At 40.7% G+C, this 66,389-nt stretch overlaps 3 protein-coding genes across 4 annotated transcripts in view; 2 read left to right on the forward strand and 1 right to left on the reverse strand.

Moving 5' to 3' along the window:
- Positions 1-1,624, reverse strand: part of myb (v-myb avian myeloblastosis viral oncogene homolog) — an 8,227-nt gene extending 6,603 nt beyond the window's left edge. Inside the window, exon 1 of one of the 2 annotated variants that reach the window (XM_082504619.1) lies at positions 1,485-1,624. In XM_082504619.1, the coding sequence (XP_082360745.1) occupies positions 1,485-1,507 (23 nt within the window). In that variant the 5' untranslated portion in view covers positions 1,508-1,624. The remainder of the gene's footprint in view (positions 1-1,484) is intronic. The other variant, XM_082504618.1, reaches the window with a different exon arrangement.
- A 9,117-nt stretch (positions 1,625-10,741) lies between these two features.
- Positions 10,742-36,108, forward strand: hbs1l (HBS1-like translational GTPase). The gene is made up of 18 exons (XM_082504371.1): positions 10,742-11,084; positions 11,722-11,790; positions 12,018-12,149; positions 12,344-12,595; positions 24,049-24,157; positions 24,381-24,586; positions 25,422-25,587; positions 26,344-26,461; positions 28,612-28,758; positions 29,743-29,817; positions 29,926-30,043; positions 31,586-31,654; positions 31,771-31,875; positions 32,360-32,450; positions 32,683-32,791; positions 32,933-33,033; positions 34,827-34,971; positions 35,059-36,108. The coding sequence occupies exons 1-18, from the start codon at positions 11,042-11,044 to the stop codon at positions 35,068-35,070; spliced, it is 2,067 nt and encodes a 688-aa protein (XP_082360497.1). The 5' UTR covers positions 10,742-11,041; the 3' UTR covers positions 35,071-36,108.
- A 1,468-nt stretch (positions 36,109-37,576) lies between these two features.
- aldh8a1 (aldehyde dehydrogenase 8 family, member A1) lies at positions 37,577-43,539 on the forward strand. The gene is made up of 7 exons (XM_082506505.1): positions 37,577-39,135; positions 39,972-40,119; positions 40,313-40,468; positions 40,559-40,708; positions 41,117-41,373; positions 42,090-42,251; positions 42,342-43,539. The coding sequence occupies exons 1-7, from the start codon at positions 38,989-38,991 to the stop codon at positions 42,792-42,794; spliced, it is 1,473 nt and encodes a 490-aa protein (XP_082362631.1). The 5' UTR covers positions 37,577-38,988; the 3' UTR covers positions 42,795-43,539.
- The last annotated feature ends 22,850 nt before the right edge of the window (positions 43,540-66,389 follow it).

Here is a 66,389-nt window from a genome sequence, read left to right on the forward strand (position 1 = left end):
CAACACAGAGAGAAAACCAGTCATTCTTGAAGGTTTGGCTGCAGGCTTTTAGCCAAGACACCCACAGGGGGTGTGCATGTATGAGAGTGTGTGTGTGTGTGTGTGTGTGTGTCTGTGTAAGAGAGAGAGAGGGGTGGGAGGACGAACAGGTTCCAGTGTTTTTAGTTTCCACAGATACCTGGATTGGCACATGCGATCATAATTTTGTGACCCTGGCGTGTTCAAACTTGCACAGGGCATTGTACAGCACAGCCATGCACACACGGAAACACACGCACACGTGCACACAGAGTTCACGTTCGCGCGCGCGCACACACACACACACACACACACACACACCATGTGGTCAACTAATCAGAATGCGGGACAGGTAGATAGTTGTGCTGTCATACAGTACAACAGGTGAAGAGGAACCCCACTATGTGTGTACGTGCGTGTGTGTGCATGCGTACAGAAGGATATTTACACGCCATAATCTTCCTTATTTTCCTTTTGCCCAAATGCGTGACTACTACTCGCAGAGGCGAGCAAATAAACAACTTCTCTCAAATTTATCCAACAGCCTCTGCGTTTCAGCGCAAATGAGATAATTAGCGTGAAACAAACAAAAAAGCAAGCAAACAATAGAAGATGATTACAGCGCTCTCAAGAAGAACGATTAATCAGCTGGATCGGCTCTTCGTGAAAAGAAGCGATAATTACTTTTAAACCAATCAAATTAACTCCGGGTGCAGTTTCTTCTAATTACAATGAGGACAAAACGAGATAAAAACACGTCTGTAAACGGAGGTAAACGGTGACTTTTTTGTGTGTATGTGCAAAGAAGATCCTCAAAAAGGATCCCTGACATCTCAAACATGAGATTCGCGCACAAGACCTAATGTGTGTAATTTAAGGGAGAAAAATAGCATTGGGTCTCCGCGGAAGAAGTGCGCGTGGAGTACAATGTTAGAGCGCAGGTTTCCAAAATAATATCCATCGCTCCTCGCGCTCGGTCGGAGATGCTGGAAAGCAGTCGTGTGTGTAGCGTGTGCAAGTTTTCATCGAAAAGAGCCGAAATCGGTGGCAGATGAACTGCTTTGCAGCCTGTTTTTACTATCCGCGAGTTAAGACACGCCGAAGCGTGCACGGCACAGCACTGTCAAAGCCGAGCGATGACCAGCCACCTGTCATTGGCGCGAGCGCTCCACAGCTCCAACTGGAGAAAAGTAAAGGGCTCGCGCATAGTACAGGCTGACCACACACATATATATATGTATATGATGTATATATGAAGTAAAACATATATCAATATATCAATATATATATAAATATAAACACACACGCGCGAGCTAGGGCAAGAGGATGCACTCTTCGCACTTACTTCACGCCGTATCCAAGTGAAATAATGCCTCACGAGAAAACTACAATAATAGCTGCGAGTCTTTGAGAGACAGAAATGAAAGCTTTAAAGCTGCCAAAGTCGTTGCTCGTGTTTCTCTTACCTGCTTCTGGACCGCCGAATCATGCTTAAAGTCTGCTGACGGTGTTTGGTGAACGCGGTAAGCACCTAGCCGACAGACAGCACTGACTTGCTCTCGCTCCTCACTTTCAGCTTCACTTTTAAAACGCGACCGCTGCTTCTACGGACCCGCCCCTTCCCGCCCCTTGTGCTCGCCCTTCACCAATACGCCGCGCCTCCAGTCTGTATTTGGCGCCTCTCGGTCGTGGCCTGAGGCTGTGGACCCCCAGACGTTTCTTCAAGACAATTTCTCTGTCTACAGTTTTTAGCAAGTCCGAGTTTTAATGGACAAGCAGATGCCGCCTATAAGAAAATGTGATGTTTCTCGTAGATATATCCTGAAAGCATGTTGAGTTTTGCAGTGAGAGACCCCTTACTATCAAAACCACAACTGGCTTTAGTAGACACCATTAAAACATAAAATTAGATAAAATACATGCTAAGCTAACTGGTCACATTCACTCTATTTATTAGGACAAATTAAATACATTGGATTTAGGTCTGACCCTATTAATGGTGTATGTGACAGGTTTCCTTTCCTTTCAGGGGGATATGAAAGTCAGAATAAATTACAATACAGCCACAAGACAACGGCAAAAGATATCAGCTTCCCAGTGGAGAGAGTATAAAGTAAAATAATGAAAATATACAGGATTTGTATGACATATCGTTCTGCCAGAAGATGCCTATTTGAAATGTGCTTCGAATAGGGTTAATAAGTGAATGCGATATGGGATCTACTTTGTATGATAAAAAAGTGATCTCTGACCTTATTTTTGTAAGCCTCTACACATGAAACCTGCCTAATGATGCAATATCTCAGGAGAGGAAGTTTAATAGCTCTTTTATTAATATAATTCTGAACAGGTCAGGGTACAATGCAGCAGCGAAGCCAAAAGAAAAAGTTGTCATGAACCTTAGTAGTTATTGATTTGATCGTTTCTTCTATAGAGATAGATCACACTGGGGAAGCAGCAGGACTCCTTAATAAGTGCCCAATATAGTGTGTGCATGTGAGAGAGTTGGTCCTGTCTTGTAATACAAGTTCCTGGTTGATTTTCTCAAACGTGTCCTTAAGCGCACCAGCCAGGTCACTCAAAAGGAGAAGGAAATGCATCTGTCTGAAGAAAACAATACAAATAGGTTTATGGCATGCAAGGAAAGTGAAGTTACAATGAGACCAGTGGTGATTGCCTACCTGTTTGTAGGGTGCCTCTTGGTGCCACAGATGTTTCTTGGTGATAAAGCATAGAACAGGCCTTGTGTTATTGTTTGCCCATAAAAAGAAAAAAAGTTACAGAACTTGCAATTGCACTAAACTTTTTTTGTGGTACTTTATTTGCACTTATCTCAGAGGATAGGCGCCTTTAAACCACACATGACTGCCTCTTTAGGTTGATTTCTTCTCTTTGAATTTTCTGAAAATAATCAATATTGAAACTACAGACTGGATGAGTTTGCGCTTATTAATGCACGTGGCTTGTACAATATTGCTTATTTCTTAGTAATACCGCAAAGCTTCGGAATTATTCTTTATTTAACCAACTCATTTGTCACATATTGTGTGTAGTTTGTTTTGGTGAAGCTCTGAATTGCTAGAGCTGTCTCTACTCAACCATTCATTTCATGGGGGGTGGGTGGGTTAATGCTTTATTGGTTTAAATGTGTCTTCTTATTGTTCCTACATACGCAGCCGTATTGTCCTAATCACTTGTGATTACCATCACCCGATACCAATCTATTGTTCCAGAGAAGTAATGATAATAACAGGCTGATGGAGGCTTATGCACAAACACATTACTGTAGACTAAAAACTTGCCACTTAATGCAGCCTCTAAAAGTGCTTACATGGCTCAGTGAAGTGAAGCAAGTACAATTTTTCCAGTTTATAGCTTTGGACGAGTTAAATGAGGTAGACTACAACTTCAAAGTGTGCCCTACTAGATTGCTTAATCTATTTTTTTCATCTTCATTTTGGTTGTCCTCATACGTCGCAGGCAACTCCTGAGTACACAAGTTACAGTCCTGTCAGTTTTGCCTCAAGTACCTGAACCACCCGCAGTGTTTACACAGCCAGTGATAAAACCTAAAGAATCCTTAAGCTCTCTAATGTCTGGGATTAGTTTGAAGCTGTGTTTGTTTGCATTCAGGCTGAAGAGGAACTGAAGGGTCTCTAATACCAAAAAGGAGTGAGAAACAGACAGCTATGTGTGTTAAAACAACATATATATGAAAATATATGAACAGCACTAGTCTTAGATGTTATATTAGGCTTTATTGTCTCCCTCGGGAGAAACGGATCTTTGACAAATGAGGGAAAAGTAGCATATAAGACAAAACATGTACAATTTCACCTCTTACTATTTAGTAATTTTTAACTGATAATAGCACTAAAGAAAATTTGTACCTATTTAACTTACTTTCCTGAGGGGATCAACTCATATTGTTACCACAGGGTTACATGTCTTAATTGAGTGAACAATGAGCCCAGATAAACCATTTGGTCAGTGAAGAAATGGGTGGGGGGGGGGGGGGGGGGGGGGGGTATTCTCGGGTGCTTATAATGCATTTTAAACTATTTACCTACTAAATGGTAGGACCTATTGTGCTTTGCTGATGGACAGTCGTTTAATCCCTTTGAGATGTAGATGATGTAGATGCAGCCCCTTTGCTGTTGATCAAAAACTTAAAAGGACCCACTAATGACCCACTAATGACCTACCCCAGTGATATGTGTAGGTGTGCCTTGCAAATGCAGATTATTCAGGCTCATTCTTGCAAATATGGGTTTTTTTCTGAGCATGCATAAGAATGTGTGAGTTTGTGAACCTATGCTTGGTGTGGGTGTGGCCACCATTATTGTCATCTGAAACTGGCTGATTGGTGTATCAGTGCACAAAAAAAGAAAAAATGGTTTGGTTAGTGGCCCAAAGCATGCCACTAACATTGTTTTTCACAAATAAAGCTTTTACTGTAAATCAACTGTTTCCTGTCTTTAACATAATGCTTTACTGTACATTTAATAACAATCCCATCTATTGAGGATTATCTACATATAACCCTTTCTGGATGTAATCTTGCAAAGCTGCTGTGTTTCTTTGGAGAGCAGTTGCTTTCTGCTTTCATGCCTTGCTATACACATCATGCTGCCACAGTGTTTGTGACTCTCCTGATTGTGGGCCTGTGAATTTGAACATCATACTGAAAGTAAAAGGGGCCTCAAGTTGCATGAACACAGCCCTTCTGGTCTTCTCTGATTAACTTCAACCATGAGACAAAAATAAAGGCAGTGTGGATAATTTCAAATGTGTGTACCACAAAATGTGTTATGTATAAAATTCATATATTTGATGCATTGCATTGAAAGTCATGGATATTTAGAGGGACGTAGTCTTCTTAGCATGGGGCTACACATGTTGACTTGACGATCAAAATCTGATAAAGAATAAAATAATCACTTAAAACTATCTTTAAATTGCTCCCCAAACGAATTCTCAAAGGTTTTTTAACTAAAACACTAAAACACATTTTCTAGATCCAACTTTTGTTATTAACAAGCAAGGGCTCCCCATTAATTCCCATTTTTCATAGATCTTTTTGGAAAGGGTAAAATGAGGACTGCTTTAAATCAGCTGATTACATCAAGCTGAGCAGAGCAAAATGGTCATAATTACTGTGTTGTAGTATATTATTATTCCATTGTATAAAACACATTTTGCTGCTTGTCCTCTACCTGACCTAGCAAGCTCAGTGTCCACTCTGTATTATTTCTTAGCACTGTGTACAACCATGACTTTTTGATCTATTCAAATTCAACTTTAATTAAATAGCTGTTATCCTGTAAGACTGCAATCCAAGATCCCCCCGCAAAAATACAAGTGTAGTTGACTTTTAACTTTTTACATTTAACCATTCTTTGCCGGGACAAACTATGTGCAGAGGGCTAATTTTATGCTACATGAGCCAGAATGGTGTCGTTCTAAATTCAGCTTTCCCTGACATTAAAAAAACACCATGTTTCACAGATGGAAGCAGCAGTGTCCTCTGTGCAAACACAACACTTCTCCGCTTTTTTTTTTTTTTTAAATAAACATTTTCCAGTGATCCCCTGGCTTGTCTTGCAACCTGCAGAAGCGGTGGCTGTCTCCTTGCTGTCTGTTGTTGTGCAGTGTTCTCCTGACGATCCATTAATAAGGATTAACATTAACTAATGCAAAACAGGTCTTCAGATCTTGTGACACACTTTGCTTGCGATGGGATCTTTTGTTTCTTGATCACTGCTGTTAAGGGTGATAATGGCCTGGCGTTTTTTCTTTTTCTGTCTGCCTGACTGTGAAGTGAAGAAGTCTAAACTCCAGAGATGGTTGTGTAACCTTCTCTGAGCATCAACAGATCATTTTAAAGCGCAATGATGGTTTGAGGAATAACATTCTGTAGGACACAGAAACATTCAAGTGCCACTCTAGGTTAGTAAAACAGGGACATCAGTAAACAAGCAGCCTTCATGTGAGTTTGGGATCACTTGGAAGAAAAGACGGAAATTAAAAGTGTGTGTTTTCTGCACAGGCCCCAGATGTATCTTTTTCTTTGAGGGTAATATGTAAAACTACCTTGAGTCATCTGAAACCAAACTGAAAGAAAGGAGCAGGGGTATATGAAAATTCCTTTGTAGAAGGCTGAGGAGGAAGCCCAAAGCCCATTGACTCTTTAGCTGGGGACATTTGCATGGGTGCTATTGGGCAGGTTAAGGAGAGGTATTGTGATAGCTACCCCCTTTGCAAAACAGTGTGTGCACAGGGTGGTTCATTTGAATGATTTTAATGATGGCTCATGGTCTCATCCTACAAGATTCTGTGCACAGTGTCGGGAAGACCGTATGTGCTTGCATCTAAGTGAGCACTGGAAACATCAGAAAGGGTAACGTGATTATGTGTGGGTATGTAGCTACATATTTACTAATTGTTAACTGAGAATAAATGTGTATTTTAAAAAATATATCACATGCCTAAAACCAGTGAGAATTTTTATATTTTTAATCGATTGTTAGATATTTCATATTTTAGCTACTGATACATGTTTAATGAATGTAGCGAGTACATGAAAATTAAACAAAACACATGTTTTTCGGTTGTTTTCTTAAAAAAACAAAAAAACAAAACCACTATTTCCATTCCTTCAGCATTTATGGATTTGAATGTGATTATCTTTTAATTTCTCAACCTGCTACTTTAAATACCTTTTATGTATCATCTGTGTGTACTTTAGTTGTTTGGACTGCTTGCCCACCTGACTGCAAAGGGTGTATGTTTTGCATTTTCCCCGAGGGTGAGGGTGAGTTCCTGTGAAAATGCGCTCCCATCATGTCTGGGGCCCTTGGAAAATTATGTAAAGTGTTCCCCGGTACCTACTGCCAACCTTTAAAGGGACCTCACCCCCTCCCCACGCACATGCACAAAGGCTTTGTCTTCTACAATTACAGCAGACTAATCTGTTTGCAAATGTACATGTTGTTGTCACCAATATTTGCAACCCTCTGCTTTCACTTGACTCCACAGACACCACCGTGTTCCATTTCTCGGGAGCTATCATGCAGAAATGTTTGGTAATTCATTTCGAGGTGGTGTGACAAATGCAAACATCCTTATTTTAATTTGATGAAAAAAATGATATAATTTACAGGTTTAAAAACAAACAAAGCAATTATCCTCTGATCCCATCATTCTTCCAGCAATCTGTCCATCCATCTGTTTAATCCTTTTAATCAGCGCAGAATCCATTCTCTCAGAAATCCCACTCATCTGCCACTGATTAATTGATCAGACTTTCTGTAAACTCTGCGGCAACAGAGATTTGTCCGGCGAGTGCTCAAAAGCCCTTGAAAGGAAACAAGTGTTCAGATCCTGTGTGAAGGTGTGAAATGATCACACCTCCTTGTTGCAACACGAACGCATGTTTGATTCATCTCTATTGCATCAAGGTGGCAGGGAGCAAATAAAACACACACACACACACACACACACACAAACAACGTATTTGGCATAGCACTGTGTCAAAGACTGGTTGGTTGAAGTTGTGGCGTTTTTTTCTTTTTTTTAACAAGTCTCCGTTTTGTTTTGAATCTCAAAAGGTTATGTTGACCAAGGACAATGCAAGAGAAATGCTGCAGAGACCAACTACTCTAGTTTCAATTGACTTCTTTTTCTTTTTTTGGCATACATGTCTTCTCCCTTATGCAATATGTTCCATTTCCATCTTGCATCAGGTGCTGTTTGAAGTGTTTAGTTTGTACAATGTCCTAGAAACATTTTGATGTAAAGGAAGAGTTCCCTCTGTCACCTGTGTGACCCTGTAAACTGTGCAATGAACAACAATTGCACATGTATGCATATGCAGTTGTTTATTTTGACATGTAGATGTGCAGCTAAAACTTCAAAACGCAGGAAGTGGAATTTTTTCTTTTTGTGAGGGGAAACCTCCACCCACTCAGGGTCACACATGCATGCGCAGGCAAAGGCACATACACACACACACACACGCGGGCAAACTTTTACGTAAAACAAATGATCATCTTCTACACTGACGTCCCCCTCCCGATATGAGTGTGTTCCCCCCCCCATTGTTCTTACCAACCTCTGTTAATCTGATCTTCGTCAAACTGCCATTTGCAATATGAGCCATCAATCGTGAAAAAGTCTTCACAATTACCTAAGCAGGAGCCGTTCTTTATTCTGTTCTATTTTTAGCAAGGGGGAGACACGCCAGACCTCATATTTCATTTCACCGTGCAGATGCATGCTGTAAACTTCACCTGCATCGCTGCTATCAGATTATTGTCTGACATTTTCATCATCCTCCCTTTCATTGAGGCAATAAGATACATCAAAAAACCAAAACATGCATACATCTGCAAGCATATCTGACACCAAAAAAGGGGCATGTTGCAGACCAGTTCGCAGATAAACAAGCACATGAAATGTTACTAAAAAAAAAGGGCACACATATACACTTCTCGCTTCTCCCCCTTTGTGGTAGACAGGCTATAGATTTCTTGTGGTACAAAGATAGCAGGAAAATATGATGTCACTGAGTGTTTGTTTGAGGTGTAGTGTGGGCTCAGATGGGTTGGCCCCTAACCATAGGCGATAACCTTTGACAAAATAGTCATTCACACCCCAAAATCAAAGGTGGGATTCAAATTTGTATGCGCATAGTAGTTCAAGTGAGCAGGCTCGAGTTCTTTCAGTTCACTTGTTTTTTTTTTCTTCTTTTTCTTGAGAGAGTGCATGGTGCATTATCCCTTTTACATTAAGTTTTGGTTTGTTTGTTTGTTTGCTTGAAACATTATGGTGTTTCCTTCGTATGACTTAAAACTAGAAAATCTGAACACCTGAGCTGGGTCAAAAAACCCTGTAAAAAAAGAACGGCATGACTTCATCGGTGTGGAGGAAGGTCAGATTCAGCTGTCAGCCACGCAGGCCTGCACGGGATTCGCTGAGAATTCTGACAAGTGGAGTTTGGGAACACCGTGGGGAACAAGAGGAAATCTCTGCAGTAAGTCATCGAAACTACAGAGACAATCATCAGCCTTCTCCTCATGTATACACTGTAAACACAGAGCTGCGGGGGGGAAAAGTCCCAGCACCATCCGGTGCACAACCTATTCGGGGGGAAGCTTTGAAAATATCGGCACTGAAGCCAATAAGATGGCAAAATTGTGGAATTAAGATTTTTATATATTGGCCTTTTAAGTGTTGCCTCAGAAATTGAAGATCAAATGATCGAACTCTTTCCTCTCATAAAGATGACATTCGAAACCCCCCCCCTGTAGCCTTAATGATGAGTTTTGACACCTCAATGAATCATTAAAGATGTGGCTGGACAACAATTAGAATTGGTCCTGTTTTTTTTGTTTTGTTTTGTTTTCAAACGTAGCCCTAGTAAGCTGTAAAAGCAGAGATCACGTTCACTAGCTCGTGATGCACACCCAGGTATAATACTCTGAAAACAGGTTACAATTATGTTTAGAAAGAGAAAAAAGGGTTACCCCCTCGTAAACATCCAAGCGGGAAACAGTTAAAATGAAAAAGACTAAAAAACTGCAAATCAGAACATTATTTATCATTTTGTCAGGCCTTTTTCACAGTTAAAGGTCCACAGATCTTTAAGGCCGTGTAGAAAGAAAGAAAGTGTACTTTATTGATCCCCATGGGGAAATTCCTTTCTGCATTTAACCCATTCACTCAGTGAAGCAGTGGGCAGCTATTGGGCGCCCAGGGAGCAGTGTGTAGGGACGGTGCCTTGCTCAGGGGTACTTCAGGATAGCTGTTCAGGGGAATCAAACCCCCGACCTTCCGATCATGGGGCCACCACTCTACCTACTGAGCTATCCCTGGGGGTGTAACTACAAATAAAAACATTTGCTTTTGCTGTTACAGGAAAACTTAGCCAGGTCAGTTATTACTGATATGAGTCACATAGACACTCCCCCACTTCTTTGTTTTGGTCTGATTTTCTTCACCTATTTGCTTCTATCTTTCTATGACAGTGTCCTACCAAAATGGAAAACTTCACTCTGCTTCAGTGCAGCAAATATTTACAAGTATTGTTCCTGTTAAACATAAAAAATATATAATTCAAGCACAGCCTGAGAAACCACAGGTCAGCGAGCATCACCACATGTGAGGCCCAGCTCTGCAAATTTTTTTTCTTCTTTCTTTTTTTCAGCCATTGCTATAGGTGCCTGATGCCTGGTGGCAAAAAGACTATAGGGCTTAAAGGAAATGCTGCATCCCCCACCCTCTTCACACCATGGACACTTAACACCTGAGAAAATCTAACACTTTACAGACTGTATTTCATACCACCTCACACCTCTCTTATTTTCCTGTGATACTCTTATCTCCGTCAGACAGAGTCCTCTCCCAGCCATTCACTTTGTTTTAAAGAGTAATTTTATTATAACTTTTCCATTTTATGGGTTGTTTTCTCTTTCTTTGCGACATAATTTATTTTCTTTCTCTATTGTGGTTTGTGTTATTTCTTATTATTTACTGTTAAACTCGAAGTGTCGTGCAATGTTTCTTTTTTTTTATATATGGGGTGCAACTTATATTACTATTTTAGGCTTGCAGAACTTTACTCTGACGGATGCACAGAGTTGTAGCTGTAAATAAATCCAGTGTAATATAGGTCTGACAGCGTAAACGTTTTGAAACCCGTTGAGATCTTATGCCAACTACAAACGGAAGTTACGTCAGCGAAGAAAAAAACTTTTTATTATTATTTATTTTACTTTAATTATGCAGAAGCTCGGCGTCGATGAAATGACGTAATTACAACAAATACGTTTGTTTGTTTTTATTTTTGTGTGTGTTGTGGTTACATTTATGTATTTGCGTGACTGTCGAATCTATTGTGACCTGCCTGCTAAGGTAGGCTAGCTTCACACAGCAGCAACTGCAGGAGCTTCGCTGGGCAGTGGACACATGTCCGTGAACCGAATAACATAACAGTGGCGCCGAGAGAGGAGGCATAATCAACATGTCTCGTCATAGAAATGTTCGAGGTTACAACTACGATGAAGGTAGATGGCAAAAACGGTTCTCATTTAAATGCCGCGGCAAGGCGTCTAAGAGCTAAACCAGTTAGCTGTTTACAGCTAAGCTAAAGTTTACAGTTACTCAGTAGCTGTAGCGGCTAATGCTAGCTCGTTTAACTGGCAAGATCCCACTGTTGTCGTGTCACTTGGCACCTAGCGTATGGTAAATTGTCCCATAACGACAGTAATTACTAATACCCACGCAAACCCAACATTTTGGATTAATGTTATAGTAAAAAAAATTTGATGTGAGGTGTGTGTAACTGCTAAATTTACTAATGTTTACTCAGGTTATTGCTAGCTACTTGCCTAGCTTGCTAACTATCCAGTGTTTTGTTTGTGCCAATAACACCAGATTCCTTACTTGCTCTTCTTTACATTCAAATCTCCCAATGTTGTAAATTTGCGGAATATATCTGTAAATAAAGCTTAGAGTTAAGCGATTAGAGGAAAATCTCCAGGTTTCTAGTGTGCAGTGGCATTCATAAAGTTGCTGACAAAGCAAAGTCACAGCTGGCATAAAGGGACTTTACTGCAATTGTGTATACGACTGTTTTTGTGAGGCACAACAAAATGAGCAAAGGTATCCATCTAAGTGTTGTTTTTTTCTTCTTTTTTTCAGACTTTGAAGATGATGACATGTATGGACAGTCTGTGGAGGATGACTACTGTTGCATTTCACCAGCAACAGGTTGGTTACCATTGATGCATAGTGAAGATGGAGCAGACTAATTTGAATCTGTCTGAAGTTAAGCATACACTGCATTTTCAAATAAATAACTTTTTTTCATTACACTCATTGATAACAATAGTTGCTTGCCTTTCCAGTTTAAGTTTGAAAATATGCAACATTAAGTAGACATCATATATGATAACGTATAATCTACTATTAAAATTAAATGGTTTTGGCTTATCTAGCAAATCAGTTCATCTACTCGCGTCAAGAAAGACATGCACCAAGGGAAGAGCCTTTAGAGGAGGAAGAATTTGAAGATGAGGCTGTCCCTGTGTCCCCTACTGTCAACCAGAATCTCAACCCTCTTGATCAAGGTAGTATTTTTGAGCACACAACTGCGTCTCAGAATATAAACATTTCTCAACTTGTTTTTTGTGTTTTTACAATTAAAGGTTCCATGCACCAGTTCATTTTGTCCTTTAAACTTTTGATGTCTTTTTTAAAATTTGTGCTTTTTGTATGGATCACAAATCTATTGTGTGTGTCCAACATTTGCTGTACTCTTTAGCCAAGCTGTATTCCTGTCTGGACCACATGCGGACTGTGCTGGGAGATGCAGTGCCGGACTCAGTCCTGACCCAGGCAGCCATAAAATGTGGATTTGACCCACAGAGGGCACTGGACGCAGTACTGTCTGAAGACACTAAAACTGCTCCAGTTACCAGAAGTACAGCTGAAGAGACTGGTACAGTAGAGCGAGCTAACCAGGACAAAGCGCCGCAACCACAAAGAACCAAACAAGAGGCTGTGGCTGACAAAGGTACACCTTGAGTGGGTCAAAATAAAATTGTTTTACTGATTAAAAACTGTTACCCCTGAGTGATTCAGTGTAGTAACACACCGGGAGGACGTTAATTTGTGGCATTTAAAGGGTTGTATAACAGATTTGGGTTTTCTGTGGAGTTTCATAGCTATGAAAAAATTTTTCTGTATAGGTGGGTGTTCCAAGATAAGTATTTCCCATTTCCTCCTCAAACGCAGTCAACATAGGTCACTGCTGCTAGTACTTCTATATAAATATGTGTCATTATTGGGTGTATGGAAGCCTAACAGCCAGTAGTGTTCTTTGTTGATTTCACACAAATTTGTATAGTGATACAAATGTTTAACAAAGTGCCTTCTTTCTGTCTTTTTTTTACTATATGATTGATTTGACTTCTGCTCTGTGGTCCCCCTCACCCCTCCTCTTCGACAACTGCACTTGGCTTTTGTAAGGTAAGGAGCCTGCTTGTCTTCTTCTCACACAGACATGACGTCCAAGGCACATGAAGCCAACACACATGGGCACAAACATGCACATCCACATATACCCGAACTAAAAGCACCCAGCTTATGTGACCTCTTATCTCAACCAAATGCCGGCAGCTGTGAAAAGCAGGATTTTAGCCTTAAAAACATTAGCCCAGGTGTTAGCAGTGGTGGTAGTCTGGCACAGCTCATCTCTGAGCACGAGCAAAAGAATAAGGGGTCAGTAGTAGCTGACACAAGGCAGGGCTTGGACGTTTCCTCATTCAACAAAGGACTAAACGCAACAACAACAGCATCCATTATGTCTAGTCAGAGTAGTATTTCACTGGGAGCTTTGGCATCTTTAAAGACGTTATCAGCATCACCGGCCTCTCCTCCCTCCATCCTTTCAGTTTCACTCAGTAGTCTATCGCTAAACAACCCCAAGACAGCAGCTGCAGGCTCTTCTATGGCTGCTCCTCCTGGATTTGGGAGTCTCAGCTCTGTTGTGCAGAAAAATCAGCAGTCTGTTGGGGTTGGAGGCAAAGCCATGCTGGGTGGTTCAAAGGGTAGCCCAACATTGGCCGATTTAATCCAGGAGCACTCAAATCGAAGCCCAGCTTTCAGTAACTCTCTCCTTACTCCTCAAAGCAGCATACCATCTGCAATGTTTCAGGGAATGGCTGCACCAGCACAAACACTATCCCTGTGCGAACTTGCTTCCCAGCACCAAAACAGAAAGAGTTCCCCTCAATCACAAAGCACTGAAAGACTAGCGAATGCTCTCTCCTCATCAAAAATAACTAGCATCACTCCCCCATGTCTGGCTGGCACTGTCTCATTGTCCCAGCTTGCCTCGCAGCATTACAGCAACAGTTTCTCAACTTCCCCCAAGCCTTTCAGCTCTGAATCTCCAGAAAATGCACTGAAGCAACCACCTGGTCTCTCTGAGCAGCTCTCTTTGTCACATATGGCGTCTGAACACAAAAGCAAAACCTCAACCACCTCAAATGGGTCACAGTGCTCCCTCACGTCGCTCTTTTCACCAGCAAAACCAGAGAAGACTGGCATGTCAGAAGAGAGTGCTAAAGAGGGTGGTGCCAAGTGTGAACTCGACCACAGACCATACCACCAAATCTTCAGACAACCTAAACCAGGTCACACTATTGATCTGACTTCACTGATGGCCCAGTCACATGGAGAAGGTCTCCATCAGCTTGAAAGTGACCTCCCATCACCCATGTCTCCAGCTGCTTTTGCATTGGGGTTGGATGTTTCCGTTTTTGCAAAACCATCAGTGTTTGCGATTACGCTGTCTGTTCAGACTAGCAGAAGACAAAAGAGGATGAAAAATGTACTGAAGGGAAAAATAAAAGGTCAGAGGAGAGGAAGTTATTACAAGGCCTTCCTCTCTCAGTCGCAGGAGAAATCCAAACAGCAGCTTCCCACACTTTTGCCGATTGTACCTTTCCGCTTCGACACCCCTTCGCCTGATGACATCGTCCGTGCTAATCAGCGGAAAGCTTTCACCAGGTAGCCACAAGGAAAGCGCTTAATTCAGTTGCATCTACCTTGGTGCTAACTTGACTTGCTTTGAATGAGAACCCCACTTCTATCTGGGCCCTTTTGCTCTTATCACTGAACTAAACCCAGAGATGCAGCACTCAGGGTTGCACTCATTTAAGGGGAGTAAAAGAACTTTTGGGTCCAACAAAATGACATGCTGACTCTGATCACTGGTTAAAAAAATAATAGAAAGAAGATTATTCAAGCATTTATGTATTTTTTTTTTTTTAAGTGAACACATACAGAACAAAGAGAAATGAATTCACTCTGGCAGCTTAACAATAATCTTAGCTAACCCAAACAAACCTTCAAAGAACAATTTAAGTATTTTAGGAACTTTTAGAAAGATCTTTGTTTCTTATTGCTGTAGTTAGCTTTCTCTCCTTCATTTTAAATGTAGTCTTATTTTTGTATGCTTCGAAGGCCAATGGCTTTTTAATTTTTTTATGATCACAGCAAAGAGAAAGTTCATGTATACTCTAGATGTGACTTTTTTCTGAGCTGCATGAACCCTCAAAAGACAAAAGAGGTTGACTTTGTTTGCAGGTGTGCTGCAGCTATTGGAATATGGATCAGTTAACCATTGTACTGGTTTACTGCTGCCTGTGTTTGAGATCATGGGTTTGACTTTTTGGTTTAGAGGACACCTGGAGATTTTCCCATGAGGGAAGAGGAACACATACGCATATGCGTACAGACACACAAAGACAAGCAAAATCTTTTAACTGTTAAATATTGAAAAACAGGTTTTTTTTTGCATGAAAGCACTATATACTTTTACTGAATTAGTCAAAGTGAATGCGTTCATACTGTAGTAAAAGATTTTAATTTCGTTTTGTATACATGGGTTTAATTTACACTGGGTGTCTTCGCACACTGCCAAAGGTTAATTTGTCTGTTTCGAAATAAAGATGATTGACTTTATGTGCTCTGAGTGAACCTCTGTCTAGTCTTCTTCAGTTTTTGCGAATGTGCGTGTGTCAAACACGTTTTTTGGCTTGTTGTAAGGAACTAATCCTACCTAATGAATTTTAAAGTGCTCTATTTTAATGTATAATTGTATAGTAAACTGCCAGTATAGGACAATAAACAGTTGGTCATAGTGGTATCTTTACCAGTTAACAGAGCATTTGCCTGTTTTTAAAGAGACATTTTTATAAAGAAAACATTGTTTATCTGCAGTAAAGCTTCCATTTTTAAACGGTTATGCTAAAGTGTCTTGAGGCATTTCTGGTTTTGACACTCTTGTTTTTTACTCATTCATTGTTGTTTTAAGTGGGAATTCATGTTGGTAGAAGAGGAGTAAACGTCATGCAGGTGCAGAGAGTAAACTGGACCCCCGGGGTGTCTTCCAGAAAGGAGAGCCTGAGGGAGATGATAAATGATAAAGGACAGTTAGTGTTAACAATAGCAAGATAAACATTAGAGGTTAAACAGGTTTTTCAGTGTACAAAGCTTGCAGTCCTTGGAAAATGGTGTTTGGAAATAATTAGATGCCCTGGACGTGTTGTGGTCTGTTTTGTGTGAAAATGTGCAGGTCCAGAGTGTTTTTATAATGTTTTTTTTTTTTCAGGGAATCAAGAGATGAACAAATTGTTATTAGCAAGTGGTTTTGTCCAGCAGCTATTTGTCCTTTTTTCTCAAGGGGAGCCGCTGTGTGGGTTTGTGCAGGAAGCTGCACTCTTGGAGAAAATGTCAAGCCAAGCACATGTCGACTCTGCACAGCAGCCGATAGACTGCTGTGCCTCTTATACACCACCTACGTAGGAAAATCTGATCAAGCCTCTCAACTTTCACAGCTTTCACAAAGGCTGTGACAGATCAAATCCTCTTTGTGTCTTTACAGGCTCTGCATTTCTTGCAAGGCATACATGTTGCACAAACTATGGTTTTGAAGTGGTGCCAACTCTGGAAAATACTATTGTTCTAACAAGTGGTCAAAAATAAGCAGATGCACTTGGACTTACATGCGTCAGTATTATGTCTTTTTTGTGGTGTGTGTTCTGTTAAAGGGCAAAATGGAAAATTTTGCATTCAGAACATTTGACCTCGGTGCTGTGGTTGAATGCAAGACAAATCCTAAATGTCTTTTTAAAAAAAACCAAAAAAAAAACCATGCAGCTGGCATGCACAGTAGTTCCTCAAATTTGTTAACAGCTACACTTTCCCAGGAGTTAACATGCTAGTCCTACTACTTCCTAATACCAATCGTGCAAATATATATACTGTACTAAGTAAACATGTTACACATTTAAACGACCACATATTACTTATAAATAAAGAAATCTTTGTTAGGAATATTTGACTTACAAATCAAGGAATCTCTCTGTTCAGTATTTACTATGCAATCATTGTCACAAAATGTGATTTTGAATATGAAATTGTTTGGGTGAGTGGTTCTCATACTTTGCCTGAAAGCTGTTTAGCGGTTTCCAGTAGCTGAAAATCTTTGGAGGCACTCACTAGCTCTTTTTCTGTCCCAAATATCAGCTACTAATATGAGCTGAGACAGTAACTATAACTCTATTTTAAAGTTTTGTCAGGGTCCAGGCTGTGGTAAGATTTTATAATTAGATTTTATTTGTGTCAGGTGGAGGCCTGTGTGTATGCAGGCACGTACAACGAACAACCTAATTGCTTGTGGTCCTGTGTGTGTGTGTGTGTTTTTTTTTTTTTTGTTTGTTTGTTTTTTTTCCCCCCCCTCGCCAAGCAGTGGAGTTGCTGTCCAGGTAACAGAGTACTCTTCGATGCATAGGCCCATATCACCAAGCCTTAGGCTACATCATTTTCTGATGTGCACATCCCAGAATTGTAACAGTAGACTTGACACAGACCTCAATAACTGTGATAGATCTGTGTGGTAATAATGTATGTTGCAAACCTAGTAAGTGGATTAGTAAGATTATAGCTCTGTAAAACACGATATAATAGGCTGTAATTATATCTCACTTCCTTATTTTGCTAATTTATAATTCTGCCAGTGTAAACAGTGTAAACATATAGTTTTTTTAAATTATACATGCGTAGACTCTGGTGCGTCTTTAGTCTTTCTATCTTCCTGCATTTCAGTAAATGTATCTTGATCACGATTTGATTTTTTTCAAGTCTGGCATTGACAGCTCAGTTTGACTCATGATGGCAGAGCAATGCAGACATACTAACTAGGGCTGTGCCATGTGGTATTGTTTTGTAATACAAGTATAATAGTAATTTATTTTTAAATTTAATGCCAGGTGTTTATGTTTCTTATTGCATCCAACCAGGGGACAAACTCGGGTATTTCTTAGAGCCACATGTGAGCTTTCGATTGAATATTTGAAAAGGAGCTGCTTCAACAACCCTCTAACAAAGAAGAGGGTTGTTGAGAAAGAAAGAAAACTGAAAGAAAACTATTCCAGCTAAAGGTGGAAGCAACAAATAAATGTGTTTCACCACTTGAGGCAGAAACAACCTGTCAAGTACAAGAAAGTTCTACAAAGGAAGAGATGCTAGCAGGGATGATTGTCCCAAATGTCAGCAAATGACCCCACCAAAAACTGCCTGAACACTTGCTAATTATGCTCCATACGACAGTAAGAGCAAACGGTGGATGGAAATTACTGATGTGGTTACACAGTGGAAAAGCAGGGCTTTAGGCAACTGGTTTAAAAGCGCAAACTGGGATACAACATCCCATGTAGAAAATATGGTTGAATTTGTTTGTGTAACAGTGCTGTGCAGCTCTTGCAGTGTGAGTTATTGTTAAAGTGTTAAGTGGTTATTTTCTACTTAAATGGTCCAGGGAAAAACCTGATAGGCTAGTTTTCTGCTTACAGTTGACTTATGCTGTGCCACTACAATTCTGTAATATCGTGATATAATTTTGAGACTATAACGTCCGCCCCTAATACTAACATGTCAGTATAAATCCAACAGCGTTGCCCGCTATGGCCAGGCTTCAGTGCAATACATGGGATTGGACAGACTGTAGTATGCCTGGGCGACCTGCCTGGACATATCATTTGCCCAGACATATATTGGTAACATTCCCAAGCAACGCACCCAAGAAATCCATGCTATGTGTTGGGGGAAAAACTGGATAAAATGCCTTTCAGTGAAACAAACAGCAGTAGGGAAGTTTTTAGTCCCATCTAACTGCAGTTACCGTCAAACTACATGACCAAGTGCTTCTTTTCAAATTTTGATCTCATTTAGTTATTGCAGTTATTGTTTGCAGATGGGGAGTGTCATATAATAAATCCTTAACCCACTAATCGCCTTGCTTTAGCAGAATGCTACTTTTTATGCCAAAGTCTGCTTAGCTGCATGCTTGTTTTCCATTCAGACATGCTCTAAATTTGCAAAAATTGGGATAAAATGTGGAAAATTTATGTCTAGAAGAAGGTGTGTATTAATAATATAGCTGTTAGGCTCTTTCTATGGCAGAAAAGATTACAGTCGCCCCTGCTGTTGTTGTTGTTGGGGTTTTTTTTCATGTTGGCAAACAGTTCAGCCTTAAGTTGTGTGCAAACCCTTGCATATTATTCAGAGCATACACTTCTGTTTAACTGCTCATTAATACAAATATCTAATCAGCCAAACACATGTCATCAACTCAATGCATTTAGGTATGTAAACATGGTTAAGACAATGTGCTGAATTTCAAACTGAGCATGAGCAACTTGAAATAATCTCAGACTGGTTTCTTGAACATCAGTTTTATTTTAGCTCTAGTGGCCTCCGCAGTCAACAGATCTCACTCCAGTAGAGCACCTTTGGGATGTGGTGGATCGGGACATTCTCATCAAGGATGTTAGGATGTGGATTCAACAAATCTGCTGCAACTGTGTCACGCAAGCACCTCAATATGGACCAACATCTCTGAGGAATGTTTCCAGCACCATGTTGAATCTATGCCATTGAGAATTAAGTCAGTTCTGAAGAAAAAAGTGGGTCCAAACCAGGGTTAGCAAGGTGTACCTTGTAATAAAGTGTTGTTAAAACCATATTTAAGCAGCTTGTTATAAATGGTAAATTCAGATTTCTAGGCTCTCCCAATCACTATCAACTTTTGCTAAACTAAGACTTCTGTAGTTTTATTCTTAAAGCATTACATGTAGTGTATGACCCTTTGACCTTTTTTTTGGTGGTGGGAGGGTTGTTAAGTTGTGGTTTTGGGATAACTTAACAAATGTGCATGAAAAAAGAGTCACAGTTTCTTAAAGTAGTTAAGATTTGAAATGTTTCTCCAACTAATTTTATATGAAACACTGTAGCAGAAAAATAAGTCATCCAGTGGCAATTACTCTATAATGTAAAAGTGCAGAAAAAGGTCCTGTATGCATGAGCAACATACAGATGACAGAGATCTTAATGTGTGAATATAATTATGACTCAAAATGTAGGTTTGAACAGGAATAAGGTAAAAGCTCATGTACAGTAACCCTTGAGAATGTGAGTACTTGAGTCCAGCCACAGTACAGTGTGTCATTTCAAAACCTCACTATCGTTACTATCATTACCCTGCTTGATGCATGGTGCTGTTAAAGTTGGCATAGAGACTTGTTTATTTTTCCATGCGGGTCTTTTGGCGTTCTTTCTGCAGAAGGGGCAGATGTGCAGTCATGTCTGTCATTAAAGTTCACTTCTAGATTCCTCAAACAAGAAAGCACTGAACAATAATGTCACTTAAAATAGATTGACATAGTTATTTATTTCTCTTTTTTTTTAGACAACAGTGTAAACCACAGTGTACATTAAAGTTGTAGGTTGTCGTGCTGTAGGTCAGAGACAGTCTCTTTATAGACCTGTTTTGAACTATAAAAACACATTAGGTGAGAATTTCAAGTAGCTTCTGTGACTAAAGGTTAACTGCTGAGTAGGTGGAAGTCACAGAAGCAGATATATATATATATTTTATGAAATCTTCAATTGTGGTACTGACACTGTGGGTCTGTATGACTCATCGTGAAAGGGGTCAGATCCTACTCATAGCTTTTGCCTCCACCAGCAGTCTCTTTTTCATTCATGTTTCCATCTATTTTTCAAACATGAATGAAGTTTGACTCCCAGATTGTCTCATTGAGAATAGATCCACAAGTTTAGGGTAGAAGATGGACTAAATTTAAACCGAAGAACCCCATGGATTTTTATTCCAGCCTTTATGGTTGAAATCGTGTAATTAACAATAGATTTAAACTGGTTTACATATATTCTTAATTACTAATTTCCCTTTTTTCGTTTTTTGTAACAATACAAATTAGAGATGAAACTGGCGCACATTCAGAAATGTTAGGTGACTCACTTCAAATATTCCCCTATTCCTCCCCACTCCCACCCCTGTCTCTCTTTAGATATTTTGATATAAAGTCGACACACCTTATATGTCTCGTAGGCTGTAGCGGCCTCAAGTGGTTGGTGTAGTCTTTGCCCCACCCCTCACCTTTTCTTTTGTCCGCACTGCGTTTCTGTGTTTGGACAGACAAGGGAGGGTTGATTTGCATATCCTGGGTGCACTCCCTTTATTCTGTCATGAATAAGATGACTCACTTACTCATTCAGTCACACTAAGGGTCCCCTATAATAGAGAAATCCTGGATAGAAGGATACCATGTGTTTACTTACCAGTCCAAACAAGGTAAAAGATCCTGCTCTGCGCCTTGGAGCTATATTGCGCCGAATCATTTTTCTCATGTTACCATCCTGTTTGGAAAAGTGTTGCAGTGTTTTGACAAAGCAACATGCACAGTTAATAAGGGGGTTGACATTTGCTTAAGAACTTGAAGGAGTACAGCAGAATGTTTGGTTTTTCTTTTTTCTTTTTGAAAAAACATTAAAAAAAAAAAAAAAAAGCAAAGAACCTGTCACATACTTTAGAGCATGATGTATTTTTTTAATCACAGTGTGTATTGGTAGATTCATTAGAGTTTCCCAGTTGTCGTATCATTCTTACTTGCTCTAACGAGGCAGTGTTAGCCTTGTTTCCAAAAACAGTTGTGACTCTTATGTGAAACATGAATAAGAATGAAATCAGTTGACCATAATTTGAACTACTGTCAAATTATATTAATCGATTGATTGAATGAAAACTGATCCTGGTCCAGAATCTGTATATACCATTTACAGCTGTGCAGCTAATCCAAATGCACAAACCCACCCCGTCTCTCTACCATCATGGTTGCTGGCCTGTTTTTTTTATATACAGACAGACTGTCAGTGGCTGTCTGTCAAGGACCCTGTCTCGGGGCCTGAAGCTCAGTATTGGTATTTGTAGATTTTACATTGTCCTCAGTACTTGGTATTCTGCATATAGACAGCAATAACATTGGGTAGGTGTACAATTTATAAAGCACTCCTGCACTACAATGCCACGCCCTTTATTGCTTAAAGATCAGAGCTATGAGGTTTACGGCCTTGCATATAGAGATTCCACTATATTTTTGATTTTATACACCAAAGAAAATGATATATAGTTTTATTTTGCACTGCTATCTCAACTATTTTGCTAACATTCATATTTTAAAAGGCAATAACATTTCCCAATTTGACCCTTAATGTTTTATCTTTGTACTAATTTCAATTAATATGTAGGTTTTTGGGTGATTTGCAATTGACTGGATTTTAGAGAGGGCTCCAACTCCTTTAGATACAGAATTGTAAGTGATTTTCAAGTTTTCAAGTGGCCTGATGTCCTGTTGACACAGGTGGTAGAAACCTCTGTGTCACTGAACAAGGACCAGAAAAGCCCCCAGCTGCACGAAGAACCAAAATTCCCCAGAGAGTACTTTTTCCATCTCATGTTGCTGCTTACTGCAGGACAGGTGAAACTGAAACAGTAGATTTCATATGACGGTGGTGTTTTTAAAATTGCTGTAATTTAATCGCAGCGGTGGTACTTTTTTGAACCTTTTTCTTTTGTCGATTAGATTTACCTGTCATTTCTTAAGTGTAGTTTTTCAGTTTTTATCTCAGTTGTTGCAAGCTCTGCTTTGGTTGTCCCCTTTTTCCACATTTAAGTAGATATGGATAAGTGTGTGGGAATCAACAGTATGCAAATGCCATTAACTTAAAAAGCCTCACTAGAGTGTGGTGAGCTGACTTGTGTTGCAATGTTTCTGAGTGAAAGGGACTTTTTCTCTAATGCAGAGCAAGTCATTCAGAGAGTGTTTGGTTAGAGAAAGTCCATTAATATTCTGTTGAATCGCACCTCTTTCCTCTCATTTTCCCTCAGGGTATTTTTTATGATGAACAAAAGGTATAAACATGCAAGGATTGACAGAGTTGTAGTGTTTTCATAAAATTCATGCTAAACAAAAGCTAGAAGATGAAGGTATATCCACTGTTTTATCACTCCAACACATTATAGAAATGCTGAAGGAATGCAGTGGGGGGTTGTGTGGGAGTTTATCCTATTTTGATACAACAAGGAAAGGAACATAAAATAAAGACTAATAGAAGTGGCAGTTTATTAGATCTTAGGCCCTTTTCACCTTGTAGCAGTTCAGGCTTTCTGTTGTGCATATATGGACATATTTTTTTTAATCAGTCGTGTGTGCGTGTGTGATAATGGATGCATTCACTTTCAGTGCTGCACTTGCTGAGGTGACACCTTTTCAAAAGATTCATTCTGCGAAATGCTGTGTCACACTGATCTATTTACGTGGAGACGGGAGGCAACGGCCACTTCTGAAATTAACCCTTTCTGAACCAGGATGTCACTGCCGCGCACAGACGCACAGTGTGTGCAGTAGGCTTGGCTGTGCAGCCCAGTCTAAATGAATCAGAAACGGGTTGATATGACTGGGACCGGTGGCCATTTGGGACTGGGATGACAAAGCAGTGACCTCAACAAGTCTCACTGCTGCATAATATGAACTAGCAATCAGATAGATATGAGGCTCAAAGTGCAACTTATTGCAATCTGCACTCTTACTGCTCTGAAGAATATGCCAACGTGCAACCATAACTAGTAAAATAGTCATTACCTGAATCTGTTGGACATCACTGATGTGTGCATGGTTGTTTTAGAGTGTTGTAAAACATTATCTTCAAGCAACTTAAAGGAGTCCAGACGCTTTTCTTTGCAATCTCCTTTGACTACGATGACCTGGATGACTGAGAACCTTCACAGACAAAACATTATCTACTTAATAACACAATAAATATTGACATTATTTCTCTGGACTGGTTAGACACATTGTGAATCTGAGGTTTGAAGCTGCTCCACTCACTTACTCTGATAATTGTTGAAAGATTGAATCTTAATGTCTTTTAGTTTAGCTAATATTTCTATATTAACCTTGATCTTAGTGCATGCCCAGAAAAGTCTAGATGTAAGCGACCACAGTGGAAAAAAAACAAACGGAAAAACTTTTTCTCCTTGGAGAAAGTGTGAGTCATGGAGGCCTTTGTTTGCCTTTTTGTGTCTCTTATTTTTCTCAGCTAAAAGCAGAGATGCTTCTCACAATAAACTGGACTCTGAAGTTTTACCAAAAGTGGCCCGCATGACCGTCTCTGGAAAGAAGCAGACTATGGGTTTTGATGTTCCAAGGTAACTTAACCCTTCCCCTGTTGTCATTTTCAGATTGTTCTCTTAAAACAGTAAAAAAAAAAAAAGTTATTTGACTGTGATTTAAGCCTTTAGCAAAATTGTGGTTTAATTTAAAGCAAAAGCTAAAGACTGATCTGTTTGGTTAGAAGGAGATTAGAGCTTGCGAGACATAATTTTCAGTTGTTGCAAAGAAGCGTATTCACACTTCAATTTCTCTTCTCAGTACAGGGGAGAACGGTGTTGTCGTCACAGCTACAGAAGCTGCCTCCAAACGCCCTGAGACTCCATCTAAAGGGTCCAATGGGGACGAGCCCGTGACCGGTCCCACCCTGAGCCGTTCATCTGGGAAGGCACGGCAGGCCATCAATATCAAAGCTGAGCTGGAGAAGAGACAAGGGGGCAAGCCTCTGTTAAATTTGGTAGTTATAGGTAGGCTGAATATACTAATATTAATGCTCCACCTTTATGAACTATTTTGTGCACCACTCAGTTAAATAGTACTTTAACATTTAACGCTTTGGGGTATTTTGAATGCATGCAAATCCAAGTTATACGTTAAAAGAAGAGAAAGATCAGCAGTCACAGTGCTTCGAAATTTGGGAGTATACCCAAAAGTATGCTGAGTGGGAGTTCCTTTTTTTTTGTTTTTTTAAATCGGGCACTTCTTGCAGAGTTGGTTTTTCCCCTCATATTCTAGAACCTGTGTTCAGTGCCTTGATATTTCGATTTACAGTTGGGCAGTTAATCATATTGAAGATCTCTTCTTGCTGCCCTTGTTTGGTTGGCTGTGCCTATGTCACCGTTGAATGTAGTAAATGAGTCGAGCTTCAGACCAGCTCAGTTGCTCAATCATTATTTCTCATTCTCAGTTACAGCAGAAAAAGTGACTTGGTAGTTTCAGAAGTGCAGATGATTCTAGTTTCCCACAGCCTATGAAACCTTTCGTTTTACCACGATACCCCCCCCCCCCCCCAGAACCTTCAATCCTTCTTCCCATTTCTTTCTACCCCCCTTGCCACTTGTGCAATTCTACTTATTTCCTTCTCCAATCTGTGGCTTCCCTTTGCTGTTTTATCATTTTCAGTCCTCCCACCTGTCTTATCATTCTTTGCACATTCTTCCTCTTTTCCTTATCTGTCTATCCCTCCCTCCATTCCTCGTCAGAGTCCTTTAACACTCCCCGCCCTTAGAGCCTATTTTCTTTTTGAATGACTTTCTCCCTCAACTCGGCGCTATGATTACAGTGCTAGTCCTCTCTCTACAGGTCACGTGGATGCGGGTAAGAGCACACTGATGGGCCACCTGCTATATCTGCTCGGCAATGTCAACAAACGCACCATGCATAAGTACGAGCAGGAGTCGAAAAAGGCAGGAAAAGCCTCCTTCGCCTATGCTTGGGTTCTGGATGAAACGGGCGAGGAGAGAGACAGGTATATATTGACTATGAAAGTGCGCACAAAGTGAAAGATGCGTGCACAGTTATTACATAATAATCAGCAAATTTATATTTGCAGAGAAAATGTGCATTTATTGTTTTTAAGGACATATTTTTATTACATAACATTATATTTATTACTCCAAAAAATGTTTGCCTATATATGCATTCCAAGTTGAGGGTAAAATCAGATTTATTAGCTCACAGGTAACTACTGTTATGCTAAAAGATGTGAGATTCAACTTGGAATCTTTTTTTGCTCAAGCTTCTTTAGATTAGAAAAGCCTTGTTGAGTTATCGATGCAGTCGGTCAGTTTTGCTCTGGATGGATGAAAAGGGTTAATTTGTTACAAGAAAGCTGTTTTTCCTACGTGACATGGAATTTTTATTTCGTACAAAAGGCATTTATCATGGAAAAAAAAAATAGTGTTAAAAAATCTGTCCCTGCTTGCACTCTGTTGTTATTATCAGAGTGAAACGGAAGCGAAATACTGCAGAAACAGAAAGTGACATGGGTGGGAATCCATATTCAACTTATCACTAAGTTCTGAAGCAGATGCGTAATACTTACGAGCCTCGCCCACCAGACGTGCAGTTACACAGGAAATGACCAGGACTTTAAATCTGGATTCCCTTATAAGGCCTTCCAGACACTTTAGCACGCTATTAACATCTAGAATTTTCTCATATTCAAGTGTATCAAATGGTTAAAAAATGAATTGTTGGCTTTTCCCCCCTTTTTGTGCTTCAGAGGTGTTACAATGGATGTGGGCATGACAAAGTTTGAGACAAACTCTAAAGTGGTGACACTGATGGATGCACCAGGACACAAAGACTTCATCCCCAACATGATCACAGGAGCTGCACAGGTATAACATGAAAAGCTCTTCACACAGCCTGATCAGTGCATGTAAATCAAGGCTGTGAGTGAGATGTTGCTAGATGTTGGTGGGCTGCGCATTTACAGTTTACGAATGATCGAAATGGACGTGCCTGATGAAATTTAAGTGCTGCAAAAATACAAAATCAGACCTCATAAGAAGAGGTTACAGATGAATATGAATGAGTGTAAGTAACGAAGTTAGAAAGCTACATCTATGTACAGGTTAGTAATCAGAAACTGAAAAGTGGCTTGAATGCATCTATAATTTATGAGATGAATAATAAATATAATGTAATAATAATGAAGGGGATACAGTTTGAAAAATACCTATTTCAGTAACCTATGTGCTCAGTAACCTATTTCTGAAAAATAGATTGCTGTTTATCGAATCTTCTGCTGTACTCTACTCAATCCATTGGTTAGCTGCAAATATGACTCAACCATTTAAACAATTCTAACCGATCCTAAAACATTTTTCTGACTTTGAAAACTTCTCGATTAAAATGGCCGCTTTCCCTCCTTCCGCACCCTGACATCTTGAAATAACTTCGGTGGTTTTGGGTGTTGGTATCGCAAGGTGTTTTTGCAGGCATGGGTGTGCTTGTCTGTGTCTGCTTTGGGGAGCTCGTGTAATTTCTCTTTTACCATATGACTGTCCTCACATTTACCTCTTCATGTAGTGACTAAGGAGTTTCTGCTGTAAGCAAATCAAGGTGACAGTGTGTCATGTACTTAGGAGGATATTTTCAATGTATTTTCTCCAGTAGAACATGAATTTCTAAGTCAAAATGAATAGAAAGCCACCTGCTTATACTTGTATATAGTATAAAAGTATAAAATATTTTGTCATGAAACACTTGGGGCATTCATTATGACCAATGTCAGTAATAGGGTTTCCCCCGTCAGTCAGCTGATTTAATTATTTTTATTTAATGTGCTTTAGCTATAAATTTGGCTTTCAGGGCATGCTCTCTTTGCAATTTCTTTCTTGTCTCTTCAACTTTTGACTGTTTTTCTTTTTGCATAAGATACTGTGCCATTTTTACTTAGTTTACTAAAGTTTAGAGGAGAGCATCCAGTTGCTGTGACGCATGTATTCAGTGCAGTATCTTAACGCTGGCCTACACTCGACATGAATTGTCCAAACTGTAATGTAGAACATGGCTTCATTTAATGTTAAAACAAAGAAATGGTGACACAGGAGGAGGCACGGCTAGAAGATGAGCCAGCAGGCAAAAATCTAAATTTTCACACAGTGTAAGTAACTCAGCACTCACCTATCCCAGTGGTGACATTAAAAGGTTTACACAACATGCATTCATGCAGTTCTCTAAAGTGATTTTCTCAGGAAGTGCATATAAACATCAAGGGTTAAGTCTGTGCACTTTTGCTACTGAATCTTTGATACATCCCTTGATATACATGCTCAAAACTGATTACAGGAAAAAAAATGTGGTGAACAAAAACAAGATTTTGGCTTTAGATTGTGATGCGTGGAGTGGGTGGAAAGCTGATGTAATTGCAGTTTTTCACAGGTTAAATGTGTTTTCCAACACTGAGAAATTTCCTGGGCCTATGTTTTGATGCTGTAAAAACTCAAAAAATGCTGAAAGAAAAAATAACAACAGAAAGTAAAAAACGGAAAATTTCATTCTTTCACTAACTTGGAAAATATTCATTGCGTGACGATAAAATTTTACATGCGATAGTCAAATATTCTAAAAATAATTGTACTAAACCCCCCATCAGTGCTCTGTTCTGTATTGGCTCCCTGCTACTCACTTTCCATGTGTGTTTTTTGTGTATGTGGAAGGGCAGGGAGGGATCAGAGAAGAGCCATGACTCCAAATATAAATTACTACAAGCAACAACAAAAAGAGCCCCTAAGACTTGAGGGTAGTTTATGCACAATATATAAGCAGGACCTGTTCTGAAAGCATCAGTGCTGCTCATGTTAAAATCTGATAGCATTGCAAATGCTTTCTAAATGTGGAAACATTAGCAGTGGTTTATAAAGTTACAAACAGAATATGTTTTGGAAAATTTACAGTGTGTGGTTTTTATTTTTAAGTCTGCCTCTGCAGAAACGTATGCATGCCAATCTCAACACCCCTTCGCCTTACTCTCTCTCTCCAGGCTGATGTGGCGGTGCTCGTGGTGGATGCCAGCAGAGGAGAGTTTGAGGCGGGCTTCGAGGCTGGTGGTCAGACCAGAGAGCATGCCTTGCTGGTGCGTTCGCTGGGTGTCACTCAGCTGGCTGTAGCTGTCAACAAGATGGACCAGGTCAGACCTTCTGCACTAAAACGAAGCACTGTGGAGGCATTTTTAAGACCAACTGTTTTTTACAGCTGAACAATATGAGTGGCAGTCTGTTTGTTTTAAACAAATAAGCACACAGTCCTGCAGGTATGTTTAAAAATTAACGTTGAAAAGAATCTTCAGCTTGTCCACCGTTGGGTGAATCCAGCAAATCCTGCTAAGGTATCTTTTTTCTTTGTTGCAAAAGGTGTGCCCAGAATCTCCCTTTTCTGTTCAAGAACAACATTGTGGAGAAGTTCAGATTATAGGAAACGATAAGGGAAAGAGCAGGCCTGTTGTGTATAGATGGACAAATCAAAGAGTCGATTGGTCAGAATAACTGCAGAAGCACGGTCATCATTGCTGTAGTTACCAGGAAACTCGAAGTTAGTGTCATGACTATAATTATTCTGCAGTTTTGAAGATCATTGTGAAAGTTGACACTGCACATTTCAGTGCAACTAAAAAATCTAATCTATCAAGAAAAGGCCTGGTAACAGGCCTCGTAGATTGAAATATGGTGGTGTGATGTTCAGTAAGCATTACATGCAAATATATTTAAAGAAATGTAATATCTGGCATCTGAAGGAATTTTAGAAAAGTGGGTTGATATTTTAGCCTGTCACTGTTGTACTAGTACTGCCCAGCTTCAGCTTCAGGTGGTATATCTACCCTGTGAGACTGCGGGTGTATTTGGTTGACACCATATGCAGGACTACATAGACAGCACTGCAGTCTAAAAGAAGTTAAATTTTTATATATATCCACACCTTCTGAATGTTGAAGACCTTAACAGGAGAGAATAAGGCCTTAAGAAACTGTGTGTATGTGTGTGAGATTGTGTTTTTGTTTTTGTTTCCTATAATCACTGGCATGTTGGTGACACATTTCCATATCAAAGCAGTGCTGAAGGGGAAACTCTGTTTCTTTGTGTTTTTCCTTTTTCCTGTATGTTCGTTTACACATCAGGTAAACTGGCAACAGGAGCGCTTCCAAGAAATCATCTCGAAACTTGGCCATTTTCTCAAGCAGGCAGGATTCAAGGTGAGCTGGCACGAAGTCTGAGGACATAGCTCTGCATCTGTATAATATTTTGGCTGTGAGTAAATATTTGCTCTCTCTCTTTGATTCCGTGTTTATCTGCTTTTCCAGGAGTCTGATGTTTTCTACATCCCCACCAGCGGCCTGTCAGGAGAAAACCTTGCCACCAGGAGCTCAGTGTCACAGCTCACCTCTTGGTACTCTGGGCCGAGCCTGCTGGAGCAGATTGGTAATACACTGTGGCACGTCTCGAGCTGCCGAAAGCGCTTATTACCTTTTGACTCAAGCTACATTTTCACTCTCTACTTTTCTAAATGTGTGATCTGACGTGATGAGTCACGAGTTTTGTTTCCTAAGAAGGTTGACTGCACTACCTATGCCCAGCTATAGTTATAGAGCAGGATTAAATATTTCAAAAGCTTTATATAAATTGGAACATAAGTCAGTAGACTAAACTCTTGATGTAGCTGTCTTTATGTAAATCTAAATATATTGCCGTTTCTCTTAAATCTGTTAAATTCTGGAGTGCCTGTGTGTTTGCAGCACTTATATTTTTGTCAAAAGAAGTTCACCCCTTTGCAGTTCTGCTCTCACTGTTCTTGAAGGTATGCAGAAAGAAGAATTAGTCATATGTAGATCATCAAGTTTGACAGCTTGAAATTCATCTTGCTGTTAACTAATGCAAGGAAAACCCTATAATCACATTAAGAGCTGCAGGTATTTACTGTAAGTTGTTTATTTCCATATGCCTCAGTCACACAGGTCTATAGAGTGGTCCTGTGAGCCACAGGGAACAATCTGTTTTACCCAACCAGTTGGCCAATAGTTGCTAGAAGTTGCTAGGTGCCTTACTAAAACCCCCTTCTAATTGCTTTGAATGCTTTGATTGCTAAGAGATTGCCACGCTTGCCCATAATTTGCATGGAAGACGCAGACTCAAGTACTCCCACCTACACCGACTGTGGAGACTGTTTGTCTTTGAATTAAAAGCTGTGCCTTCCTGCTGCACTAACTTTTACTTTGACTGTGAATCTTTTCTGTTCCTGGTTTTCATCACTTTTTTAACTTATATATCACTTGGTGTTTGGTTTGCGAATGGTTGCAGGCAAGTTGACATCTTCCATGCAAACTATAGGCAAGAGTGGCAATCTGCCAGCAGCCGGAGATAAAAGGTTTATAGTGTAGTGGTGGTTCATTAAACTTACAAGTGAAAGATCTCTGGTTCAGTCCCGGGAAGGTCAGCTGGTGTGAGCTGAAAGTTTCTTTTTTCTTTAAACAATAAAATTGACTAAATATTTGATTACATTTATTATATTTAATTATTGAATGACTCAAACTTCCTTTCTTTGGGTTGGCATGAGTGTTAAAACACCAGATGGAAAACCTAAGACGCTTCGCAGCATCGAATTAGGTTTAATGATTTTAGCACTGAATGTGGATAATCTAACCAGCTTTACACGATGCAGCTGCAGCAGTGTGTTTTTGTGCAACCTTTTTTCTTGAAATGAAAGCTACAGAATCCATGCATTCTGACTGTAAGCTTGCTGCAATAGACGTGACTTACTTGAAAATGATTCACGTAACACCGCCTGACATGTGAAGTTTAGCTTCCATAGAACTGACATCTATTTCAAAACATTCAACATCCAGTCTCAGTCTGCTTACAGAGAACATGATTCACCGCCAATGGTCACTGGACAGCTCATGTTATTTACCAGCATTTTACCGCTACTTATTGTTTACTTCCTCTTTGTTTTTTTCCCCTCTGAAGATGCTTTCAAGGCCCCTCAGAGGTCTGTAGACAAACCTTTCAGATTGTGCGTCTCCGATGTCTTTAAAGGTAACGTTAAATATGGAAATGGGCCCTTGATGTCTATTTTCTTAATGTCTGTTTTCATTTCTCCAATTTGTGTTTGATTGCTGAGATTTTGCTGACGTTGGATTTTCTCTTCCCAGACCAGGGTTCAGGCTTCTGTGTTACAGGAAAGATCGAGGCTGGTTATATTCAAACTGGAGACAAAATACTGGCAATGCCTCCAAATGAAACCTGCACTGTCAAAGGTATGCACTCATGTGCTTTTTTTCCTCCCCTCCCGGTCTTTGTTAAATGAAATGTCATCAGGGTGGGCTGAAAAATAAAAACCTTATATGGCTCGGTTTTTAGTATCTGTACTAAAAACTATCAAATGAGACCTCAATTATTTTTTATCTCAAAGTCTGTTAGTCATGGTTTGACATTAATACAACAAAGCATCACTCAACACCCACTGCACAGGTGGAAAGTTTATTTTTGGCAGCCATATAGTGAATTTCTGTAAACCTGAAGGGAAACAGATTGATAGCATCTCACAAAAACAATAGTTTGATATTAATAAGAAGTAGAAAAACACGCGTACATTATGCAAAATCACAAAGAAAACAAATGTAAGCCTGATGTCTGCTTACATGTGGACCTTTTTTGTGTGCATCTGCTGGTGTGGATGAGTGGTAAACACTGCCACCTTAAGGCAAGTTGGGGAACAACACTGTGCTCTTTGCACTGCAGGAATTACTCTACACGATGAGGCTCTGGACTGGGCTGCAGCAGGAGACCACGTCAGCCTGACACTCACTGGCATGGACATCATTAAGATCAAGTAAAGAATTAATTGCTAAGGATGTGTTAATATAAAACTGAATGAGTATTTTTAAATATTTCTTAACAACGGAAATTTATAATTTATATTTTGCAGTACATATAAGTATTGAGGTCTGGTTTACAGTGTTTTGATTAAATACAGACTTCGTTTATTTTGCTTGTAGGGTGTTTTTTTAAATTTTTTATTGTACTTTATTTTTCAAACATATTTTCTGGCTGCTTCCTTCCAGTATGGGCTGTGTGTTCTGTGATCCCAAAGAACCTATTCGAGTTTGCACTCGATTCAGAGCTCGAGTCCTCATTTTCAATATCGAGATCCCCATCACACAAGGCTTTCCAGTAAGTGCCAACAAAGCTCTGCTTTTACACACCTAAACAATTCTGCCAAGATTTTAGTGATGACAATTGCATAATTATGTTATGTGAAACGACTCTTTGCACAGTGCTTTAACTTTAGAAATGTGTGCACGCTTGGTGTAGGTACTGTTGCACTACCAGACAGTCAGCGAACCGGCCACCATAAGGAAGTTAATTAGTGTTCTACACAAGAGCAGCGGCGAGGTCCTGAAGAAGAAACCAAAGTGAGTTTGGAAAAGGATTTATCATCATTTTCTATCCAATTATGCACGCCAGCATTTTTGTTTCTGTTTATTGTGTTGTTAGGAGTGTTTTTTATTATTTGCTTTGTTTATGGTAGCGCTGAAGCTTTTCTCTGAACTTGGAAACAATGAATAGCCTTCAAAATAAAATGTTCAAGGTACTGCCTTCCAGCGCCTTAATGTCAATGTGTGGGAAGTGTGGTTAGTTAAGTAGGACATTTCTTTTTCCTAAACAAAACTTTACACGAACAGTAGTTTGGATATTTACTGTAGATGCACATACACTGCTCAAAAAAAAAAAGATCATCACAACATAACACGAAGCATCATTTTTAGCTGCTTTGGCGTAAATGAAAGTGAGAAGTGTTCAACTGGAGCGGAAACGACAAAACTGCCCCCAGAAAGGAGGTTTTGCAGGTGGTGGCCATAGATCATTGCTCTTGCCTGACCCCTCATGACTGATTTTTTTTTTCTTTTAGTTGTGCCTCATGCTAGCTCGCCCAGGTTGGCACAGTCTCAATAGTGTGGAGGAGATGCTAGGCAACGGGCAGTTTTACAAAGAAGGCTGGACAGGCCGTTGAAAGGCCTTAACCCAGCAGAAAGTCTGGTATGAGGGGGAACAGGAGGAGGAGCGCTGCCAGAGTCCTAAAAAAACTCATGTGCAGTTTTTTTTTATCACAGACTCCATGAAGGTGGCATGGAGGGCATCCTGTAGTGGGACCTATGCTCATAGCTCTGTTGCCTCTCCAGTGCACCTGTTGTCATTTTCATTTATGCCAGAGCAGATGGAATTGATGCAAAATGGTTTATGCTTCCTAACATCTGGACGTTGAGTTTTCAGTGCGAGAAACATTTCACCAATCATCCAAGTGACTTCTTTTGTCTCAGCTGACAGCAGGATTCCCCAACTTTATTAAGTCGACTTGTACCACAAGCCATCACATATAAATCAGTATTTAAGGTTTGATTCTCATCATCCACTGGAGCACAAACTGGGTGTTATCAGGATGCTACTACACAGAGCGAACACAATCCCCAGAGACACTGTGCAAAGCGAAGCAGACGAACATCATATCAAAAAGCCCAGAGTAAATGTGGTTATCCCAGCTGGACATTTGACAAAACTGGGAAAGGCTTTCAAAGCCCACCACAAGGATCAGGCTCCCAGCTGCAAACTGAGGAATATAGTGTACGCTGTTAACTGCCAGGAGGATTGCTGTGTGTATATATATATCAGGGAAAACAAGTCCTAAGCAGACCTACAGGCCAGTGGACATTGTTTCAATGATGAGCATGTACACATCCTGGACAGGGGCGAACGCTGGTTTGAGCGGGGAGTCAAAGAGGCCATTTACGTGAAAAGGAGCCATCTCTGAATCGAGGAGGCGGCCTAAGGGTACATATTTCACCATCTTACAATGCTGTGATCGCAGCCATTCCCCAACTCTCTGTGATTAATACCGGTGGCTATTGGTCAGTGGTCATGACAATTTGCATATTAATGATCATGAAACTGACCTCATGGCCCATTGTTAGTCATTATTAGTCAGTAGTTCTACTTTCAGTCATTATGCAAATATGCTGTTTATGATGTTGGGAAACCTGAAGTCAGCCGAGACTGAAGAAGTCAGTCAGATGAGTGACAAAACATTTCTCCACTGAAAATGCCACCACAAGATGGCATCATATTAACCCCTTTTTCGCCATAAAGTCAACTTCTTGTTAGAATATTCAAATTCATGTCATGCTGCTTCTTGCGTGTCTCTTCTGTTGAGGTGTTTGAGTAAGGGCATGAATGCCATCGTGGAGATCCAGACCCAGAGGCCCGTGTCATTAGAGCTGTACAAAGACTATAAGGAGCTGGGCCGCTTCATGCTGCGATATGTTGGCTCCACCATCGCCGCGGGGGTTGTCACTGAGGTAATGAGTTGGATCCTGTGGCAAAATAGTCCCACTTCCCCCGTTTAATAAATTACTCTTACGCCATTTAATTTTTCTTTCCTGCAGATCAAAGAATGAAGACCATTTCCGCCGACACAGAGCCAGCTAGCCTGACCTTGCTCTGGAGACTGCATGCAGCCAGAGACAAAATGCAATTCAGAGAGATCAAAGAAACGCCGCTCATGGAGTCAGAGCGTCTTATTCATCCATCCATTTATCCAATCAGTGTAGCAGCTACTCCACCTGTCTGCCCTGAACATCACTAACTGCACAGATACCAAGTGTGTGGCAAGATGTCACAAAATAAACTCCCAATGCATCCGCCAGCTCTCACATCTCAACTCTGTGTTGCTGAGCGTCCTCCTCAGTCATACAGGCGCACTACCCAGCTCCTGCTCACTCCACCTTTATCTGTCAGTAAAGCCTGTTGCTCTTAAATTGATTCCACTTGATTAAACCAATGTTTTCTTTAGACTCTGAAAGACCGATCCTACCCTGCAGAGCATCTCACAGTGATGGGTTTAACTATGTTCTTTTTGAAGGAGCTGTAATAAATCGGATAACACTGACTTTTATTTAAGGAGTGAAAGAACAAGTCCATGTTTTTCCCCTCTCTGCTTCTATGCATGAGGGGTCAGCACTGGGTTTACACTGCCCCGTTTTCCTTGATGAGGCTTTTCTAATCAAAACTAAAATTAACTATTGTAACTAATGTTACGTTATGTGGGACTCTAAAGGGCAAAATAGTATCTTTTTTTTTAAAACTAGAACTTTTTTTTTTTTTATTTTAATTTCAATAACCGAAGGGATGAAGTTTAATGCATTCAAATGTTTACTCTAACCAGGGTGGAGTAGTTTAAGAACAAAAAAGTGAAAATTATCATTTCTACTTGGAGAAGGCATTTCTCATTTATGGTGAAACAATAATAGAGTTATTACTGATTTTCTTCTGCAAATCAGCAGAAAGATGTTGTTTGAAGACCTGGTTTGATTTCCCTCTTTATTTCTTTTTCTTTTTTTAAACAAAGGCTCATCTGAGTGCAGTTTGGGGTTCAAAGAGTTGTATCATTTCTGTGCAAAAAAAGAAAGAAGAAAAAATGAACATGACATCAGCAACTTGTGGTTTGAGTTTTGATTTCTGCATCTGAGAAAATCCTTTCATCTAGTGACTCTTCGTTATTATAATCCCATAAGCCAAGAAAAACAAACCTTTCTGGAAGGGCCATCTTCAGTAAAAGTGTTGCATGTGAAGTTGAACAAAGCTTGGCTTTTGTCCTGACAGTCTCACAGCTAGAATGTAAATGCCGGCTTAATAATGTGAAATAATTTTACAAAATGCTCACAATTGTGACCCCCACACACTTTTTTTTTTTTTTTTAAAGCTCTGACGCATGTTGACGAACAACCTACTCATTGTCACCTCTAATTGCGCACAATTTAGGGTGAGAGTTCAATGAGAGTTAAGTTTCCATTCTCTTTTTCTCTTTGGAAAAAACAGAAATATAGTGGTTGTTTTTTTGCGTAGGTGCTAATGTGACGTTCCCTGAGGTAAAACGGCTGAAGAGATGAAATATGAAAGGACGAACGTGTCCTGTAGAGCGAGTATACAAGAATTCTCCAAACACAAACACAATGATTCATTCAAAAACTGCTGAACGATATGTTCAGCAGTTTTTGTCACTGTTAACAAATGCATGCGGGCCATGACCATGTAACTTCTTAGTATCTTCTTTTAGTCCATTCTGTTACATTTTCTTGTGATTGTTGCCAGCTTATAGACCGCAATGACATGATAGCATCACACAGTTGTTGCAGATTTATCAGTTGCAAATCTGTAATGCAAATCCCATTCCTCCACATCCCAAAGACGCTCTATTGCAAAACCTGTTAGTTGTTATCTTGCTTGAAGCAGCCAGCACAAGATGTGTACGTTGTGATTCTAAAGAGATAGACATGATCAGCAACAATTCTGGGATAGGCTGTGGGGTTTTAAACAAGGCTGTCAGGATTAGAACCCGGTGTGGTCTGCTGCTGCAGCCCATCTGCTTCAAGGTTCAGTGTGCAAGTTCAGAGATTCTTTTCTGCAGACTTTGATTGTAACAAGTAGAGTTATTGTGATAAACATCAACAAGACATTTTCACCCAAAGAGCTGCTGCTTTGGATATTTTCTCTATCAGGCCATCCTTTGTAAGCCCTGGAGATCAGCAGTTTCTGGAATACTCAAACCAGCATGTCTGGCACCAACAATCATGCCCCATTTAAAGTCACTTAAATCCCTTTTCTTCCCCATCCTGATGCTCAGTTAACTTCAGCAGATTGTTTTGATCATGTCTACATGAGTAACTGTACAAGGTGATGCTACTGGATGATTGGATACTTACATTAATATAAATGAATGTACATAAATATTATAATGAACTACATAGGTGTAAACTGTATATGTATGCTTTGGGATTTAACTTCATGGATCTAGTGTCCATGTCAGTAAGTGATCTTTAAGTCATTCACAGGCCTCAGGAAGAAATCCTGCACTAGTGAGCAACTCAGCATGAAAGTTGCTTAGTTGCCACAGGATGTTAGTGGTCATTACGCAGACACGCTACTCACCTTACAGGAAAATATATGTGCTGCAAAAAAAAACCAACAAAAAAAAAAAACCAGGAGTAGGAAAACGATGAGAACTTTGGTTAGTGGTATGAGTTTTTTGGCTCATATCATAATAGTGAATCACGTTCTCTGTAAGTGGATGAGTAATGTGATGGCTTCGTGGGCAGTCACCTTTGAATCAGCACTTCCTCAAGGAGTTGTGTACACAAATACAGTTGAAAGCACTTTAGGTGCTGTAAATTATGTTAATGTTTTTTGTTTTTGTTTAAAAAAAAACACAGTTATATCTTTTCATTGAGGTTCAGATATTAGCAGTGTTGGATTACAACCATGTACACATTGTACAGTCACAGAAATATAGCCACAGTTATAAAGGTGCAAAAATGTCCGTCTGTAAGGCAAAATAGCAGAGACATCTCTTCTCCAGGTATCACTAAACTCACCGTTTGGACTTGGCGGCTGACTGTGAACCAACACATTTCCTTTTGCTTTGCTATTTGCGAGTAGGGTCATGCTTTAGAGCTACGCAAGCTGATGAATGACCTCTTTTTAGTTTCAAAGAGACATGAAGGGTATTTCCCAAAGCCTGACCTGCATAGATCCATCCTCTTGGTCTCCTCCTCAGTCATACCGGTTACATGATTGCCTCAGAAGCGCTATGCACTAAACTGTGAACTGAATGATCAAATTGAGCTAGCGCTGCAAAAACTTATGAGGGGTGTGGATGTTTAAGTTTTTTTTATGACCAAAAAGTATGAATTAGTGTAATTTATAGTTATAATTTGAAGTATATCAGTAGAATTCAACTAAGGGGGTACAGTGACATCCCTCGGCTGCCCTGGACCTCCAAGGCCCATCCAAGATTGTGAGGCCATACATGCAATGTCCATTTAAACTTATAGACAAGTAAATAGTGTCATGCGACATATACCTGACATTTTGTGTCCGTCACCTCATTCATTTAACCACCAGCAGGAGTAGATCACCCAGTTTTATGATATATGAAGCAGCCTGTGAGAATAAACATAAAACTTTTCAGACCTCTGCAGTTTTTCTAAACACACCTAAAGTCACTCAGATGCTTGAATATTGTCTATGAACACTGGAAAGCCACATTTATCTTAACTATCTGAACTTTGTGTTGAGCAGACATATTGCCATGATATTAATTAAGGTTCTCTTTAAGATACTGTGTGTAGAAAAAGTGTTTATTCTTTCAGGCTCAAAGATCTGTGTGAATAAGGTCTGATAAAGAGTTAGGCAATAGGATCATCAGAGAGTAAGCCCCTCCTTTGGAGGCCCAGTGTTTGTCAGGTTAGCAGTACGTGCAGTCATCGTTTTCTCTGGGAAGTGAACTGGTGTTACTTTGGCGCCTGTAATTAACAAGCATGTCGAAAACGTCAGAAGAGCGCTCACTTTTGGTTCTGGAGAACTACATTGGAGGAAAGTTCGTCTCTTGTCGGAGTTACATCGACTCCTACGACCCGTCAACTGGCGAGGTCTACTGCAAAGTGCCGGACAGTGGCAAGGAGGAGGTGGGGATCAAGTTAAAACCATCTGCAAAACCAAGAGGTTGAGATTTGAATGAATCCTTGCATATGTTTAGACATGTTTGTATAAGTCCTGCTGTGTGTTTGCATTAGGCTGGACTGACAGCTTTCTGCAGAGCTGTCTTATTTAAATACAATTTCTTTTTTCTGTACTAAGCTGCAATATCACAACATTTGCACAAGAATATTTTTTGCATTGAGTTGGATTGCTTGTTATTACAAATCCTGTTGTCAGATTTAAAGGCCTTTGACTCAGCAATATTAGTACATTTTAGTGTATGTGTTTTGATGCATGCTTAATCATCCAGGTAGGAAAGTCCCAGAAAGTCTATTGTGTTCATCTAGACATTGCATTATCACTGGGAGAAATTTTTGTCACTCATCCGAGGGACTTCTTCCGTGTCAGGGACTTAAGAGATGAACAGAACAAACTTTCTGAATGAGGTTTGAGGTTTCAGGTTAGTGCGTTGCATAAAATGTGGTTTCAGAAAAAGCCACCTTTGAGCTTTGCAGAGCAAGCAATCAAGTAATCATTAAACACATCAGTTAACTTCAGCTGTTCATGTTTGACCTTCTTCAAAAATGTAGTGTTTTGTTGAAATGCATCCGTGTACATATTATTGTAGTTAACAATATTCTTAAGTCCTCTGAACTCCTTAGAAATTAATATAAAGGATCAGCTTTTTAAGATTTTAAGAGTGTATCAATAAAATGTCACTTAAACAATCCTGCGTATTCTCTCAAAGTGGAATCAAGCTCTATTCTTGGACGTGATCGTGCTTAATTGTGCAGTTTGCTTATACCTCATCTCATGCCTGCAGGTGGATGCAGCAGTGGCAGCAGCTAAAGAAGCGTTCCCCGAATGGTCTGCATGCAGCCCAGAGCAGCGAGCGAAGATCCTCCACAAACTGGCTGACCTGATTGAGGCCAACCTTGAGGAGTTTGCACAAGCTGAGTCCAAAGATCAAGGTTGCTTAGACTGTCTTATATGTTGCCACCTTAGAAATCAGGTCACTAATGCAGGAATAGAAATGAGTGGCTCAGAAATCACTTTTTATTAATCAAATACTGATTCATGAATGTCTAATCTTGTACTCTGTCTCAAAAATGTGTAGCCAACTGCTTCATTTGCCCTTTGATGCTCACTTCAGAATCTTTGTAGGTAAAACGATAACAGCTGCACGGACTGTGGATATTCCCCGGGCAGCGTACAACTTCCGCTTCTTTTCGACATCCATGCTTCACCACACCACCGACTGCAGCCCAATGGACCACATGGGCTGCCTGAACTACACTATCCGCTGCCCCGTGGGAGTGGGTGAGCACTTAGGCTGCTTGCAGTGAAACCTTCAGATGACCCATTTGTCCTGTGTATGTGCTCTTAAATGGCCTTTGGTGTGTTTTTTAGCTGGTTTGATCAGTCCCTGGAATCTGCCCCTGTACCTTCTGACCTGGAAGATTGCACCTGCAATCGCTGCAGGCAACACAGTGGTGGCCAAACCCAGCGAGATGACCTCTGTGACCGCCTGGATGCTGTGCAAGTTGATGCAGCAAGCAGGTAGGACTACAGGACCCACAGTGCAATGTCATGCAGATGGAGTTAAAGCAAAGCAAAAAACATAACTCATTAAGGTATTTTTTTTAATCTGCAAATAATGAACAGATATGAGTACAGTGGTCCCTCGTTACTTGCGGGAGTTACGTTCCAAAAATAACCCGCAAAATAACGAAGATTTATCTAAATTTGACAAGCTGAACGCATTCTGTACTGCGCAGGACACACGGCACGAGATTGATTGCAATTGTCTTCAGCCAATCAGGACGCAGAACATAATGCGCTGTTAAAAAAAAAAAAAGGAAAAATACACAAAAAGCAGCGAGGCTGCGAAAGGTGAACCGCGTTACAGCGAGGGACCACTGTAGTGCGAAATTAATCAGTGGTCTGCAATCGTCTTCATCTCTTTAGGTGTTCCTCCCGGTGTCGTCAACATCGTATTTGGCAGTGGTCCAAGAGCCGGTGACGCGCTTGTTAGTCACCCTGAGGTCCCTTTAGTCTCCTTCACTGGGTCCACAGCCACTGCCCAGCGCATTACCGAGCGGAGCGCCCCCTACTGTAAGAAGCTCTCACTGGAGCTGGGAGGCAAAAACCCAGCTATTATTTTTGCTGACGCAGACTTAGACCAGTGCATCGAGACCACCGTCCGATCCAGCTTTCTCAATCAGGTGAAGACAAAATGTGACTGAGGATATTTTTTTCTTTAGGACTGTTTAGCTTTATTAATTTTATTTATGGGTACCATCACTTTTAGTTTTGGCTTTTATATATTATAAACTCAATTGACAGGACAGCTGCCCGAGAGTCTTTAGAGCTTCTGTGTCCACAGATTGTTATTTTAACTGGAAATTTGTTGGGGAATGTGCAGCAGTGAAGCACATTTTTACAGAACGAAAAGTTCAAGAAATCATTTCTTTATTACAAGGTTATTAATCTCATGCTCTCCAGATCATAGCTGGAAATGTTTGTTGTCAGTTTAGAAGTGTTAAAGTTAATCTTTTTTTTTGTACTGAAATGTGACGGTAGGTGTTTTGAATATACGTTAGACTGCAGAATCCGTCACAACCTAACTTGATGAGTTTGATTTGATATGTATAAATTGCCGGTGTGCAAAAAAACTGTAAAACAAAGCCCAGAAGGTCCATTTTTAATACATACTTAACGGGAATTTTTTTTTTCAAATTTTCTTTCATTGAACTTCTTAATGCAAATGAAATGAAGGTGATTATCTGTAACAGGAGCTTCTGTATGTGTTGAGGGTGTAATAACATAGTTTGTCCACAAGGGGGCAATCACAGCCCAACTTTTTGTCTTAAGGTGGGTTGTCAAAAAACAACTTTCTGAATTCCTCCATTTTTATCTTCTCCATTTCTTCTCCTCTTAGGGTGAAGTCTGCCTGTGTACCAGCAGGATTTATGTAGAGAGGAGTATTTACTCGGAGTTCCTGGAAAGGTTTGTGGCTGCGGCTAAGAAGTGGAAGACTGGTGTCCCCTCTGACCCCAGCAGCAAAAATGGAGCGCTCATCAGTAAAGAACACCTGGAGAAGGTGCTTACATGTAATGCAGAATGTGACTAAACACTTGTTGTTTAAATTTCTGATGTCTGATGTCTCTGATGTCTCCTTTCAAATCCAAAGGTTCGTAGCTATATAGCCCTTGCCAAATCAGAAGGTGGCATAATTCACTGCGGTGAGGGGCTCGACCAGCTGGACCTCCCGCAGCGCAACAAGTCTGGATACTTCATGCCGACGACGGTCATCACAGGCATATCTGACAGCTCCCGTGTCATGCAGGAGGAGATCTTTGGTCCCGTCACCTGCATCAGCCCCTTTGATACTGAGGATGAAGCTGTTGCCAGGGGCAATGGTGTACGTTACGGTCTGTCAGCCACAGTGTGGTCCAAGGATGTGGGGAAGGTTCACAGGGTGGCCCAGCGGTTGCAAGCAGGTCTGGTGTGGACCAACTGCTGGCTGGTGAGAGATCTGAACCTCCCATTTGGAGGAATGAAGAACTCTGGTGTGGGAAGGGAGGGAGGAAAAGATTCCTATCACTTCTTCACAGAGGTGAAGAGTATCACTATCAAGCACTGAGAGAGGAAAGTTTGTTTATTTGTAGAATACAAAAGTCAAAAATGTCTGGAGCAACAAATATAAGAAAACAATCAAATCCAATATAAAGTTGCCACCATTTGCCAATAAAGTTGCTGAAATTGCAGTTTATGTTCATTATTTATGGATGAATTGTCAACAAGCCTAAATTTGCAAATGAAAACAACAAAAACTGCTCTTGAGCTTCAGAAATAATCTGTGTCTGTGTGCGCTATAGCCAACCAAAACTTAACAGTACAATTTGTAAATATAGGAACCGCCATTTCCCCAAAGACAGTTTGTCATGCTTCCTGCATGATGACATAAAGATATTTAAAAAGAAGGGGAAAAATGCACTCATCTTGTTATTCACATTTAGGTATCCATGCGCTTCAGGCTGAAAAACCCAGTGACTGAATACGTGTAGCTGAATCTCGTCAGAACAGTGTGTTATGATGGCAGGTTGTGGAGTTCAGTTTGTTTTTAATCTTTACTTTCAATGATGTCATTGTCTTAATAAAATCTGTAACACGGTCTGTAAAAAATGCTGCATTTCTGGTCTGATCGAACTGTTAGAAACAGTTTTACTAACAAACTTGTTGTCTCTTGTACATTTGTGACATCATTTGTCTTTATTTTTCTAAACCGTTCAAACCTCAAGGTCTGCAAACATACTCATAAGTAACTGTTTGACACAGACATGTTTTTATCTCTCAGCTGCTGACGTAGGAGAGGTGAGTAAATGACGAATAGACTCTCCTGTGTGGTTATTGGACAACGTGTTTGAAGATAGAACTGGGCTGGTGGAGACGATTGCTTTCTGGTGCTCTACCTGTAGTGTGTGTGTGTGTGTGTTTTTTACATTTTTTAAAGGATTATGAGACAAAGATGAATACTGATACTCTTTTACAGTGAAGAGAATGTGAAATATTATACTACACTAAATATTTAACTGGCTGCTGCATGTCACATGGCAAATGTATTTCAGTTTATCTACTGTGCACCACGAAACTGCTGGGTCCAAAGTTGGAGGCACTGACGTCAGTTGAATATGGGCGAGGCTACTGCAAGCATCTCACTAATGATTGTCAGATAAACCCCAAACGTTCTGTTTTGCATGGTTTCCTTTTATGGAAATGATCCCGGCTGCTTCTGCTGGCACAGGTGGTTCTCCAAAGCTACAAATACCTCTGGAAAGGTATCAAAATATACAATATACTGCCAGAAGTATTCAGTCACCCATGCAAATCATTAAATTCAGGTGTTCCAAACACTTTTGTGGCTGCTTTCAGGAGAGTACAAATCACAGAGTGGGGTCAGTGGTGCACAGAGGTCTAAACTTTCTGCAGAGTCAATTGCTGCAGAGCTCTAAACTTACTGTGGCCTTAAGATTAGCTCAAGAACAGTGTGTAGAACACGTCATGTAATGGGTTTCCATAAAGGTCCATAAAGACATGGATGAGTCCTGACCGCAACCTCTGCCATTAATTAGAGGACAGGAAAGTCTTCCCAGAAGAGTTGAAGCTGCAAAAGGTGGGCCAACATTATATTATAAACCCTATGGACTAAGAATGAGATGTCACCCAAGTTCATGTATGTGTGAAAGCAGCAAAGCGAATACTTTTGGCAATATAGTTTATCGTGTTCACTCATGTCATTGTGCTTACATCTATTAATTCACTATATAGACCCAACTGTAGTACAACTGAGGGTGATCAAATCAGCAAAAGAGAGATGATCAGCACTGGTTAAATTTTAAAGTTCCACAGCAGTACATCCAAAATGTAAAACATCCTGAAACAAGAGTCTGAAAGTAAGTAGAGGCAAGGCAGAATAGATGTGTGTGTGAATGGGAGTGAGGTAGGTGGAAAGGAGAGGCTGCAAAGAGTAGAGGCAATGATGGTGAATAAGTTTAAATACCTGGTGTTCAACCATTCAAAGGGAAGTTTTGGACACAAAGTTAGAGAGACAGTGTTGGTTTTGACATCTTCAGAGGAGGGATAGTATTGGGCAAAGCATGTTGACTATGGAGCTGCCAGGTAGGAGCAAAAGAGGAGAGACAGAACCAAAGCTCCATCTATGACATCTAATCCATGCTTTCTCTTTGATATATAAAATAATACTAATAGAAACTTAGAAAGGTAAATTCTGGGTACCAGAAACTTTACATAGCAGGTAACTAAACATGAGTGATGTGACCTCCACTACAATTAAGATTATATAATAATATCTTTCCATGCTAATCATCTGATCAGTGGTGCAGCGTATATGCAGATAATTACGTGTGATGTTGCATTTCCTTTCAATTCAGGAGTGGTGCCAGTATAGGAAAAGTGGGCACGCTGGAGGAGGGGAGGCGGGGGGCCCTATCCTTTTAGCAAGTGTGTACAATCACGTCCCCTGGAGAGCTCTATGTGACACTTAGCACAGAGCCAGGGTGTGGGTCCCACCCTCTGTGTTTTGGCTAGGGACCGGGTATTGTGCTGTGTCACGGTGTATGCCTGCACACACACACTCTGATGCCTTCCTATACATAGTGTCAAAGTGGATGCCATCCAAAAGTAAGGCTAAGGTGTCAGAGGCTACTTGCTTTCCACTGGCACACACTCCCACCAAACAGGCGTGATGTGTGAAACAGAATGGGAACGCAGTAAGTCAGCATTTATTTCATTTTGCTCCGTTTCCGCCCTTTTTGCTGGATTTATCTTTCATCTTGCCTTTTGTGAAGGTTTCATTGAGAAGGAAAGGCCCCGCTGTAGAAGGACTCGCCCCGCCGTACGTGACTTTGAGAACGCTGCCAATGCCCATTTGAGAAAAAAAAAAACCCCAAAACAAAACAAAGGAAATGTTAATGTCTGTGTTGATTGATTGATACTTAAACATTATAATTATATTACATAAGAAAAAATAGCAAAAAGGGGCTTGGTTCATGAGTAAATCATTGTTTAAGATGTTATCGATACATTTTTACTTTTATAGGGAGCCTTTAACTTTCACTTTAGTTACTGGGCACTTGAAGGAATGATGGTGGCGTCCTTCCATTTTATATCCACAAGTTTTCTGCAATATTTAGCAGAATATATAAACAATCTGTTTTCATGCTGGCTGCAGGGATGTGAGAGGCCTCCTGCAGAGGGGCTTCGCACTCATATGTATGTGCTGAGAACAGTAACAGCCAGCAGCAGTTCTCTCACCTATTCTGGCTCAAACCCAGCACAATAAATCTGTGAAAACTTCTCTTAGCTTCTCTCTTAGTAATTAAAACACAGACACACACACAAAAGTAATTCAAGTTCCCATTTGAAGAGCAGAATGTGAATGTGTGTGCATGACAAAAATCAGAGACCTATAGCAAGAGAGACTGACCTGGGATTATTGCATGTCCCAGATTTTGCAGATTAAAAGCTTTTGGTTTTCCTTTTTTCTTTGATTGCCATGTTTCACACCCTGTCGATAAAAGCCTTCTGTCACGTTTGGGTTTAGGGAATTTTCCACTGCCTGGTCGGCTTGGGTTTTGTGGTAGATAAAGCCCCGAGATGAAGCCGAGTCCTGAGAAAATGCTGCAGTTCAAGCAGGTTAAGCAAACTCAGCCAGCAAACCTCTTGTGTATGTGGAGACAGTGGGAGGGAGGGTGTTACTTGGCTACAGAAGGCTAAATGTTTGCGCTGCATGTCCGTCTCCATGAAGACTACACTATTCACAAGCAAGACAGGAAGAATAAGAATGATCAGCAGTTATTTGCTCTTCATGTGACGCTGAAACCTGAATGGGCTGCTGGGACTGAATGATGTTTTGTTTTAAAAATAAGCTAACCCATATACCTGTGTATTGCATTCTTAATTATATATAGCACATTTTATCATATTAAACCTAAACTCAATATGCTTAACATGTACTTGTATTCATTTTAAACATCTTTAAAATGTTAAACATTAAAATATTGACCATGATTCCATGGGGTACGTGGCTCCATAGTGCAGTGGTTTGCCCGGTTGAGTCAGGAAGGACTGCCAACCTGAAAATCTGCCAAATCAAACATACGGAGCAACCTGCTGTGGCTTAGACCTGTTTTTATTCTGGACAAATTCAGGGAGCAACTGAAAGTAGCTTCAACTCATCAGCTGAAACTCAACCCTTTTTCTTAGCCCACGTTTGTCCCAGTCCAAAGTTGGTGCATATAGTTATCAGCGCTTTACACCCAGATTTTAATGCTTAATCAGACCAAGCTGCCATGGCGACAGCGTCTTGCTGAACTACTACTGCTCAGATTTAAATGGCACTTCTTGCTTTTCTGTGGCGTTGTGCTTTATTTTCCTGGATTGCGGTAATATTTCCAAAAAACCTGAACTCGAGGTACACGGTGGTTGGCAGGAACGCTGTGGCCTAGATCTATTCTTCTGGACGAATTGAATTAGTGATGTGTTTGTTCTGATTATATATTACAGCATTATGCTTATTAGAGCCAGTATGTCATTTTACCACTGAGCACGCATCTGCTTTGTACTTTCTTGCATTTTTTTCATTGAATAAAGAGATTTTTTTTAAAGTATGCTTTCCGCTCATATCTGCTCCTGGACTTAATAGTAAAATTAGACCATGATGTTATTATGAGCACAGGAACAACAGGATGTATTTTTCTGCACTGAAAAACAAAACAGGTAGGCAGTGTGTGTATGGCCAAGACTCTTAAGAGTCTTAAGAAGTAGACCAGGACTTTGGGTCTTTATACATTTGTACTAATAACTGTTTTGGATCTTCCTCAGCCTACATGTTTGCTCCCAGACTATTGTTTGGACAAAGTGTGTTGAGCACAGTTCAAAAATTGCATCTAAACTAGTTTGGCATTTACGGTCCTCAGACAGCTATAATTCTTACCTTCAAATAGGTTTTGCTCATTATCACTAACATCTCACCACTGGGAATCCTACATACCCATTTTAGAAGATGAATTAGCATTTTATTCTCCTAACACCATAATACAAGAACAAATACAGCACTCTGTGGACAGCGGAAACAGCTACAGCATAACTGCAATTAGGTCTGCCTGCTGATAAGGCAGACGCATCTCGCACGATTACCATATCTCTGAGACTTTTATGCCCTTGCTGGATATCACTGAACAGCTAAAGTTGTTTTCACTGGCATTGTGTAACCAAGGCAAGCATTAGAGGACACAGACATTTGGGTCAGCTGCAGAAGAGCAAACAATGAAAGGAAACCAGGTCAGCACAGAAATATTAGATGTTTATACAGGATTTTACTGTATTAAAAAAGTGCTTGAAGAGCAGAAAGTGTTCATAAAAGACTGAACGGGAGATATTTAAAGTTCCTGCTCTGACCTATTTAACAGGAAGCTTAAAAAAGGACACTTTTTCTGTTTTTCTGACATGATGACAAAAAAATGCAAATATTACACACCTTTTTCCATACTCTGATGACATATGTGGGGCAGGTTTTAAAATTTGGCACTTAGACTGGGGATCAAACCAACCACTCCATGATTAGTGGGCGATGAAAATCTTTGGGTATTGTTCACCAGCTACATGTTTTGTTGACTGTTCCTCTGATCTAAAGAGTATAACAGTTTAACCCTCTCGAGGCATGCGTTGCCGATTTGCAACAGTTAAAAACTAACAACCTGATTGCCCCACATACATATTTTATGAGGTTTTTTTACTCAGAAGTACCACTGCAGGACTTGGTTGTGCATTAGCAACAAAAAGTTTAATTTGAGCCTGAGAGGGTTAAAGAAAAAAAAAAATCAGATGTCCTTTATCGCAAGTTTTGAAGTAGTCATGTCAGTATTAGCACGCCACATGGTAGGCAGAAGAGTAAGAGGTCATCAGTGCTGTAGGCTGGCGTTTCTGATGCTGCCCGTCTTTCAGTTACACGAAAGCTCTGAGCGCAACATGGAAATAAAAACACAAAGCATGTTGTCACTTATATCATACAGGTACTCGGTCTTGTCGAGTGAAACTGTGTGTGCATGTGTGTGTTGAGAGTGGGAGGATCTGCCCTAAATTACTCATGTTCAGGTTTTGATGACATGATAAATATTTTTTACATAATCCCACACTTAGCCTTCTTATGCTTCTAGACATCATTTACGTATTTTAAGTAGCCTGTTTCGCACTGTATGATGTGTTTTTCTGTTGAAAATAACATAGTCACAGATAGTGCCAGGGGGTTTTGCGTCTTTCCTCCATCTGGCATATGCCAGGTCTGGAATCTTACCCTCAAAACCCTATCTACCTGACACTGAGTGGAAAGTAACCTATTGTGCTTCATTATTCTCCTGAAATCTTAAACCTAAATGTCTTTCTACTTATACTGCTGTAGTAAGTGGCTTGATGCCTAATGCGGACTGTTAATAGGAAATGATCAGTCAAACTACAAACTGGCAAAGAACCAGTAAATGATACAATTATTTAAATCAAAACACAGCAGTTAATAACACCATCAATACCAGGAAGTTAATCGACTTAACACAAGCATTTAGGCTGTCTGATTTCAGAAAAATAGCCTAAAAAGCTAATGGGCTAGTAAGTAATCACCCAGCTGTCAGGCTCATGTATAAGTAGGATGGAAATTAAGAACTAGCTTGATTTAAGAACGGGTAAGAATTGATCAAATCATCCAAATCATGCCCCCTTGAGGCTTATCTATTCATCTTAGTTAGCGGTGTGCTTGTTTCAGTTGTGCATTGACATCAAGCACCATGCAAGCTTTTTCTTTCTTATCTGTATCTACTCTACATTCTGAGTCAGTGATGATAAAAACAGTTGCACTGTCACTGAAGATGTGTGTAGGCCTGTGCCAACCCGACTTCTTGTCCACAGGGAGGACTGATTGGGACGTAAAAAGTGACTCAGTACTAGTATCAATAAAATCTTCTTATTGTGTCACATCATAATGAGAAAATTTGGCAAGGTTAGCACCTGAAGCTGAGGCTGTTTAGTATTTTGTGTGTAGTTCCTGTAGGTGTTGAGGGCATCAAGTATATATAAGCACTGTTTTCAGCAGAGTCGAGTTACTTAGTACTGAACGCTCTCAGCAAGAACATAAAGGCATGTTACCCCGAAGAGGAAAACATGCCACTCAACTCCTGAGCTGCTTAAAGCTAAATTTAAGTGGAGCACAAGGAGGGTAGTGGAGACTTCCGTGTGTCACAAACAGGGCATGACAACAAGGGAGACACATGCACAAAATGCTAATTAATAAAAAAATTGTTTGCCTTTGACCACAACAAAAACTGTGGACCCAGGAGGAAAAAAAAAATCCCAGCATTTTATTTGTTTCTATTGTGGCTGGCACCGCGTATGAAACACTGCAACTCAACCACGATGTAATTGACACATGAAACACCACAGAAAAGTGTGAATGCTGGTGAGGGAGGCGGCCACTTATGTAGGTTACGTCGTAGGATCTACAAAAATCCACGGCAGTGAAGGCTTTTTTAGCACTCTAGCACACAGGTGCTGACGGTGTTGCTAACAAACCGCCCCTCCTCCAGACAGGCAGAGAGAAAGGCCGAGTAAGGCTACCTTCACACTGCAGGCGAAAGCGCATCAAATCCGACTTTTTTGACCCTATGCGACCCATATGCGATCATGGTATGACAGTGTGAACAGCACAAATCCAACTTGGGTCACAAATCCGACTTGGGTCATTTTCGTATGTGGTACAGAATCCGATACATATCTGATGTTTTAAAAGCGACTGCTGTTTGAATGGTCGTGTCGCATTAAATCCGTCTTGTATGTCACTGACACAAGACAGACACCAATTATCAGCGCTGAAGAAGCGAGCCGAGAAGACGTCGTGAACGCTTCCTGGCCATCCAGTGAAACTGTTGGGAAGACAGTATGGGAAACGTGAACATTTTATTTGTACTGTATAATCTGCAGATTCTGACAGAAATCTGCAACTATCCTTTGAAGCACCGCTCCTCTCTAAAACAGCAATAAAGATATATGTATATAACAAAATAACTTTATAAGTTAAAGCAAAATTGGGAAACGTAAAGTCCGAAACAAGTCTTTATATTCAGGGCCATCAGTCAAACAATACTGTTTGCTCTGGGTCTAAACAGAGCGCGTTGTGTGTGACGTCTTCTTTCGCGCATGTGGGCCACTTTGAGCGTTCACACTACAGCGCGTTTGCTGTCACATTTTATTTGTAGTGTGAACAAGTAGACCAAAAAATCGGATTTGATCAAAAAATATCAGAATTGAGCATTAAGACCTGCAGTGTGAACGTAGCCTAAGAGAGTCGTCGACCTCACGACTGTCAGCTGTGAACTCAATTTGTATGGAACCATTAAAAATACCCAAAGTAATTAGTGTTTTTGTTCATGTTTGGTCAGAATGAGCCAGAGTCAAAAAAGCCACAATAAATGTTTGGCAGCTTTTATGCACTTTGTTGCTCTTTAGTTGAAACGTAAGCCGTAAGTGGTTAGGTCAGTTAAACATAAATGCTAACACCATCACTAAATTCAAAGGGTGCAACAATAGCTACGTGTCGCGTAGAGATTATTTGTGTCTATGCAAGATGTTATGACTCTACACCCACTAAATGCTGGGTGTAGAGTGCACTGAACCAAGAAACCAACAGTGCTTTACACTCGCTACTTGCTAATACGTGACTCACATTGTGTGACCTGTTATCGCAGAAGAGTAAATGTGTCTTACGGTCAGCATGCTTGTTTTGTAACTGATTACAGTGTCATTAAATGTTGTTTAAAGCTATTAAATGACATTTAAGAAAAAAAAGCAAAACATTATTTCAACAGCACCAACTCAGTTGAGCAATCACTGTTTGTTCGATTAAGATGTCTACTAGTACTTCTCAGGAAATCCTGTGATACACTTACCAGATTAAAAAAGTGCAGAGCCAACTTTTGCAAGCATCTTTCAGACAGTCAGTCTCTATGTGACTCTATGTGACAGCACGTGTCTGTCACTCACTTTCAAACTTTAATGCAACATAAACAGGCACACTGGTTTCCCTCTGTATGGTGTTTATACAAGGAAAAATTAGCTAGAGAATGAAGCCACGGTTTCTATCAAGCTGTAAACATGTTTATCCTACCTTAAAGTTGGGCATTTCCTCACCCTCAACCAGTCACAGCCAATGGCTGGCCCTCCCTGAGTTTGGTTCTACAGGAAGCTACTTCCTGTTAAAAAGGAGTTTTTCCTTCCCACCTTCGCCAAGTGCTTGCTTACAGGTGATCATCTGGTATGTAGGATTTTCCTTATTATTGTTGCTTTTCAGTATTATAAAAGTGCCTTGAGGTGACTGACGTTGTGATTTTATGCTATATAAATGAAACTGAATTAAATTAAATTGAATATTAGAGTATGTTGGGAGTATAGACAGTATAAAAGTTGGACGTTGCGACTAACATGTCACCCGTTGGTTGTCTAGTGTTGAGGTGCACATTTCTGCTGTTGCAAACCTGGTTGCAGGAAAAAAAAAAACCAAAAGCAAAACAAAAAATAAAGGTTTACACTGTTGAATGCATTTGATTAGACCAGGCATTAGCTATTAATATAAATTGTTGCAAGAATTTTCATACAACTTGGGTCACAAGCTAATCCAGAGAATCTGGTCCAAACATCATGTTTGATCAACAGACATCATACATTTCATACTGGAAAAAAACGATACAGGATCAGCACACTGTAGCTTCAAAACAAGTCTGGACCACAAAAGACAGTTAGCCTCACCCAGTATCAAGTTGTGCTGCATACTGATAAATTTGAATGCATATTCTTTTCAGTCTTTTTTAAAATAAATCTCCTCTTGTTAGTGCCTCACTGGAAAAAATGCTCACAAAGCCTGATTTCATTTTTCACGCAGAGGAGGAAGGATGACACCAAATCCTCCGCTGAATGGAGAAATAACGAAGCCAGCATGTCACAGTGGAGCACTAAGCCGGGCCTGTTGCCTCCAGCATGGCTGCCTCACAAAGGCCATCAGAGCTCCACTGAGACCGCACATAGCCGAGGCCTGTCTGTCAGTGCGTGGGTGGATATGTGCAGAAAGGGGGAGAGAAGGGAGAACCAGAGAGATGGAGAGAGAGAGAGCTGTTGACTTAATGCTGACTGGTCAGTTCCAGGCTGTAGGACCAGATGGCACGGTTTGGCCTCTGATTCCTCAGGCCATTCTCCAGGTAGACATTTGTCTACACTTACAAACAAACACACATAAATACACCAAAATATGCATATGGAGCGTATAAGACCTCATCATCCAAGCTAATGCTTTCAGTTTCATCTCTAATCCTCCCTCATTTAAATTAAATCTATGAAAAGTGTGCCTGTAAAATGGAAAAATGACAGAAAAAGAAAACTTGAAGGAAATCATATGGAACTGTATGCATATGCACGTGTGAACAGATGGTGACAGGAGGAAGGAAACACAGGAAGCTCAACTCAGATGTGTTAATCAGGTGCAGCCGACAAAACAGCCACAGAGATAAAACTCTATGGTTAACATGTTCTTTAACCCCTATAATCAGCCAGGTATATATAGGTCTATAGGTACAGCACTGTGCAAAAGTCTTGAGCCACCTCTTGTAGCTCATTTTCAGTCCAGTTCTTGTACCTGATCATTTAACGAGGATTGTCTCTGTGTGTGTTTGATTGTTTTTGCACCTAATTCAAGAAATCAACCAGTAAATACAGACAACTTAGCAAAAAAACCCTAATTTTAAAATGTATCCAAGTCATGTCCTTCACTAGTTTGTGTTTGGAAATCTACACAAAAGAAAGCTGGAAATCATGGATAGTTGAAATGATTTCCAGCTGGAAATGACAATTGACCAAGGCAAGAAATTACTATTTGGCCTGATTACCACCGAAGAGGTGAAGACAATCTGGAGATGATCTGCTGCACACTACATGAAAAGATGCAGATAAGGTGTGAGGGAAAACATCAAAGTTCCAGGCTCAGCAATTTTCAGCAAACTCTGCAACTACTTCCTATTTCCCTAAGAAAATATAAAGAAATGACAGAAGACTTTTGCACAATACTGTATGTGTATCACATTGTCATAAATCTATTTGCTCAGTTATCATGAAACTAAATGTATAAATCAATAATTAAAAAGGATTGCATGCTATATTGTACAAGAACACAATGTCTCTTTTATTGCATCCTACTTTTGTTTGAACTTCTGTCACATCATATCATTTTTTTTTGGGCGCTTGTACCTTTTCCTGCCATTTTATTGGATAGCTGGTGACACACCACCTTTTGGGAACACGGCCACAAAAGATCAAACATGCCTAACTACACAACCAGGGCCAGACCCTTCCTGGCGAATGACTGAAAAGGCGCCATTTGTCAGTCTGTTTACATTTTCTAAATGTCAGTGACCGACAGTCTGAAGAGGACCGTCCAACCTGACCGAACTCATCCCTCGTCATTTAGCTGACACAGGGTGATAAACACAAAGCCAACTTCAACTTTTGATTGTTCACTCGATGAATTGTTGAATCGTTTTATTACAAATTTGTGCTCAATTTCACAACCCATAGGCCAAGTTTGTTTCATAACTCCTACTATTTACCTGTCACAATCAATACAAGATTTATCCAGCTGGTCAGACAACTCAGATTCAGTCCAATAGCATTAAAAGTGCATTGACCTTACACGGACACACACTCCTTGCAGCTGGTTTTTCATGACAATAGCTCCTTGTCTCAGTGCATTTCCTGAATCACTGCGCAGAGAAAGGGAAACTTTCCGGGGATTCTTCTGCTACACTGACCTTGTCCATGAAACACACTCTTTTAAATGCATGCACACACATTTGTGCACAATGTCCAATTAAGCACTCCCGGGAGGGAAATAAAATGAATGGTCCTCATTCCACTAATTTGTCGTCTACAGTCACTAGAGTGGCGCTGCATAGGCAGACAATAAGCATTCTCCACTCACTGTTTCCTTGGCTGGAGTGAATTTCCTCACATGATCAAACGTTGCGTGTATTTTTACGCAAAGCATTCCTGCAGTGACCAATTACATTTTCTGCTACTCATGATTTAAATGTTTAAAAACAGCTCACGTATATTGTCACTTTGAAAAGCAATGTTTTGATTATTTATTTAGCCACCAAAAAATATTCAGTCGTTAACTTGTCATTAATTTTCTTTGACTTTTTTGTATTTGTTTTTATCTATTGCTATCTTCTCCCCTCCTCTCCTTGAATTTTTTTGGCCTTAAGCATTGTTTGTGTTTACCAGCCTACTCTGAGTGCGTATGTGTTGACTGTCGTGCATTGCGTAACCCTCTGTTTGAGAAGTGATTGAAAAGGAAGCCAAGTGCTTTTCCTAGGGTGCCATCAGTTGTGCCACTGAAACCAACTGTGGGTTTAAATAAAGAGAGAGCGAGATGGTAATGAAGATAATCAAAGGGAGACACACCAAGAAGGAGGGCTTTATAGATGCACAGCGGGCCCTCACAACAGCTGTAGGGTAGACATGTATTGGCCCACTGGGAGACTCTGCTTAGGATACATCAGGACCTGCTGGGGAGATAGCAAGAGCAAGAGGAAGGCATACAGAAGAGAGGAAGTGCCAGAGACAGAAAAGAGGGAGCTGAAGACTTCTGAGAATAGAAGATGGGTAGTGAATGTTGAATAAGTTTCTGAAACCAATGAATCAGCATTAGTTTTCCCAGGAATGTCATTTTGAAATAATTCGAAAATGGTTTCTACAAAGATCACAGACCACTGCAAGCCGTAATATGAACTGGACTGATCTGTTTTGCAGTCAAGAAAATAAGCATAGTTCGATTTGAAATAGGATTTTTTGACTTGCTGACTTATCCTGGAACATGACAGAAATGGCACCATATGACCTTTCTGTCTGTTTACAGTCCCTGGACATCTCTGAGCGACAGTCTGACCAGGACTGTCCAACCCGACCACACGGATCCCTCATCATTTAGATGACAGAGGGTGACAAACAAGCTTTTGATTGTTAACACAGTGAATTATCGTATTTTCTTTAAGTCAATCCATGCTTGAGTCCATAACCTATAGGCCAGGCTATCGATTCAACATCTTTTAGAAGCTCCACAATAGTTACAAAGTCAGACAAAAATATGTCTTTGGATAAGGAGCTTTTTGACATTCAGTTCATGTTACTAATCAATAAGACAGTTAAGGAAATTGATATTTATGAGTCATTGTGACTTTGTAACATTATATTACATTCATCCAACTAAAGGCAAACGCTGCATATCATATGTATCTGTAACATTTTTCCAGCCGGATCTCAGTAGATTACAGATTGCAGTGAACTGAGTTGTTTTCTCCTCCCAATCTGAGTGCAGAATCCTAGCTTGATGGCTGTTATAGAACATATATTTCTAAGTGAGTCAAGAAATCAGAAGCTTTAAATTTAGAATATACCCCATACTAGGTGTGTTTCTACTACTGTTTGGAAAGGGATCTGCTCCGTAGTTTTTTCCCTATTTGTGGAAGGCTGTCAGTCAACTGTTTACCTCAGCTGTCGATGTTGGGTGAGAGATGTCCGCCATCATTTATCCCGGAGGAGGCTGTAAAACTTTCAGCCATACTGAGGTAAGTTGTTGAAGACATGCTGAACTGTCGGTAAGCTAATGTTAGCCTATGTTAACTTTTGATCACCAGTGTTAGCTGCTGCTAGCTGTTGTTCGGTGGCATTCATAAAACAATCTTTGGAGTGGGTGTACTCTTAGTGACACTTAGTAAATAAACTGTCATATGATGTAAGAATATGATCAATTTTCTTGTAATAGGGAAAGTGTGACTTTTAGGACACTCAAGCCTAACATTAGCTGTGACAATGTTAGCTTATAACCTGCTGTTATTTTTGTATAGTCAACGATTTTTTCAACTCCCTGATGAGGTAGGGCTGTACAGGGAGTGCAGAATTATTAGGCAAATGAGTATTTTGTCCACATCATCCTCTTCATGCATGTTGTCTTACTCCAAGCTGTATAGGCTCGAAAGCCTACTACCAATTAAGCATATTAGGTGATGTGCATCTCTGCAATGAGAAGGGGTGTGGTCTAATGACATCAACACCCTATATCAGGTGTGCATAATTATTAGGCAACGTCCTTTCCTTTGGTGATTTTCATGCAGGACAATGCTCCATCACACGCGTCCAAGTACTCCACAGCGTGGCTGGCAAGAAAGGGTATAAAAGAAGAAAAACTAATGACATGGCCACCTTGTTCACCTGATCTGAACCCCATTGAGAACCTGTGGTCCATCATCAAATGTGAGATTTACAAGGAGGGAAAACAGTACACCTCTCTGAACAGTGTCTGGGAGGCTGTGGTTGCTGCTGCACGCAATGTTGATGGTGAACAGATCAAAACACTGCCAGAATCCATGGATGGCAGGCTTTTGAGTGTCCTTGCAAAGAAAGGTGGCTATATTGGTCGCTGATTTGTTTTTGTTTTGTTTTTGAATGTCAGAAATGTATATTTGTGAATGTGGAGATGTTATATTGGTTTCACTGGTAAAAATAAATAATTGAAATGGGTATATATTTGTTTTTTGTTAAGTTGCCTAATAATTATGCACAGTAATAGTCACCTGCACACACAGATATCCCCCTAAAATAGCTAAAACTAAAAACAAACTAAAAACTACTTCCAAAAACATTCAGCTTTCACATTAATGAGTTTTTTGGGTTCATTGAGAACATGGTTGTTGTTCAATAATAAAATTATTCCTCAAAAATACAACTTGCCTAATAATTCTGCACTCCCTGTATGTCTAATCTGCTGACAATGAGTAACTGCAAAAATATCAGGAATAAAGCATGTTTTAATATTACATGCTCATATTACAATAAAGGCATTGGCCTTTATTCGATACAAATGGTGAATAAAGACAAGAAAGTGGAGAGAAAGAGAGGGGAGGACACAGCAAAAAGCTGTGGGTCAGACTCAAATCCAGGCCTCTGCTTTCTGGCCATGTGGCAGATGGGTGCCTGCTCGCCCCCTGAGCTAAACCAGCACAATTAATGCGCATTTTCATGTGTTAGAGCCTTCAGTTCAGAAAAAGAGGCTTTAGGTGAAGAGAAAGAGCATGACATTCTATTAAGATGTCAGTGGCATTGTCTCTTTCCTTTGTGTTTTTGTTTCTTTGGTAAAGGGGACCCCTTCTCTGATGATAAAATGTCAGTATGATGCCTCATATCTGGAATCTGAAGGTTCAGGCACGGATTTAAAGGTCAATGGCAAGTCAACACCTGCAACTTCTCTTCTCCTCTACCTTTGGTGTACAATGTACAGGGCCAGTCTCTACCCCAGTACAGAGACCACAATTAATCAGAAGGAAGATGTCTTTCCTGGTCACTATTCAAATATGGTTGGGGAACATGGCAGCTTCCATGAACCAAAAATCTGATCTGATGTATTTTAAATTCATTAATTATAAACTTCGTGTGGGGTTAGTTTATATACATAGTGGGGATAGGTTTCATTGGAAACTCCAAGAATACATCAGTTAGTTGGACAATGTGTAGACACACTATATTTATTTGTACAGACTGTTTTCTATTAAATAACCTAAAAGAAAATGAACCTTTAACTGCATCACAGATTTCATTTAAGCTGGTTTATATTACTGCTAAAGACTTAAGAATTCACTGTCAATATATGTTATAGTGTCATAGAAAATCATTGTTTTTTAATATTTACTGGAAATTTCCTTAGGGTCAATGACTGTCTCAAGTTTTCTTGATTCTTGCTCTTTTTCATTTTAATTGTTGTCAAATATCCTTTAGTCAGAAAAGGATACTTGTTTGGGATTTATGCCCTTATGGATAATAAAATGCTCTCGAGTTTTAATGCACTTTTTAAATCTGAGCAGACAGAATGACGCTGCAAGTGAGAGATAAATCATCAATAGAGCATCAATAAATACAAGTGTGCAAATGTCCTTATTAGCTATTCCTGCCATGGCATAAGCTTAGAACCACCAAGTGTGACTGATGAGAGGAAAGACTGAGTTATGAGTTTCCTCTCCATCCATCACTGTGTTTCACCCACCCATTAAACATCTCCCAACTGCAGCCTGATGTGCTCTGTTTTCTGACGCTCAGCGGGGGGTCGGCTTCTCGTGTTCTCAGAGATCTGGGGTCTTTTATTTGAATTTATTTTACTCACTTTTAAGAAAAACATCCACGGCTCTTCCGGGAAGCGCTCTTGACCTGCTGTGAAGCCATAAATTGTAGCTATCCAAAACATTAATTCCGCTTCTTCTACCATGTTATTTGCAGCTGGTTCATTTGACTTCACTTGTGAGTAAACTCAACCTGAAACAACACCAACATGTTACCCAAAGTGTTTTGTAGTGTCCAATTACTTTTGAACCCTCACAAACAGACACAGTTCTGTTTTGACGGAAACAGAAACCATTTCAAATTACAGCACTTCACCAGTCATTATTGTAATTCCAGTTAAACGTGTTACATCGAATCAAACCAACAGAAAACAAAATAGTGTTACTGCAAAATAATTCCATAAATAAATAAACTGAAAACAAAACAATCTGACACACACACACACACACACACACACACACACACACACACACACACACACACACACACACACACACACACACAAAACCCAAACCAGCGCCTATTCTTTGCAATGTTCCTCGTCTGTATCCTCTTTAGGTGGGTCTGAATGCGTGCACGTCCACATCGTGAACTCTCCTTCCACCTGATGGATTATTAACTTGTCTCTGCAGCAGCATGCTGTCACGTTTCATACGACTTTGAACACAGAGTCAAAAAACATCACTGATGTCCACGATGACAGATGTTTATGTACTTTGTGTTAAGCACTGTGTAAAAGTGGAAGGGATGCATATGGTGACAAAGCAGGAGGATGGCAACAAAGGAGGGGGAGGTGAATGTTTTGGTTTTGAGTAGGGAGCATGAGGAAAGTGTGTGTAGGGTTCGCGTCAGCGTGGAGCCAGCGTGTAAACATAGAAAGGTGTACGCCCGTTGATGCAGATGACTGAACAGTGGACTAAGGTTACTACAATACAAACACATGCACGCATGCACACACACTGGACATCAAGAAAAAGGGGAACTCATGTTTACATTTACTGGAAACCTATGATATAATTTAAACTATAATTTTATCATTTATTGGAGTGTGGAAGGAAGCTAGAGTACGCTGAGAGAACCAGGGCTGGACTAGGACAAAAGAATTGGCTCTGGCACCATGATCGCTGCATTTATTTTTAGTTTCTTTTTCTTTTTCTGTCTTAATTGTTCAGCTTTACGTTTTCACCACTTCTTTCTCACTAAACTCTAGTGAACTAAAGCAAAAGTAGGAGAGGGCCTGATTGTGTTAAGAGATTTGATTGGACATTGCCGGTAATAAAAATAAATGAATCGGCTGCTGTAAGTGCTTGTAGGGCTGGTGCGTAGGGGTCTTTTAACTGACCCTTCGACCCAAAAGTGCGCCGGCCCATCAGGTATGCCAGATTACCAGTCCAGCCCTGGAGAGAACCCATGTAGACACATACACCGAGAACATGCCAAGGCCAGAAAGGCCTCAGCCTGGGTTCAAATCAAGATCTTCTTGCTATGAACAACACCACAATGCCACCTGCAACCACCACCTTGGTAAATTAGAACACTAAGTAAACAAAAAGCTGCAATATTTATGAAGTCTTAATCATGCCTAACTCAGATAACCACTCATTATAGCATGCAGAAGAGCATCTCCTAATGCACTACACATTGAACCTGACGCAGGCTACAGCAGATGGAGACCACATTGGATGCCACTTCTGTCAGCTATGGGCTAATCAAAAGGATCTTAGAAGATTGGAAAAATGAGGCTCGAGTTTCTACTTTGACTTTTGGATAGTACAGTCAGAATTTGGTGTAAACAACATGAAAGCATGAATCCATCTTGCCTTTTATCAACAGTTCAGATTTCTGGTGGTGGTGTAATCCTCTGGATATATATTCTTAGCGCACTTTGGACCCCAGAGTACAAAAAGGATATTATTTAAACACCACAGCCTATCTGAGTATTGTTTCTGACCATATCCCTTTATGACCACAGTGTACCCATCTTCTGATGGCTGCTTCCAGCAGGATGACACACCGTGTCATGTCAAACTGGTTTCTTGAACATGACAATGAGTTTATTGTACTTAAATGTGTGTCTTTGGAATATGGTGGAACGGGAAAATAAAAGCACATTTTTTAAATAACAACCTTGTTAAGTGTCTGCAATTTGAACAAAAGGGAAACCAAGCCGACAGGTATCGACAGGCCAAGCGGAATGCGGCTCGGGCAGTGGCTGAAGCAAAAACTCGGGTGTGGGAGGAGTTCGGAGAGGCCATGGAAAAAGACTTTCGGACTGCCTCGAAGAGATTCTGGCAAACCGTCAGGCGTCTCAGGAGGGGAAAGCGGTGCTCTACCTGCACTGTGTATAGTGCTGGAGGAGCGCTGCTGACGTCGACTGAGAAAATTGTCAGGCGGTGGAAGGAATACTTCGAGGACCTCCTTAATCCCACTGACACGTCTTCCGAGGAGGAAGCTGAGTCTGGGGATGCGGGGAATGACCCGCCAATTTCCGGGGGCGAGGTCACTGAGGCAGTTAAACAACTCCTTGGTGGCAGAGCACCTGGTGTTGATGAGGTCCGCCCTGAGTTCCTGAAGGCTCTGGACGTTGTAGGGCTGTCCTGGTTGACACGCCTCTGCAATGTTGCGTGGAGATCAGGGGCAGTACCTGTGGACTGGCAGACCGGGGTGGTGAGCCCCATCTTTAAGAAGGGGGACCGGAGGGTGTGTTCCAACTACAGGGGGATCACACTCCTCAGCCTCCCTGGGAAAGTCTATGCCAGGGTGCTAGAAAGGAGAGTTCGTCCGCTAGTCGAACCTCGGATACAGGAGGAACAATGCGGTTTTCGTCCTGGTCGCGGAACACTGGACCAGCTCTTTATCCTCTCCAGGATACTTGAGGGTGCATGGGAGTTTGCCCAACCAGTCTACATGTGTTTTGTGGACTTGGAGAAGGCATTCGACCGTGTCCCTCGGGGTGTCCTGTGGGAGGTGTTGCGGGAGTATGGGGTGTCTGGCCCATTGCTACGGGCCATTTGATCCCTATACAACCGTTGCAAGAGCTTGGTTCGCATTGCCGGCAATAAGTCGGACTCGTTCCCGGTGGGTGATGGGCTCCGCCAGGGCTGCCCTTTGTCTCCGGTTCTGTTCATAATTTTTATGGACATGATTTCTAGGCGCAGCCAAGTGGCGGAGGGCTTTCGCTTTGGTGGCCTCAGAATCTCATCTCTGATTTTTGCAGATGATGTGGTTCTGTTGGCTTCATCGGGTGATGGCCTCCAGCTCGCACTGGAACGGTTCGCAGCCGAGTGTGAAGCAGCGGGAATGAGGATCAGCACCTCCAAATCTGAGGCCATGGTTCTCAGCCGGAAAAGGGTGGAGTGCCCACTCCGGGTCGGGGATGAGTTCCTGCCCCAAGTGGAGGAGTTCAAGTATCTCGGGGTCTTGTTCGCGAGTGATGGGAGAAGGGAGCCGGAGATCGACAGACGGATTGGGGCTGCAGCTGCAGTAATGCAGACGCTGCACCGGTCCGTCGTGGTGAAGAGGGAGCTGAGTGTAAAAGCGAAGCTCTCAATTTACCGGTCGATCTACGTCCCTACCCTCACCTATGGCCACGAGCTGTGGGTAGTGACCGAAAGAACGAGATCGCGGATACAAGCGGCAGAAATGAGCTTCCTCCGAAGGGTGGCTGGCCTCTCCCTTAGAGATAGGGTGAGAAGTTCGGCCATCCGGGAGGGGCTCAGAGTAGAGCAGCTGCTGCTCCACATCGAAAGGAGCCAGCTGAGGTGGTTCGGGCATCTGACAAGGATGCCCCCTGGGCGCCTCCTGGGTGAGGTGTTCCAGGCATGTACCACCGGGAGGAGGCCCCGGGGCAGACCCAGGACACGCTGGAGAGATTATATCTCTCGGCTGGCCTGGGAACGCCTTGGTGTTCCCCGGATAAGCTGGAGGAGGTGGCTGGGGAGAGGGAGGTCTGGGCCTCTTTGCTTAGGCTGCTGCCCCCGCGACCCGGCCCCGGATAAAGCGGATGAAGATGGATGGATGGATGGATGGATGGGAAACCAAGCACCAACATTTAGGAATCACTGAATCACTTTAAAACATAGTCAAAATATGTGGTGATTAACAGATGAAAGATCACCCCCTCACAGCCTGTCAGATGCTCTTGTCTATTTACAGAGTTGTGTTGGCCACAGAGCTTGTGCAGTGTAAACTCTGTGTGAGTGAAAGTGTTCGTGGTCTTCAGTGGACTGTATAAAAATGAGCGCTTTCCTCTTCTTTCTTTTAGATTTCTAATTCCCTGCCTCTTCCATAGATGGCTTCAGATTGCCTGTGTACGTGTGTCTGCCTTTGACCTGCAGGACACCAGCTCAGACTGCTGTCTCCATGGTGAGGGGCTGCTTCCTGTCATCAGAAGGCTGGGCTTCCTGTGCTGAGGACACTGTCCCAATGTGTGCATATGTGTATGTTGTGTAGCTGTCTCTTATTACACCCTTTTTAGTGCCCTTTTAGCGAACGCTTTCCTAAACACAAATCTCAATGTACTTCCTGCTCCCCAAAATGGGCAATTCTACACCCTATTATTCGCATGAAAGCGAGCTATAGAAACAAATCAACAACCAGGAAGCTGTTTCAGCCCTGAAGTCATGCCATTGTGTGAGTCACTCTCCTATCTTGAGTGGATTTTAGCTGGCAGAGACGAAACAGGTAGAGCTGAACTTAGCAGAGGCGGGAGGGTGATGTTTGGGGTGAAATCACATGTGGAGGAAGCCTCTTGAAATAGCAAAGGCAGGCCAAAGCCATTGTCTGAACTGTTCCAGTGTCTTTTTTCTTTTCCTCCTGTGGACTCCATCCCTGTTCACCCCACCCCTGCGCTAAACTGACTGGACAGTAGACACACAGGCACCAGGGGGGAAACCCTTCCTCTGCACGCTATTCTTTGAGGATGGCTATTGTAAAATGTTGAGTGTGTCAAATGTAAATCCTAACATTTGCTATTGTATGCCACTTTAAAATGGGAATCTTTTCCATTATCCTCCTTATTTAGTGCATTTTAACGTCTGAGATACCTCAGTTAATACTCACACTGACGATGATGGCGATAATGAATTTCCATAAAGAAGCACATCTTTATCAGAGAAATGACTGATTACCAGTGCTTGGATAATCAAGGCTCATAAACACAGTGTAGTGCTGCAGTGCTATTTTTAAAGTATGAAATATTTTGGCGGTCTGCTGAGTAGAGTTTTGTAAAACTTACGACTACAGTGACCCAACGGGCAATCCTGACAGGATAAAGTATCCACTCACACAAATTTCACCCACTGGAAGTCATGCAAGTGACACCACTTGGCATTTCAGTCAGCCAGTCAGCACAGCACTGCTCCCTGCAAGGTGAAGCAGTCAGCATCTTTATGTAATAGCTGATATGTATCAAGCAGAGAAAAGAGCTCAATACGGAGTGGAAAGATTACGAAGAACACCCAAATTATCTCAAACACAGTGTGTGTGTGTGTCCCATATTTAATCTTTCTGAAGCAATCTGTAGATATCAGAGAGGGAAGTGTAGGGGATGCTGGAGTTACAAAAGCGTTTTCAACCAGAAAGTTGTTGCCTACTCAAAGATTAGATAAAAGAGAAGGTCCTCTGAACACAGAAGACTTGAATTGAAAACCAACCACTCAAACCTCAGCTGAATGCTACTTTAAATTACTTGTCAGTTAAAAAAAAATTCTTCTCTGTAATTTTCAAGACTTTCTGACTCATTGTGTTGCATTGTCAGGCACATCATACCCAGATGGCACATAGGAAAAACACAATTGAAAGCATATAATAAGCTATTGTCAATCATCTACTGTTGGTATTCGGTTTAATCTCTGGTTTCCCTTTCCAATAAAATCATCACAGATTTTTAGTTTTTGGTTTTGTTATGTCTCTTTGTGTTTCTAGTTTCTATGGTTATGTTTAGTTGAGTAGGAGGTGGATTGTTTACCTTTTTGTTTCTGTCCTTCCTTTGTGATTGGCTGTCCGCCTTAATTTGTTTCACCTGTGTTTAATTGTCTCCACGTGTGCATCGTCCCCTTCTGTCTATATATGATCTCTTCTTCCCTTTCATCCTTTGTTGCATCTTCTATTGTATAAGCTCTGGATAGTCAAAAAACAATAGGTACAAAAAATACCTTCTACCTGCTTTTCCTAACCACTTTTGCTTGACCGTCATGTAAAACGTACTGGACTGTTCAGTATATCCTTTGCTATAGGAGGCGATAAAGGAAGCATTGAATCAACTGTCAGCTGCATATATTTATTATTTTGTGCATTCCTTATTGTTTATGTGTTTTCTTTCTGCTTTGTGTCACCCCACTGGACTTTGTACGTTCTGGGATGCTTGTTTTGTCCAGTAAAGGTCCGCTATTTGTTTTATTTCAGTCTGGCAATATGTCCTGTGTTTGGGTTCTCCCTTCACCCTCCTGTGCAGTCAATGTGTAAACACTTTCAAATGTACATGTACAAGCCATCATGTGGGGTAAAATGACACCATAATGCTGACGTAATGTTGCAGATCAAATGACTATTGCTCTAAAACTCAACCTTAATTAAATTCGGCAATGAAAATGTAAATTAAATGTTTATGTGTCTGACGTTTTTCAAGGTACCTTTGGCTGTTCCCTTATTTCCCAAGGGGTCCCCACAGCAAATGGATCAACATGTCCTTCCTGACGCAACCCTCCCATCCAGACCAATGACTACACTAGCTTATGACCCCCTGAGGCTGGGTTTGTTTTTCCCAGTGGTTTCAAACCATGGATCTTACACATGTAAGGCAAATGGACTACGACTGTAACACACACAGCTGTACCTTACTATTAATAGCTATTAATGTATCAGTATAAACTTTTGCATGTCAGTTATAAGCTTTTCATCCACATATTAGCAATTAGCTTTTCTGTTATTTTGAAATAACAGAACAGCATTGCCAATATGCATCCATAGTATCCACCATCATCAAAATATCGATCCTTGCTCCAGACTATTGTAGTGACAGTACTGACAGGGAATGGAAAGAGAGAGCATATATCTCCTATATTAGCTCCTCTTCTGTTAAATCCAGAATTGAATTTTAAAGTCCTTCTCATTACATAAAAGGTCTTGAATAATCAGGGCCCATCTTATCTTAAAGACCTCATAGTACCATATCACTCCAAAAGAGTACTTTGTTCTCAGACTGCTGGTTTCCTTGTGGTTCCTAGAGTATTTAAAAGTAGAACGGGAGGCAGAGCCTTCAACTTTCAGGCGCCTCTTCTGTGGAACCAGCTTCCAGTTTGACCGGTCCCCAGAAGGATGTGTTCAGGATTATACATTTTCTGCCATATAACTAAAATAATTTAAGCACCATTAATTATTGTGTTAAGTTAAAAAATTATACAGTAACTCTCTTTTACAATGAGTCATGTTAGAAGGTGGAGTTGAAAAGTAAAAAATATAA

The sequence above is a fragment of the Aulonocara stuartgranti genome (genome assembly GCF_965226115.1).
Source record: "Aulonocara stuartgranti genome assembly, chromosome: 15".
Lineage (NCBI taxonomy): Eukaryota > Metazoa > Chordata > Actinopteri > Cichliformes > Cichlidae > Aulonocara > Aulonocara stuartgranti.

Excerpts from the sequence above, each read along its gene's own strand:
- hbs1l (XM_082504371.1), top strand. The coding sequence starts at position 11,042 with ATGTCTCGTCATAGAAATGTTCGAGGTTACAACTACGATGAAG. Across the intron at positions 11,085-11,721 it reads AGGTTACAACTACGATGAAG|ACTTTGAAGATGATGACATG; the intron begins GTAGATGGCAAA and ends TCTTTTTTTCAG. Across the intron at positions 29,818-29,925 it reads TCAAGCAGGCAGGATTCAAG|GAGTCTGATGTTTTCTACAT; the intron begins GTGAGCTGGCAC and ends CTGCTTTTCCAG.
- aldh8a1 (XM_082506505.1), top strand. The coding sequence starts at position 38,989 with ATGTCGAAAACGTCAGAAGAGCGCTCACTTTTGGTTCTGGAGAACTAC. Across the intron at positions 40,120-40,312 it reads AGCTGAGTCCAAAGATCAAG|GTAAAACGATAACAGCTGCA; the intron begins GTTGCTTAGACT and ends GAATCTTTGTAG. Across the intron at positions 41,374-42,089 it reads GATCCAGCTTTCTCAATCAG|GGTGAAGTCTGCCTGTGTAC; the intron begins GTGAAGACAAAA and ends TTCTCCTCTTAG.